The sequence below is a fragment of the Podarcis liolepis genome (assembly GCF_965112155.1).
Source record: "Podarcis liolepis genome assembly, chromosome: 14".
NCBI lineage: Eukaryota > Metazoa > Chordata > Lepidosauria > Squamata > Lacertidae > Podarcis > Podarcis liolepis.
In genome coordinates, this window is record NC_139569.1 from 7,895,931 (window position 1) to 7,958,641 (window position 62,711).

At 46.2% G+C, this 62,711-nt stretch overlaps 1 protein-coding gene across 3 annotated transcripts; it reads right to left on the reverse strand.

Annotated features, from left to right (window-relative positions):
- Positions 1–595: 595 nt before the first annotated feature.
- GRAP (GRB2 related adaptor protein) lies at positions 596–40,562 on the reverse strand. Of its 3 annotated transcripts, none has more exons than XM_083474566.1 (5): positions 40,277–40,562; positions 32,519–32,616; positions 22,898–23,020; positions 3,916–4,084; positions 596–3,189 (listed from the first exon to the last, which is right to left on the reverse strand). In XM_083474566.1, exons 1-5 carry the CDS (start codon positions 40,352–40,354, stop codon positions 3,004–3,006), a joined length of 654 nt encoding a protein of 217 aa, XP_083330692.1. In that variant the 5' UTR covers positions 40,355–40,562; the 3' UTR covers positions 596–3,003. The 3 variants fall into 3 exon arrangements, with proteins under 3 accessions (XP_083330692.1, XP_083330694.1, XP_083330693.1); XM_083474568.1 differs by lacking the exon at positions 40,277–40,562 and adding an exon at positions 38,921–39,045; XM_083474567.1 differs by lacking the exon at positions 40,277–40,562 and adding an exon at positions 36,918–36,973.
- Between the last annotated feature and the right edge of the window lie 22,149 nt (positions 40,563–62,711).

Here is a 62,711-nt window from a genome sequence, read left to right on the forward strand (position 1 = left end):
CCGTACGGGGCAGTCGTGTCTGACTCTGGGGTTGCGCGCCCATCTCACTTAAGAGGCCGGGGGCCAGCGCTGTCTGCAGACACTTCCGGGTCACGTGGCCAGCGTGACGAAGCTGCTCTGGCAAGCCAGCACCAGCGCAGCACACAGAAACGCCGTTTACCTTCCCGCTATAAAGCGGTACCTATTTATCTACTTGCACTTAAGGGTGCTTTCAAACTGCTAGGTGGGCAGGAGCTGGGACCGAAAGAGGGAGCTCACCCCGCCGCGGGGATTCGAACCGCCGACCATGCGATTGGCAAGCCCTAGGCACTGAGGTTTTACCCACAGCGCCACGCGCGTCCCTATCACCCGTTATTCTTGCAGAGATGCAATTGTCAGAGGACTCTGTTTTTGAGGAGTTCTGCTCCGGGGCCATGGCACCAATGGCGGCATTGCACCCCATGTATCATGTGATACAGGGCACCAACGAGGTCTAGCTCTGGCCCAGTGAAGCTGATGAGTCTCTGCCTTTTGCTCCTCAGTTGGGACAAGTCATTGCTCAGGCATGGAATGAGCATCCATCTTTTTGCCTCCAAATTTGTCTGAAGCACCTGCGTGACTGCCTGAATTACTTTATTAAACCACAAAAAGGAATACAAAATGATTAGCATAACCGTAGCTAACATGTGAAACCCAACTTGAGGTTGTACACTCACACACACAAAATCATTGCCTAGCGAAAACCAATTTGTATATTGAGGTTGTGGGTAGCTGTCAGTTCAATAAATCTCTCCACATCACACTCTTGAGTCGCTGGCGGTCCTCTCACCTAGTGTTCCCCTTCTGATGTATACAATGCGGGCACATGCCAATCACCACAAATGGAGCTGGTCTCAGCTTTTCCTCTAGCTGTCCTGATTTGACTAGGCAGTCTCTGCCAATGCAATTACCCAAACCTGAGCAGAACCTGGGTCCGAATATAGTACCCCAGGCCACTGTAGGTAATATTCCCTGCCTCAGCTACACCTCCTTCCAAGTGTCCTGGATAAAACAGGACATCCCATTTTTTTCTTGCAAGATCCCAGTGGCCATTTTGGATACCATGATCCCACTCGTGCACTGTGCTCTGCCCCCTCCCACCCAAAATTGCTGGTTTTTTTGGGGGGGGTGAGAGCAAGGCACAGGTCACATCACCTGAGAGTGCATCCTGGAAGACATCCTGGTTTTGCACTGGAAAAATTTGGAAGGTGTGCATGCCTTGCTCCACCCACTTTTGCCTCTGGCCCCATTCACATGTGGCCCCTGGAAGGTTGTCCAGAAGGGAATGTGGCCCTCAGGCTGAATTCCTTCCCTGCGAGGTTTCTGCCAGAGTGGACTATACCGAGAAAGCTGGACCTTTGCACTCTATCTCGTATGCTCCCTAGAAACGGAGGTAGTGCCTTGCAGAAAGCTCGGTAAGTTCTTTGCAAACACCCGGCTTTGTGAAGAGTCTATAAATAGAGGGAGGGTCAAGGAGGCAGGTGGGAGAATGTTTGCCTGGCTGCAAAGTGTATCAGATTCCTCCTTCCTGTTGCCCTTGGCTGTTGGTGACCCAAGAGAGCAGGGTGGGGGGAAACACCATTCTGAGATAAGGCATGCCTAGTCACAAGATGCTTATGAAACAAGCTGGGGGGGGAGGTGTTTTCAAACAAATGAAAGAGGGAACTGAGATTTGCTCAGGGGGATTCCCCACCCAGTCGTCTGTTCCCACATTGGAAACCGCCCATGTGTCATGAGTCAACTCTTTGACTGGCTAAGCCAGAGGTGAGGAAGCTCAGGCTTGGCGGTGGTAAATGTGACCCTCTGGCCCCTCTGCCTGCCTTTTGAGACCCTCACTAACCTGTGCCCCCTCCCAGGGCATGTCCTTGAGTGATTTTTGACTGGTTTGCATGTGTTCTTGAACTGTGATAATGCCTTTTGCTACCCAGGATGGAGAGGAGAGCGTGGAAAACCTCTGGGTTTTGCATGGCTGGAATGAACCCGACTGTACAAAGGTAAATTTTGCATCCATTGATTCCTCCATTTTTGCTTCTGAACCCCCCCAGGACTGAAGTGTGGACCCTAGAAGATCCCACACAAGGGAACCCCATCCTCTGATGGAAACAGTGTCCCCAAATTCTTGGTCAATCCATTGGATTAGATTCAGGGGTTCATTACTCCCAGCCTACCAATGTCCACTGGTGGTTTTGCTGACACAAACCCAACTTGTTTGAATCATCCAGCAACCTGGGACAGACGAAGAGGAAATATAATGCAAAAGAAATGAGAGGGAATTGCCATGGATGCGCCCATACAATAATGGAACTTTATATTGGTTTCACAGTCATTCGTTCATTCCCAGGGAATGCTGGGAACTCTAGTTCTGTTTAAGGGCGAGGCTACAGAGCAGATGTCAGTAAAACTACAATTCCCAGGATTCTTCAGGGGAAACTGTGATGATTCAACTGGCACCAAACCAATGGAGGAGTGCTTTCTCTGTCAGTGTTTAGTGTGGGATTGCCACCCTTCATTCACTCACTTGTTACGGGGCATCCACATGGCACTGTCATCCAGTCATTGTCATTCTGCATTTTCCCTGTGGTTCTTCTGTCTCTTTATCTTAGAAAAACCAATGAAGAGCACATTTCCCACTTTTATATATGCTGGTTGAACAACTGAGTCACAAAATGGGAAGAAACATGAATTTCCAAGGGTGGCTGTGTTTCGGTTTGCAGATTGGTTCAAGAAGCACAAATCAGGTGGTTTCTCATTCAAATGCAAACAAAATCAAGTTTCCCCAACTTCCCTGGTTGTGGGCGAGGAAATGTTGAAGGCCACTCCCTTACACCACCACTTGTCACATGAGAGGTCCACTTTTTGGTCCACTTCTGAAAAAGGTTCCAAGTGGGACGGTCATTCCATAGATGTTCCACAGGACTTCTGTTCAGGGAGATTTTGATTGGCTGCTTCAGAAGAAGCCTCCAATGAGAACGCAGGCGAAGTGGGTCACATGCGCAGTGGGAAGACATAGTTCCTGGGGAATAGGCCCGTCTTCACGCCAATCCTCCCTTTCCACCAGTTGGGATCAGAGCAGTCCAGGATCTCAAGGACGTCCCCTCGACAGAAGCTCAGCTGGGATGGGCTTTTGGCTGTGAAGTTGAACTGAGCCTGGACGAATTTTGGCTTTTTCGGCTGCATGAAAAAGAGAAGGAGAGGACAGCTAAGAAGAAATGCCTGGCTGACACAAATGAGCTAGTCTTGCCCACCTGTCAAGCCAGGTGTGTTGTTTACATGATGTGGTGAGATGGAGAAGATTTTCCTCCCTGCGTTTAAAACCAAAATCGCATTTGGATAAAAGCTGTTTCTCAGGCGGCTAGTCCTAGTCTTTATAACCCTGTACCTTCTTCCAGGAGGCAGAAGCTGAAAGAGATCATTTCCGGGGTGTGCACTATCCTGCACTATCTCTGCAGCTTTCTTACGGCACCTGGAAGCATAGATTTGATCCAAGGTGGGAAGAGTGCACCCAATTATTCTCTCCACAGTCTTTACAAAGATTCCTGCATGGATTAGATGACCCTTGGTTCCTTTCCAACTCTACGACTCAATGAACAGTACACCATATTCCAAGTGTGGTTATGCCATAAATTTGTACAACGGCATTACGATATTGGCAGTTTCATTATCAATCCCTTTTCTAATGACCCCTATTGTGTTACTTGCCTTTCCACGAGTTGACATGCTCACCAGGTCAATATCTCTTTCCTGGAGAGCCACCACCAGTTCAGACCCTGCTCATGCATATGTGAAGATAGGGAGGTTTTGCTCCAAAGTGCATTATTTTATGCTCGCTTCCATTGAAATGCCCTTGCCATTTTTATGCCCGCTCCCCCAATTTGGAGAGTTTCCGCTGCCCCATACCTCCTGCATTTCCGCGTGATCCCTGAGGAAGATCTGCGCTTTCCTGGCGATGGTGGTAGTTCTGTAGAAATCCACCAGTTCGTTGATGGAGTCGAACTTCTCGTCCCAGAGATGGTACTTCCCTTTCTTTTCTCTCAGTACCTTGAAGTGCAGCACGTGATCTCCATAGCTGTGCCCAGGATGCAGAAAACAAAGTTAGCAAAAGGTGAGCAGGCAATGGCAGTGGAGGACAGTTCATTCGTGCTAAGTTGTGGGTGAACATATCAGACGACACAGCGATTCTTCAACAGCTCTTGTTTATTCACAGGCCAGAACAGAACTGAACTGAAGGGTTCAGCTAGCCTGCTTATATAGAGCTCCACTACAACGCAACAGTAACAACTTTCTGTAACTATCCAATCACTGAACGTCACTTTCAATTCCTTCTTTGCATATGTGGACCTGAGTGAAAACTATCTACAGTATCCCCCTGCTGGCCCAGGGTGAGAACTTCAGTACATAACAATTCATACCTTGCATATGTGGCAGTTATATACCTTCCATTAATGATCCCACCCCCTACACACTTTTCAGTGCATTTCCTCATCATCCCCCCCCCCCAAAAAAAGTCTGGTTTTTTACAGTGGATTTATTGTGTCAGGGCAACAGAATGCTTTAATTCACTTTAATGGCGGTGTTATGTACTGAAGTTCTCACCCTGGGCCAGCAGGGGGATACTGTAGATAGTTCAGGTCCACCATATGCAAATAAGGGATTGAAAGTGACGTTCAGTGATTGGATAGTTACAGAAAATGGTTACTGTTGCGTTCTAGTGGAGCTCTATATAAGCTGGCTGGCTGAACCCTTCTGTTCTGGCCTGTGAATGAACAAGAGGTGTTTGAAGAATCGCTGTGTCGTCTGAGATGTTCACCCACAACTTAACAGGCACAAACCTAAACTTCCAGTATGCACTTGAATCCCTCCCGCAAAGCAGTGACGGTCTGGAAGCACCTCAGGTTTCTAACCCTCAAGAGAGACTTCAAAAACTGCTGGTGCCAGAGAGGGGAGTTGAATAAGATTCTTGCTTAAATATCGGGTGGTCCTTTAATGTTCTTCTTTGTCCCTCCTGGGAGTCACAAGTTCAACATCAACAATGAAAAGAAGGTCTATTTGTATAATATGCCCAGGAAGCTAAATGTTTGCTCTCCTTGGCAGGGAAAATGAAAAAAAACACTTGTCTAACTACACAGTGTGACAGAGGAACAGGAGACGTCAGCCAGTCCTACTTCCTGTTTACTCTACAGCATTTGAGTCCAGAACTACTTTCGGTCCACGGTGTAGATGATGAGCTTTGCTGTTGGTGGCACACATACAAACAAGCCTTACTGCAACCAAGCTCTGGACCCTCAAACTCAGGGGTCCCCAAACTAAGGTCCGTGGGCCAGATAAGGCCCGAGGGACTCATTTATCCAGCCAGTGGTGACCCCCGCCGCTCACTGCCACCGCCCGCTCTTACTGGCATTGCACTGCGCGGCTGCCCACTTCTGGGTCAGAGGAGCACCGGAAATAGCTTGTGCGCATGTGCAAGCGTTATTTCCGGTGCACATCTGGGTTGGAGGAGGCCCGTGCACATGTGCACAAGCTATTTCTGTTGCTCCGCCGACCCGGAAGTGCGCCAGAGATAGCATGTGCGCATGTGTATGGGCACACGCTCCCCCGCCCTCCGCCCCGCCATGTGATCGGCGCTGGAGACACTGGCCCAAGGTGCAGTAAGTTTGCTGACCCCTGCTCAAACTCCTTGCAATGCCAATGAAGACAAATATTTAAATAAAGCCATTTCCCGGTCCCGGGGAGATGATGTTGCGGCCTGGGAGCAAGGCCTCCCTACGCACGCAGGGCAGGATCGCCCTTGCTCCATTGGATGATCCTCAGCCATAATCAATATTTTGATTTATTGATATATTTATGGACATATTTTTTTTGCCGATTTTGCACACACACCCCGCACCCTGGCAAGGGGCACACCTTGTCACCCCCTAGCTATGGCCCTGCCCCTATTCCGTTAGCACAAACTGTGCCCCAGGAACCCAGAGCAGGAGAAATCAAAATGGCACCAGCGATGCTTGCAAAGGGTGTTAAATTAAAGTTACTAGACGCCCCCTTTTCTCAGGGAGAGTCCCCGGATTTGCAAATCAGTCCCCATACAAAATCCATTGAAGTTGAAAAGTGCCCCGGATTCATTCGAAAAAATCTGGTAACCTTATGCTAAATGGGGTTGCCAGACCAGGAGTGTTCTGTACTGAAGTTCTCACCCTGGGCCAGCAGGGGGATACTGTAGATAGTTTTCACTCAGGTCCACATATGCAAAGAAGGAATTGAAAGTGACGTTCAGTGATTGGATAGTTACAGAAAGTTGTCACTGTTGCGTTGTAGTGGAGCTCTATATAAGCAGGCTAGCTGAACCCTTCAGTTCAGTTCTGTTCTGGGCCTGTGAATAAACAAGAGCTGTTTGAAGAATCGCTGTGTCGTCTGATATGTTCACCCACAACTTAACAAGGAGCATCCCAGACCTTGAGATTTCAGGGTACAAATGTGAGACCTGGGGGCGGGTCCTGATGATGTCCTGGGGAACAGGCCCTGGTGATGACATAGGGTAGTCATTTGGATTCCTGCTCTGTGCTCCCTCACAGCACTGAGACCTGGAGATGGAGGTTAATGGGGGTGCAGATCCACCCAGAGTCTGGACAATAATTGGCAGCTAGTTTCTGGTAAGTTGAAGCTTGCAAGCTGCACACATAGTCTTCTTAATAAATATATATATTATTATATATATACGCTCACCCCCCTGGAAATTCAGGCCCTCCCAGACTACCTGGAGAGGAACAGACAAACATGGAGACACCAGGTCAGACCTGGAGGTTCTGACAGCCCCAGTGCTAAGAAGCACCGGCATTGCGATTGCTATCTCTGACAGCTAGCTGGTCGTCGTTGCTAAAGTTTTAATTCAGGCAGACTAATGGCCTGCCACATACAGGTTCTGGGAGTGACTGCTTCTTGACAGCAAAGGCTCACCTCCTGCGGCCCGATCCATCAAAGGGGATTAAAAATGTCCTGCCCATGGGCGTACCTCAGAGTGCCAACCATCATCTCATGTTGCCATGTGCAGGGACAAGAAACTCAAGCTGCCCATTCCGGAAATGGAAAAAAGCAGAAATAATTGTTGGGGCTTTGGGTGGCTGTTGTTTTTGCGAGGACTTTAGTTTCAGGGCACACGGGGAAAGAAACGGAAAGGAGAACACGCATAATTTAGCTATTTGAGCCTCTCTGTCGAATGCCAGTGCCATTTTGTAGGCCTTAATTTGGTGGCCTGTGGGGCCCGTGGAGTTATTATTTATTATTTGTTAGTAAATTTGTTGCTCGCTTTATCTTGCCAAAAACTAACAGCCAACCAAGAAACCGCCCCAAAGCAACCTTGCCACTCACATCCATTAAAAACATTCTCATCCACTTCTGAAAGAGCACAGATAATTAAAGGCTGGTTATGGAGGAGAGCTTTTGCCTGGCGCCTAAAGATATATAATGATGGTACCAGGTGGGCCTCCCTGGGGAGAGCATTCCACAAGCAGGGAGCCACCACCAAAAAGGCCCACACTTGTGCTGTTACCCTGCGGAAGTGCTCTTCCGGATCTCAAAAGAGCAGATATAGCGGTTTATGTTCTGAACTCAGTGCTCTCCACCTGCTCTTTTAAGAGTAAAAGGCAATGTCTGAGGCAACATCATTCAGCCCAGACGCTGAGGTCCAGTTCTGAGGGCCTTCTTGCGAGAAGTGAAATTACAGGGAACCAGGCAGAGGGCCTTCTTGGTAGTGGCACCCACTCTGTGGAACATCAGATATGACTTTCCACAGACATCTGAAGGCAGCTCTGTATCAGGAAGTTTTCAATGTCCAATATTTTGTTGTGTTCTGTTATATTTTGTTGGAAGCTGCCCAGAGTGGCTGGGGCAACAAAGTATGATGGGCAGGCCACAAGTAATAATTTTGTTGTTATTATTATTACCTCCCTGCAAACAAATCAGAAAGAATGCTCAATGAGTAGTGGACATTGTCTTTTTTAAAAAAATCATATTTATTAGTAGTTTCAGAATTATAAGAAGAGGGGAAAAAACATTAAAAAACAGCACTATAATACATAAAAAAAGAAAAAAGACAAAAACCAATACAACAATACAACAAAAAGATAAAAAGAAAAAAGAAACACAACACGAATCCCAAATTACATATCTAAAACTTCCATTTGCTTGTTTCATTGACTTCCTCACACCTCCCTTTTTGTATTCTAGTTTAATTAGTTATTTCAGCAAATTCTTTCCATCTTTCTCAATTTTTGTTAAAAAAATTATCCTAACCTAATTTAACCTAATAATGAGCTCAACAAATCCTTTCCATCTTTCCCCATAGTCTATTAATCACATTACCTTAATTTATTTAACCTTATCTTGCCCTAAAATACCTTAAAGTTTAAATCTTAGTTATCAAATATACATTACTCCTGATATCATTTCTGCTAAAGTCATATAGTTTCATTCCAACATTTTCCCTAATATTCATTAATTTTTAACCAATTCCCTAAAAAGAAAATTTTCTTTATAAGTTCTCTTCCAATCTTCATCCAGCGTCCCTTCATCCTGGTCTCGAGTCGTGTCAGTCCTTACTGTCCATTCCATCTAGTCCATCAACCTGGAAGCCTTATGTCCGAGGCCCTTAAGTCTCTTCCATGTCCCTTCTGCAATTCCTCTTCTTCTTGTTTATACTTGCCCTTTTCCTTGTCTTTTGTTGGTCTCTTTCTTAGTTTTTTCCTTTCTCATTGAGGGGTAGGCCTCTGGGGGATTCCAAGCCAAAATTGTCTCCATCTCCGTTCATCAAACCCGCCCACTCCCCACAGTCCAACCAATGAGTAGCGGACATTGTCTCACCTCCCCACAAGCTTTGTGCAAACAAAGGAGGATGAACATGCTATAAACAGCTCTGGCTGGAAATGACTTAAATACAAGGTGCCTCCATCTGCTCAAATACGATACTTGACTTGGCCCCGTACTAATGCTTCCAAAATGGACTCACAATTGGACACTGGGGAGACCTACAAGTTCTCCATACCTGATAGACAGCTTTTGGCTGAACCCAAGAGATTTCATGAAGAAGAAGCCCTTTCTTGGACGTAAACCCATTTAGAAATAGTGCCACACACACAGATTGCCATGGAAGAGGCCCCAGAATCAGGGGTGTGTGGTCTGCCCCAGGTGTCATCCTTGAGGGGGGTGACAAAATGGCGCACTGTGGGGGTTGGCACTTACCATAAGGCCTGGCCTGCAATGCATCCGAGCCAGACGTCTCTCCTGGGAGTGACACAGTGGCTCGGGGTCATAGCTGTCAACCTTCCCTTTTTTTTGCAGGAAATTCCCTTATTCCAGTGCCATTTCCTGCTGCTATCCTGGATTGTTAGATATCCCGTAGACTGTCCACAGGACAGGTGAGGCTGCTGGTCTCTTATTTTCGAGGCTGCTGATCCCTTATTTTCAAATCTGAAAGTTGACAGCTATGCTCAGGGCCCTGTGCTGCCCGAAATGGCAGAGTGGGGCTTGTGTCTGCCAGGCAGACTCCGCGGGCAGCTCGCTGCACCGCCCCCCTAGGCGTATCACTGCACCGCCCCAGTGTGGCACCCCTGTGAGCAGATCGCCACAGCACCCCCGGGTGGCAGCTCGCCCTGCCCCTGCTGGTCCGGGAGCCGAAGCAGCTAGCTATGCCCCTAGCCAGAATAATCAGTGTTTCATAGGTTTTTAGACATCACCCGGGCACTCAGAGAGAACAAAAGTGTGTGGGACTGCTGATCTACGCCAATAGCCCAAAGAGATGCCGCTCCACATTACCTTTGTGGCAGATACCCTGCGAACAAGAACTACACCCTATATAATGAAGCTTGTAAAACGAAGCAAAGCAGAAATGCACCTGGCTGCTGCTGCTGCAGATTTATGTTGTTGGCTACTCTTCCTTAGAATGACATCAAGCTTTTAATAGTCCCGTTTAAGTGGAGGCAGCTGGGTGGGGAGGTCGGCTGATGTCATGAGTGCGTTGTGTTGGGACAAGGGCTAACTTCACATCACCAGCTGGCTCCAAACAGGCCTGGGATGGTCCTCTCGGCTCAGGTTTGGGAAATGTTGCTCTTTTGGAAATGGGGACACAAAAAGGCCATGGGTTGCCATTGATGAATCTTTACTCTTGTGGCTTAGGGCCCTTGTATTTACGGAACTGCCTCTGCTGGTACGCCCTGCAGAGGACCTTAAGGTCCATGAAGAACCATAGTTTAGAGGTCCTGGGCCCTAAGGAAGTCAGACTATCCTCCACCAGGGCCAGGGCCTTCTCAGTGATGGCTCCAACCTGGTGGAACACTCTGTCCCATGAGACCAGGGCCCTGCAGGATTTAACTTCCTTCCGCAGGGCCTGTAAGACAGAGCTATTCCGCCTGGCTTTCAATTTGAGCTTAGCCTGATCTTTTATTCCCCTTCCTTCCCTCCCCCTCCCCTTTTTAAGAAGATTACCCACTCTGGGATCCCACAGCTATTGCTCCCCTGGTCTCCTCACTGGCCCAAAAAGGACTAACTTAGCCAGCTAGCCCTGGTGATCATGTAATGTTTATTGGATGGATTTCCCCCCTAAATTGATTTTTGAATTCTGAATTTATTGTTATCCACGTTTTATACAGTATTTTATGCTGTTTTTTGTTGCATCAATTAAGTGTTTTAAATTTGTTGTTAGCCACCGTGAGCCCGGTTTTCTGAACCGGGAAGGGCTGGGTATAAATAAAAAATTATTTATTATTATTATTATTATTACTCAGAGTAGACCAATTTAAATTAATGGGCCTAGGTTGGCCATGGATTACAAGAGGGCTATTGATGGCTAACAGCCATGATGGTCACGCTCTGCCTCCACAATTGGAGGCAGTGATGTAGGGGTGGACGTTGGTACCCTGAGCTAAGCCACAGTTTGGCTCCTGCGCCGTGCTAGGCTTTGGAAAGGGGGCAGGAGGGGTGCAGCAGGATCCTAGAGCCCTCCCACCTCCTTTCCAAAGTTGAGCAATCAATAACTGGGCTCTGGGGAAGAGGGAGGAGGGCTCTAGAGTGGAATCTACACGCATAGAAAAAATGCTGTGAAAATGCTTTTTTTAAAAAAAGTTTTGAAAAATACATTGAATTCGCCATAGCTCACTGTCGCCCTCTAGTGTCACATTTGTATAATGCACTTTGCAACACACTTAAAACGTTTTATTTGCAACTCTATAGCCAAGTCCTAGGATCCTGTCAGGGCCCTCACACGTCCATCCTGTAGCCAGGCCAGTGCTTAATGGGTGCCCTTTCCGCTTGGCAAGAAAGGGGGCGCCCTCAATATGTTGTTGGATTCCAGCTCCCAATAATCTCTGGCCTTGCTGGCTACACCTGACAGAAGTTGGAGTCTGACAACTTCTGGTTATCCCTGCAGCCAGCAGGATATGTAAGCTGAAGAAAGATTAAACTGGCGCTCACTAACCTGCCTGCATATTTTCGGCATCTTCTGTAATGATAACCATCTAAAAATAATCAGAGCTCACAGACATAGTGCAGGACATTTTGGTACCTGAAGCAGAAAATGAACGAGTTGATTTTCAGTGTGCCACCCTCGGATGATACGACCAAATATGCAACTTGCTATAATCCGCCTAATGGTAGGACCGGCCTTGGAACACCCAGCAGTTTTCAGGGCGAGGGAGAGATCATATTCAGTTTGCATTTGAAGGTGAACTGGATTATTTAGCTCTTTGCAAAACGACGTTTGGATGCAAGCACATCCACCCTACAAAATTTGTCCTTCTCTGATTCTGCAATGTAGCGCACAAAAATGCATGTACTCGAGTAAAGTGTGAGTGCAAAAGGCATGTTTTCATGAAATTAGCATACAAATATGTGTTAAATTAGAGGAAAATTGCTCTGCAAAAATGTTCATATTAAGCAAAACTCTAAATTCACACTAAACGCTGACCGAGTTCCACGAGCACTTTTTAAAAATAAATGGAAGAAAACCACAAACCATTGTGGAAATGTGGAGAAGAGAATTTACGATAGCAAGTATGAGAAACAGAGAAAAATGGAATTGGACAAATTTGCCCATCCCTAAGTTGTGTTGTGCCCCTTGAGTTATTTTCAAGACCCTAGTGAAACCCTAAACTCGTCTTCCCACCCGTTCAAGACCTCCTAAAACCTGAGGCCCATTTCTCCTGTTGCCTCACCAAACTAGACCTACCGTATTTTTCGCTCTATAACACGCACCCGACCATAACACGCACGTAGTTTTTAGAGAAGGAAAATCCGTAGGCATGCCACCCGTAGGCATTTCCTCCATAACACGCACAGACCCTTACTTTCTAGGAGGAAAAAAGTGAGTGTTATGGTGCAAAAAAATACGGTAATCTGAAACTGAAGCTGGAGATTGCTTCGTTTTTTTCTGCTGTGCGTTTTTGGGTCCCTTTGTCTTTAAGAAGCAGCTTTTACTTTCTGAACCGACTTGGGTTGCCCTGCGGCTTCTGCCAAGGTAAATACACGGGTGTCATCGGACAAACTGAATCTAGTGTGGGAACAGCTAGAGGGCAGGCAGAGGCCTCTCCCTCTGGAACGCCTCGACCAGCTAAATATTTTGCCGGTGAGGTGGATTCTGCACCCCCTCTCCTCTTGTTATCAGTGGGACGTATCGCTTAAAATGTGGCTGTTGCCTTTCCTTGTTCCGAGGTCACAGCATGAATGGCTATCCCTTCAGTCCACAGATGGGGGGTCAACCACAGCACCTCTCCCTTGCAAGCAAAAAGCTAGCACCGCAAGAAGAGGCGTGACTAGTTCCTCCATGATGTACTATCTTTCTTCTTCTTGCAGGGATTAGTACATGAAACCTAGCACCATAGGGAGAGGTGTGGATAGAACTTTCCTCCTTGAAGTACTAGCATTTTTCTTGTAGGAATTATTAGACATGATTCAGCAACTGTCTTGCCCATTCCATCTCTCTGCCTCATTCTGCTGCATCTGGTATGGTTACCAGATTTTTTTCAATGAATCCGGGGACACTTTTTTATTTATTTTTAAGCTGAGAAACAACAGGGAGTCAGTAGTGGGGATGGTGAGGCAAAAGACCCTGGCCCCCAGCACACATGCATATTGTATAAAGGTGCAAAGCCCTTTTTTGCACCCTGTGAAACATAAATGCGCAGTTTTTTAAAAACTGAGCAACAGCACACCACCGGCTTGTGACTAGGCACTCGGTTTCTCTGCCAGGCAAGGTGCAAAGCCCTTCTTTTGCACCCTGTGAAACATAAATGTACAGTTTTTAAAAAACTGGGCAATGGCTGGCCGGCCGCAACTCCCAAGCCTCCCCCGATCGGTCAAAACGAAGAGGGAACAAAGGGGGAAGGGGGCAGGAGATCTGTACCGCCGGACGTCCCCGGTTCCTCTTTGGCAGTGGTGGCGGCAGCGGCATTCAGCAGCCTGGAGCCAGCCTGGTAGTGCAGTTGGCTCTGGCTGGCTTCAAGAGCTGCTCGCTGCCATGGCGCCCGCCAGTTTTCCTTGCCGGAAGTCCCCATATGATGTGTTGCGCACAAGATACTTCATATGGGGACTTCCAGCGGGGGGAAATGGCGGGCGCCACGGCAGCGAGCAGCTCCTGAAGCCAGCCAGAGCCAACTACGCTACCAGGCTGCCTCTGGGCTGCTGAGGCTGCCGCTGCCACGTTTCCCGGGGACATATATGCAAATCCAGGGACTGTCCCTGGGAACCGGCGACCTCAGGCAACCCTGGTGTAGAGCAAGCCAAAGTCAGGATTGTCTTCTATTGGATTGCATTTGCTGTTTGCTGGAAATTTGATCCCTCTAGGAATTGAACTGTTGCAACCAAAGGCCAGAGGCTTTGCATACCCCGCTCTCCCAATATTTTGCAGATATTACAGCGGCTGTGGCAAAATATAGGGACGTAGGAAGCTGCCTGTGTCAGACTGGTCCATCTAGCTCAGTATTGTCTACGCTGACTGGCAGAGGATCAAATGTCCAATATCTCAACATCTCCATCAAGATGGACCAAGCTTGTTTTCTCCTGCTCCGAAGGGTAGGATTCGAACCAATAGCTTCAAGTTCCAAGAAAGGAGATTCTAACTCAACATCAGGAAGAACTTTCTGACAGGAGGAGCTGTTTGGCAGTGAACGGTCTCCTTCGGAGGTTTTTTTTGCAGAGGTTGGATGGCCATCTGCCATGGATGCTTTAGCTGAGATCCCTACATTGCAGTGGGGTTGGACTAGATGACCCCCAGGGACCCGTCCAACTCTACAATGCTATGATTCTATGAGGTGCTAGAGAATGCTCCTGGGCCCTTCTGCAGGCAAGGCAGACACTCTACCATGGTTCCTTAAGACACAGGAACACAGAAACCGGCCTTATCTCAAGCCAGACCATTGGTCTATCTCAGTATGGTCTACATGACTGGCAGTGGCTTTCCAGTCTCTCCCAGTCCTACTTGAAGAAACCACTGGAGATTGAATCTGAGAACTACGGCATGCCAAGCAGATGGTATGCCCTTGAGCTACAGCCCATCCTCAAAGCAGGAGGAGAGGAGAGGAGGAGGAGGAAGAGGAGATGGAGGAGGAGGGATTGGCAGAGAGAACGATGACTTCATTCCCTCCCCGCCTCCCTTGGCTGTTGACTCCTTCGGCCCGCTCTGCACTGTGCGTTGCCCTTGGCATGGAAAGCTGGCTGAGAGGTTGGCATGCCCAGGTTGTTGCCTCCCTCTTGCCCTCCATGCCTGCTGGAATATCAGTTTGAACTTGAACGCGGACTAGTCTTTGCCCAGCCATGCCCTCCCTCCCGGGCATGTTCTTCAGCAAAGGAACATCATTTTGGGAGTGCTGAACTGCTGTGTGTGGTGACGCCAAAGCTGTCCGGGCAGGATCGCTGAGCAGCCCCAGATTAGCCGGGCATGGGCTTGGGAAGTCAAGTAACAGGCCCTGCCCTCCAACTGACCTTTCACCAGAGGTGGAGCAGAGACAGCTAGGAATCGAGCACCCACCACAGATGGAATGATGAAGAGTTGGGGTCCCTTCCAACTCTAAGATTCTCAGCAAATTTTCAGACTGGGCTTTTCCCCCCTGCAAAGGGCCTTTTCAGTGGTGGCTCCTCACATGTGTAAATACAAGAGCCAAGCGCCACTATAATTTTGTGTCCAGAAGAGCTTTTGATTAGGCTGTGTGCTAAGCAAAGTGGAGAGGGGGAGCTGGCTTGGTATTGAAGCCATAATATTGTCAGTATTCTCAGCGTGCAGTCAGAGGTAACTGGCCTCACACTCCAGGCAATCGGCTGAGATACTTGTTGACCTTCCCGTCTGCGTCTCCCGGCAGGGCACAGGCAAGGCCATAAATCAGCGATCCTCCTCAAACGTGAGAAGAACACACCCTCCTCCTTCTCTCCCTCCCTGCATTCCCCAGGGAGGGGAAAAGAGACAGACAGGACTCCTATTTACATGTCTTTATTTCTGTCATTCAGCAGTACAGAGAATCGTGTCTGTACCCTCCAGACTCCAGCAGTAGAGTCACAACTCCACCCCTGTACTTCCAGTACAGGTCAGATGACACTCTGAGCTAACATCCGGTGCTCAGTACAGAGAATAGACTGCCCCTTTTTCCCAACAGTACAGTTCCAGACAACAACATCCTGTTTTGCATTCCAGCCACCTGGAGCTGGCTTTTGCATTGCTGCTTTTTCCTGACAAATATATGCTGTTATGTGCTGAGCTGAATCCTAGAACAATAGGATCCAGAATGCAGCAGTCTGATTGGTCCGCAGGAGCCACCCAATCCAGCTCCAGGTGGAAGTGAATCAGCGACCTGATTGGCCTGCAGGAGCAGCCAATCAGGCTCCTGGATGAAGTGAATCAGCAACCTGACTGGCCTGCAGGAGCAGCCAACCAGACTTCTGGAGGAAGTGAATCTGCAACCTGATTGGCCTACAGGAGCAGCCCGGAATTAGCCAATCATGCAGGGCCCACTGTGTAAAAAATGTATATATAGCTAGACGTTTTGGGGAAAGTTTCATTCATTGCTACTACGAGCTGAATAAAGAGCATAAAATTCAGCCTCGACTCTGAGTATATTTCATATGCATTGGGGGGAAATTGGTTTTGTTGGATGGTCTTAGAAAGGATGTGGCTATAGGGGCAAGGCTAAGGGTGTGTGGCTAAAGAAATTATCAATAAAGGTTATTTATGTATGTCACTACTGCGGCCCATGTTTTGTTAGCCCCAAAACGGAAAGCGAGCGAGGTCTCAACTAAAGAAGAATGACAACTTAAGCTGATGGAATATGCACAGCTTGCAGACTTAACATATAGAATAAGAGAATGGGAAGAACATACGTTTAGAGAAGCCTGGAAAATGTTTATTGAATATATGGGGGAAAATTGTGTACACTTGAAAACGTTGGCAGCATTAAGATAAATTCAACAGTGTAATTGTTTTGATGGATGCGATAATGGAATACTGAATGGTTTAGTTTATGTAAAATATGCAGGGATTTATGGTATGTAAAATGAACCATGGAAAGAGAAGAAGGGAAGTCATTGGTATTTTAAGGTTGTCTAAATTAATATTCTAAATTGTAAAACAGAAAGTATTTCCTAGGTCAAACAAGAAGCCATCAGACTCATAACAACAGTCCTTCCAAAATCTCTCCATTATGACTGTGCAAGGAATCCATTCAACGTGAATTCCACCTGCCCCCAAGGCTGAAAGCTAAATTCCATCAAACACGTTTGCAGGAATGCCAGAAGCACTATAACCTTTTGTGGGGGGTGGCAGCTGGTGTTGTTTCTGCGTCCTTTCGGAATGACTGGAGTGGTTTTACCGGACACGCTTCTTGGGCGTGTCAGTCACTTGCTTGGGATGTGCGAGGGAAAGTTGTGAAGTTGCTGGTAAGTCGGAGAAATGGGCAAAGGAGATGGAAAGCAGCAGAGAGCAGAGGGAGAGAGGTTTTCCTCTCAAATAGGTAAAGGTAAAGGGACCCCTGACCATTAGGTCCAATCGTGGCCGACTCTGGGGTTGTGGCACTCATCTCGCTTTATTGGCCGAGGGAGCCAATAAAGCATGACTAAGCCGCTTCTGGAGAACCAGAGCAGCACACGGAAACACCGTTTATCTTCCCGCTGGAGTGGTACCTATTTATCTACTTGCACTTTGACGTGCTTTCAAACTGCTAGGTTGGCAGGAGCAGGGACCGAGCAACGGGAGCTCACCCCGTCGTGGGGATTCAAACCGCCAACCTTCTGATTGGCAAGCCCTAGGCTCTGTGGTTTAACCCACAGCGCCCCCCCCGCGTCCTTTTCCTCTCAAATGCAGTTGGTTAAACCTCCCCCTATTATCTCTCAGCAGGGATGACGATATCATCACCCTGCGAAGGGCTGTGGCTCAGTGGTAGAACATCTGCCTTGCAAGCAGGTACCAAGTTCAAATCCCAGTGGCATTGCCAGGTAGGGATGGAGAAGATTCCCTGCCTGAAATTTTGGAGAGCCGCTGCCAGCTGATGTAGACAATACTATGTGTGTTGGGTTTTTGTTTTTTTAAGCACCCTATGCCATATTGTCACAAAAGCCTGGTGCCTGCCCCTCTCTCTACCAAGCGCTGGCAAGAGCCCACGGGGTCCCAGGCAAACACACAGGATCTGTGTCCCTTTGGAGGATGGAAGAAACAGCGGCTTTAAGAAATATGGTTTGTTCACCGATTGTATGGGAAACTCATCCGGAAGACAAATATGTATCGGAAAGTTAATGATCTGACATGGTTACCCTTCCTGCCTCTGTTCCTTCCCTCTCCCTGTCTATTGTTTAAGTTCTTTGATGGCATGAGAACAGCAGTCTCTAATGAACTAGTCCAGGCACCCCCAAACTCAGCCCTCCAGATGTTTTGGGACTACAGTTCCCATCATCCCTGACCACTGGTCCTGCCAGCTAGGGATGATGGGAGTTGTAGTCCCAATGGGGATGCCTGGACTAGTCATTTGGGAGGAAGTGATAGTAATGCGTACCTTCTCTGAATACCTTCTTTGATGTTCAAGAAAGTGAGGCATTGGGAGGGGGTGGCCAATGAATGATCTGCACGTAGCCAGTAATGAATGATCTGCACATAGCCACTTGGGCAAGCCACACAGGCTAGCTAACTATAAATCGGATGGTTGTGGGCAGAATTTCTGAGACGCTCTGACATGGACTGATCGGCCGCAGGGCCGTGCAAACTGAGGCGACCTGGGGCAATCACTTCTCCACTTCTTGAGGGCTTCCAAGTGGCAGATTGAAGTGCTTGCTTGGTATGAGGTCCAGCGCCGAGGGCCTTCTGGCAGTTCCCTCGCTGTGAGAAGCCAAGTTACAGGGAACCAGGCAGAGGGCCTTCTCGGTAGTGGCACCCACCCTGTGGAATGCCCTCCCATCAGATGTCAAGGAAATAAACAACTGCCAGACTTTTAGAAGACATCTGAAGGCAGCCCTGTTTAGGGAAGCTTTCAATGTTTAATAGGTTATTGTATTTTAATATTCTGTTGGAAGCCGCCCAGAGTGGCTGGGGAGACCCAGCCAGATGGGTGGGGTATAAATAATAAATTATTATTATTATTATTATTATTATTATTATTATTATTATTATTATTATTATTATTGCTGTTTAGAATAAAACCTTTAATCTTCTCGCTCACTTGTGTTTTGTATTACTTCCGAATCTCATTTTAAAAGAACCACCTTGCATTTGGCAGGACACCTATTTACACCTGCATGGAGGGAGCAGCCTGCAGCCAGCCTCCTCCAAAGATGGATCTCTGCCCCTTCTTCCTGCTTCTTCTTCCCAGAAACCCTTTCCCTCTCCCCTCAAACATACAGCGCATCACCCTGGGAACATCACACTCCCCAATGGCCCGTCAACACCTTTTGTCTTTCTAACAGCTTTGCTCCTCAGCCAGCCAGCCAGGCTGGTTTGCATAAGCCAGCCCAGGAATTCCCTGTTTGGCACAGTTCTGCTCTTTAATCCATATCCCAATTGATCAAAACCCTGCATTTGTTAATTTCTAGGGTTCAGGGAGATTCCCTCCCCCCTTTAAATCCATAACACCATACATATATCCAGTGCTTTTAAAAGGAAAAGGAAATGTTGCCGTTGCTCCCCCTGAAGTTGTTACAGAAAGGTGCCACACTTTTAACATTTGGAAAGAAAAGGCGCTGGTTCTGTGTATCCTTGAGTACACCCAGGAAAAAAAGCACTGCATACAGGATATCTAAAGTATTTTTCCTGTGTTCCTCGTTGCCAATGCCCTGCGTGCCAAACTACATAGCTTTACAGATGCCTGATTATCGTCTTCCAAAGCAACTGCTCTATTCCAAACTTAAAAATGGAAAGCGTAATGCTGGTGGTCAACAAAAGAGGTTTAAAGACTGTCTCAAGGCAAATCTTAAAAAATGTAGAATAAACACTGACAACTGGGAAACACTGGTCTGCGAGCGCTCCAATTGGAGAACAGCCTTGACCAAAGGTGTCATGGGCTTTGAAGACACTCGAATTCAGGACGCAAAGGAGAAACATGCTAAGAGGAAGGCACGCTTGGCAAACCCTCACCATGATCAACTCCTGCCTGGAAACCAATGTCCCCACTGTGGAAGGACGCGTGGGTCCAGAATTGGCCTCCACAGTCACCTACGGACTCATTGTTAAAACCGTGTTTATGGAAGACAATCTTACTCAGCTATGAGTGATCGCCAAAGGAGAAGAAGAAGAAGCCAGGAGAAAGCCACTGACTAAGGCTAAGAGAGGAAGAGACTTTGGGCTCCTCCACATGTTCCACCTATTGAGCATTTATCCTGAACCGGTTGCACAAAGCTTACGCAGAGGTTGCAATTAATTCTGTCCCTTATTTATTGAGCATTCGCCCCAATTTGTTTGTGAGATTAAACAATAACAACATCCATCCATTCAGAGACCTGGTCTGAATAGAAATATTGGATTCTTGTCTCATTACACATGCTAAAGCTGTTTTTGGTCATCTGCATACTATCCCTTGCTTTTTCCTGTAGGACTAATTGCAGTCATTAACAGTCGTCAGCAGGTTTACCATACCCAACTCCTACTACCCTCCTGAGAAACACCCCACCCACCCCACCCTCCCAATATAGATAAGGGTCTGGTGACTTCTGTTTCAGTGTATCTGAAGAAGTGCGCATGCACACGAAAGCTTATACCCAGAACAAACTTAGTTGGTCTCTAAGGTGCTACTGAACATTTTTTTTCCAATTTTTTTTAACATCCATCCAGATTTGCTTGCACAGAGGTTATATGTCTCCCCATTGCTTCATTGTTTATCCCACACTTTATAGTGCACCTCCATCTTAGGTAAAGAGATATAGAGACCCCTGACCATTAAGTCCAGTCGCGGATGACTCTGGGGTTGTGGCGCTCATCTCGTTTTACTGGCCAAGGGAGCCGGCGTTTGTCCGCAGACAGCTTTCCGGGTCATGTGGCCAGCATGACTAAACCGCTTCTGGCACAACGGAACACCGTGACCGAAACCAGAGCAGTGCATGGAAACACTGTTTACCTTCCCACCGGAGTGGTACCTATTTTTCTACTTGCACTTTGATGTGCTTTCAAACTGCTAGGTTGGCAGGAGCAGGGACTGAGCAACGGGAGCTCACCCCATCGTGGGGATTTGAACTGCCGACCTTCTGATCGGCAAGTCCTAGGCTCTGTGGTTTAACCCACAGCGCCACCCGTGTCCCTTACTGAACTTACTGAACTGCAAAAAGAGTCCACGCTTACCTTTGCTCTTGGTTTTCCAGGTCTGTGCCCAAGCGCCCCTCCCTCGCACTTTCCCCATGAAAACCCACCCTCTACTGCTGAAAACAATTCTGTAGAAAACCCAAACTGCCATTGAAGCCTGGATTTTCCTGGGGAAAGTAGCAGGGGAAAAATGACAGCGCTCAGACATGGACCAGGAAAGTGTGGATCTGTGCCTAGAATAATTAAGCGTGGTTGAGCCCTTGGTGTTCCAGTGCCTCCATCCCTGCAGGGGCATAGTCCATCATTATGAGAAATGCCCTCCACCTCCCAAAAAAGACCACCCAGTATGGCAGAAAGGAGGCAACTAAATTTAGCTCTAGAAAAGATCAGCAGGTGTTTGGGAACAGTTCGGCCGTCCAGATGATTTGCATGAACCTTAAGGCAGCCAAGAGATACAGCTTATCATTTGAAAAAGCCGCTTGGATTATTTGTGGTGCATTGAGAGCGCCCTCTGGTGCTCTCAGATAAGAACAACTCTCAGTCTACACAACAAGGGTCTAGAAGCCAAGCCTTAAGGCAGGCATAGGCAAACTCGGCCCTCCAGATGTTTTGGGACTACAAGTCCCATCATCCCTGACCACTGGTCCTGTTAGCTAGGGATCATGGGAGTTGTAGTCTCAAAACATCTGGAGGGCCGAGTTTGCCTATGCCTGCCTTAAGAGGAACAGTTAAGAGAGCTGGGTATGTTTAGCCTGGAAAAGGGGAGAGGAGAGAGCCTATATATTTATATAGGGCTGTCATACAGAGGATGGAGCAAGGTTGCTTTCTCCTGCTCTGGACTCAAACCCATGGCTTCAAGTTACAAGAAAGGGGGTTCTGAGTAAACTTTCTGACGGTAAGAGCTGTTTGACAATGGAATGGTCTCCCTTGGGAGTTTGTGGACTTCCCTTCCTTGGAGTTTTTTAAGCAGGGGTCGGAAAGCTGTCTGGCATGGATTGCACAGGGTTCGACTACATGGCCTTTGGGAACCCTTCCAATTCTACAATTCTAGGATTCTATGACAAGCTAAAAAAAGGCAAATGTAAAGGACCCTTGACAGTTAAATCCAGTCGCAGACGACTCTGGGGTTGTGGCGCTCATCTCGCTTTACAGGCCAAGGGAGCTGGCGTTTTCCGCAGACAGTTTTTCCAGGTCATGTGGCCAGCATGACTAAGCCGCTTCTGGCGAAAGCAGAGCAGCGCACGGAAACACCGTTTACCTTCCCACCGGAGTGGTACCTATTTATCTACTTGCACTTGACGTGCTTTCGAACTGCTAGGTTGGCAGGAGCAGGAACCGAGCAACGGGAGCTCACCCCATCGCGGGGATTCAAACCGCCAACCTTCTGATCGTCAAGCCCAAGAGGCTCAGTGCTTTAGACTACAACTGGAGAAAGAATATTAGGGGCACATGAAGTCCTCCCCTTTATTTCCACAGATGTTTCTGCCCTTCCTGGACTCTGGATGCTCAGCACCCTCATCTGCAACAGCCGGTGCACATTTTCTATATTGGTACCGTTTTTGCATATTTGCATTTATTTATTTGGATGTTTCATGAGTTCTCTTTCGGGGAAAGCTCTCCCAAGGCAGCATATGGTCAGCAAATCATCTGTTTGAGGGATCCAGTGTGTGGCAGGACTTCCCTTGCCCTCCTGGGGTGGATCATGTCCTGGATCTGATCTGGGGTGGTGGAAGGGAGGGATGAAATGCTATGGAGAAGAGATTGCTCTTTAAGACAACCAGAACCGCTCCTGACATCAGCTGTAACTTTTAAGAACCGTAGCCTGAGTTTGAGCTTGCTTTCCCCTCCTCCCACCCACACATTTTTCCTTGTGTGCCGTGTCTGTTTCAGATTGTGAGCCGTATTAGTACTGATTTTTGTAAGCTACCCTGGAAGCTTTTGGGGCTCAAGGCGGGTGGTGGTATAAATGCTGCAATAGAAAGAATTCAATGGGCTTTTAAATCAATGGGACACACACACACACACACACACACACACACACACACCATAACTACGGAGAACAAGATAAGACAAACAAAACAGGCAGCTTCCAAACCACACACAAAAAGCCTGTTATCTGCCGCACCTCGAGATTTGACTTACTTCACTGAGATGGAGAAATCCCCTGGGCTGCTCTCACTTTCCCGGATAAGGAAAGCTCCCTGGAAATTACGTTTCAAGAGAACGTCCTCAGCTGCTTGCCTGGACAACTTTCCGGAATACCACCTGGGTGAGAGAGCCAAGAAAAGAGGTGATCGGTGATAGGCAGGCAAGAGTAGTAGTAGTAGTAGTAATAATAATAATAATAATAATAATAATAATAATAATAATAATAATTTTTATTTATACCCGGCCAGAGCTGTGCTCAGGACAGCTAACACCAATAAAATCACAGTAAAAACATAATAGAGGGGAAAGATGTCAAGTCCGCAGGGCCCTGGTCTCTTGTGACAGAGCGTTCCACCAAGTCGGGGCCAGTACTGAAAAGGCCCTGGTCCTAGTTGAGACCAATCTAACCACCTTGTGACTTGGGACTTCCAAAGTGTTGTCATTTGTGGACCTTAAGGTCCTCCGCAGGGCATACCAGGAGAGGCGGTCCCGTAGGTATGTGGGTCCTAGGCCACATAGAGTAGAGGGCCAAAGAGCTGAGACCATTATTTTCTTCCTCTGAGATCACCTGTTGCAGTGTCAAGGCCATGAACAAGCTCTCCTATTTTGGGCAAGTGAATCCGTAATCACCAGGAACAGAAAGGGTTGGGGGACAAGAAGGAGACAGAGCGGAATATTGCAAGCCAAGCTTGCTTCAGGCACCGGGCCTGCTGGCAGACCGACTCTGCGTTACAAAGACGTCTGGAAATGTGACAGGTTGGCAACTAGGGCTGTCTTAAGCATATCCAGCGCCATGGTGCAAAGCTCCCTCCGGCACGCCCCCTCCTTTTCCTAGAGTTATTTTAGGGAGGACGGCGCTGCCGTCAGGGCTGGAGGAGGCGGGCAGCGGCTGGAGGGTGGCTCCTCCAGAGGGGAAGAGGGGGAGGCTGGACGCAGTGCCTTCCAGCTCAGCTGGCTGCTCTGTGCCATGGTGGCCATGGCAGATGGAGGCTCTGGGTGCGGCGCTGCTTCATGGCATGGCAGAGGCAGGTGAGGGCGGCGAGCTGATGCCATGAGGTGCCGCGTATAGCCTCCGTGTGATGGCCTGGGAATCTGATTCAGAGGCTGAACCTGAGGAATCCCAGCCTGCACAGGAGTCCCCACCTCCTTGAACCTGAAGGGCCATCACCTGTGCCAGATCCTCAGGAGCAGACACCAGCTGAATCCACTCTGGCTCCGGAGGTGATCAAGGACCCATTGCCTGCAGGTGCTCCTCTCCTAGCCCTGTCAGGGGAAGGTGAGGTTGCCTCTGGGTCCAGTAACCCTCCAGCCTCTCCTGAGCTGCAGAGGCTCAGGGCAGAGAGGCAGAGGGAACTAAGTTCTTGCAGGAGGAGTGCTCACCTCCAGGCCAGGAGAGGCGAGTCACCTGTGGCCCGGGGCCACCCTATGCCTCAGAGGAGATAAAGGCCAGCCCGCCCAGTCCCAGGTTGCAGGAGCAACATCGTTGGTAACCTGTTCCTGCCAGCACCCTGTCCTGCTCTTCCAGAGTTCCTGACCACGCCCGGCTCCTTCCCTTGGACCCTGTTTCGTCCTTGACAGACAACCTCCATACCCTCGACCTAGGACCGGACTCAGACCATGTCGCATGGTAACCCCCCCCCCGGGACCAGCACACTCCGCCTCTTCTCTGGAGCCCTCTAGAACTTGGCGCCCTGCGCCACTAGACTCTATGGGTAAGACGGCCCTGTTGGCAATATCAACCCGCCGTGTGGAAATCTCTAGCAGAGGACTGGAGACAGACAGGTCGTGCATCCACAGCAGTGATCAGAGGAGGAATGACCGCTGGGAGGACCGCAGGGAGAAGAAACGCCCCGGTGCATCTGCAGCAGCAAAACCGGACACCTTCACCTGCCCCAGATGCAACAAAACATGTCTCTCCTGTATTGGTCTCTACAGCCACAGCCGGTGCTGTGGGACTTGCTTCTGAGTAAAATGCTTAGGATTGCAGTAAGACTGCATAGTCTTTACCCAGTGACCTGGGAATCATAGGCTAGTTCACCTGGGAGTGAGACGCAAGGGTTTGGCCTTGGTGTTGGGGGGCAGAGACGGAACAGCGATCGCGTTGGTGTACCTCCAAACCTGCCCTCCAACCACCTCCCTGACTGAGCTGGTGGAAGCGGTCTCTGGTGTGGTGTCAGGGAATCCCAGGACACTTAGTTCTGGGGGACCTCAAAATCCATGTCGATGCTGCCTTGTCTGGCCCGGCTCAGGATCTCATGGCGTCATAGAAAAATCTGGCCAGCAGGACAACCATGGGGCTGTTGCAATACACTGAGGACCCAACACATACTGTGGGTTGCACCCTAGATCTGGTTTTCTTTACAGAGGAGATTGGGAAGAACCCTAGTCATCACCCTTTGAGAGGAAGGGTGGGATAGAAATGGGAGAAGATAAAATAAATAACAGACCCAAGCAATTACCTGTATTTTTGGACTCTCTTAAGGAGGGCATGGCTAGGGGTTGTCCTTCTTGTTGTGGCTGTAGGTGGTTGTCATTATTATGAGTCCCTGAACTGGCCGTTAGGATTGCCAACTGACTGGAAAACAACCACCACCACAATAATTGCAGCGAAGCAACATGCTCAGTTCTGGTATGCTCCTGGGCTTTTAACCAAGAGTCTGATCTTCTGAAATCCACAAGCTGTGGCACAGAAGTGAAATGTACCAACTTTTTGTTTGTTTCGAAATAAAATCAAGTACTGTGGTACCTCGGGTTAAGAACTTAATTCGTTCCGGAGGTCTGTTCTTAACCTGAAACTGTTCTTAACCTGAAGCACCACTTTAGCTAATGGGGACTCCTGCTGCCGCTACACTGCCGCTGCACGATTTCTGTTCTCATCCTGAAGCAAAGTTCTTTTTTTTTTTATAAGATTTTTATTGGTTTTACAGGATTTTTTAAAGAACAAAACAAACACAAAAAAAGACAAACATACACGTATAATTTCATAACATATTTCCATAAACCTCTTTTCTTGGACTTCCCCATACCCCCCCTTTTCTGCATCCCAATGTCCATAATTTCATAGCAACTCCCAATTGTTACTTTCCAACCTCTGTCATCTTAGTCCTCTTTGTATTCTGGCCTTATATCACTGTACCCCTTTGTTTCTGAAAACCGTAACATTTTAACATTCGTTAAGTTTATAGTAGTCCTTAAGGTAACTTTTAAATTTCCTCCATTCTTCTTCCACCGTCTCTTTTCGTTGGTCACGGATTCTGCCTGTCATCTCGGCCAATGTCATATAGTCCATCACTTTCATCTGCCATTCTTCCAGAGTGGGTAGATCTTGTGTCTTCCAATACTTTGCGATAAGTATTCTTGCTGCTGTTGTAGCGTACATAAAAAAGATTCTATCCTTCTTTGACACCAATTGGCCGACCATGCCCAAGAGGAAGGCCTCTGGTTTTTTAGGGAAAGTACATTTAAGTACCTTTTTCATTTCATTATAGATCGTTTCCCAGAAGGCCTTAATCTTCGGGCATGTCCACCAAAGGTGGTAGAAGGTACCTTCAGTCTCTTTACATTTCCAACATTTGTTATCGGGCAAATGATAGATTTTTGCCAGCTTGACTGGGGTCATGTACCACCTATAAACCATTTTCATAATGTTTTCCTTTAAGGCATTACATGCCGTAAATTTAATACCGGTGTTCCATAACCATTCCCAGTCAGCTGACATAATGTTATGTCCAACATCCTGTGCCCACTTAATCATAGCCGATTTAACTGTTTCGTCCTGTGTACTCCATTTCAGCAACAAGTTATACATTCTAGATAAATTCTTAGTATTGGGTTCTAACAATTCGGTTTCTAGTTTTGATTTTTCCACCTGGAAACCGATTTTCCTGTCCTGTTTGTAAAACTCCATTATTTGACGATATTGAAACCAATTTTGTACTTTATGTTTCAGTTTCTCGTGGCTTTGTAGTTTAAACTTATCTCCATCCTGTTCTAAAATTTCCCAATACTTCGGCCATCCGACCTCCATATTGAGTTTCTTCACTGCTTTAGCCTCCACTGGTGACACCCATCTAGGGGTTTTGTTTTCCAACAGATCTTTATATCTTATCCAAACATTGAATAATGCTTTTCTAACAATGTGATTTTTAAAGGCACTGTTAACTTTGTCATACCATAGGTATGCATGCCAACCAAAAGCATTGTTAAAACCTTCCAGATCCAAAATGTCCGTGTTCTCGAGGAGCATCCATTCTTTCAGCCAGCAAAAAGCTGCTGCCTCATAGTACAATTTTAAGTCCGGCAGGGCAAACCCCCCTCTTTCTTTAGCATCTGTCAATATTTTAAATTTAATTCTGGGCTTTTTGCCCTGCCAGACAAATTTCGAAATGTCTTTCTGCCACCTCTTGAAACCTTCCATCTTGTCAAGAATCTGCAAGGTCTGAAACAGAAATAGCATTCTAGGCAATACATTCATTTTAATCACTGCAATTCGGCCTAACATTGACAATTTCAAATTTGACCATATTTCTAGATCTTTTTTAATTTCTGACCAACATTTTTCATAATTGTCCTTATACAAATTCACATTTTTAGATGTCAAGTAAACCCCTAGGTATTTCACCTTCTTGACCACTGTCAACCCTGTCTCCTCTTGGAATTTCTCCTTTTCCATATCTGTTAAGTTTTTTCCTAAAACTTTGTTTTTTTGTTTATTCAACTTAAATCCAGCTACCTGGCCAAACTGTTGTATTATTTCTAAAACCTTTTTCGTACTAGTGTTTGGCTCTTGCAAAGTCAATACTAGGTCATCTGCAAATGCTCTTAACTTATAATGTTTAGCTCCGACCTGCACTCCTTTAACCTGCTGGTCATTCCTTATCATGTTCAGCAACACCTCCAGAACCGAAATAAAGAGTAATGGGGAAATTGGGCACCCCTGTCGTGTTCCTTTTTCTATCTTAAGTTCCTCAGTCACTACATTGTTTACAATCAATTTAGCTTTTTGTTCAAAATATATTGCAGCCATACCATTCTCAAAACCTTGACCTACCCCCATCCCATGAAGATTCTTTAACATAAAACTCCAGGAAATATTGTCGAAGGCTTTCTCCGCGTCCACAAAAATCAGTACTGCTTTAGTGTTTATATTCACCTCTAGCTTTTCCAAAATGTCTATTACATTCCTTACATTATCTGCTAGGTGTCTTTTAGGGAGAAAGCCTGCTTGGTCCTTATGAATCTTCTCCATCAACACTCTTTTAAATCTTTTTGCCAAAATGTCTGCAAAAATTTTGTAATCCACATTAAGTAATGATATTGGGCGGTAGTTCTTAAGTTGGGTCTTTTCAGTCTCTGACTTTGGTATGAGTGAAATATATGCTTCTTTCCACGATTCAGGTGCCTTTTTTCCCTCAAGAATCTCATTACAAAGTTCTTTTAGTGGTTGAATCAACCATTCCTTCAGCGATTTGTAGTATCTGGAAGTCAGTCCATCTGGTCCTGGAGATTTGCCCAGTTGCATATTCTGAATGGCAGCCTCTATCTCTTGTTCTGAAATTCTCTGGTTCAGATCCATCTTGCCTTGATGAGAGATTTTTTGTAGTCCATATTTATCAAGGAATTTGTCTATATCTTCTTCGTTTTGCGGGCCTTGAGTGTAAAGTTTTTTAAAATAACTCAGAAAGCAATTTCTAATTTCATTGGGTTTAGATATATTTTTTCCATCCACCTCTAGGCTTGTGACTGTATTTAATTTCTGCCTTTTCTTCAGTTGCCATGCCAAAAGTTTACCACATTTATTTGCTGATTCAAAGGTCTTTTGCTTCATTTGCTTTATCTTCCATTCAATCTCTTGGTTCATCAATTCCATATATTGTGTTTGATATAGCTTAATCTCTCTTAAAATCTCCTGGGACTTTGGTTTTGTTCTTAATTTTTTCTCTCCTTCCTTTATCTTTTCCAAAATCTTTTCTTTTTTCTCATTTTGTTTTTTCCTCTTTATTGAATTTTGTTGAATCAAAAAGCCTCTCATCACCGCTTTGCTTGCGTCCCAGATCACTCTTTTCTCCACGTCGTCCCTCAAATTTATTTCAAAATAGTCTTTTAAAGTTTTTTGGGCCTTCGTAAGGATCTCCTCATCTCGAAAGAGGGTGTCATTCATTCTCCATCTGAATTGACCAGTTGTTGTAAGTTTCATCTCCATCCTCACAGCATTATGGTCGGAGCAAGTTTTTGGGCAGATTTCCACTTTCTTAATCTTTGGAGCCATACCACTAGTAACCCAAATTTGGTCAATTCTGGTCCAGGTCATCATTGCTTGAGAGAAAAAGGTTCCCTCTCTCTCCAGAGGGTTCCTTGTTCTCCATATATCTATCAAGTCCATGTTTTCCGTCATTTCAAAAAAAGTCTTAGGAAGTCTCCCTTCCTTACTAACTGTTAATCTTTGTGCCTTATCCATGTTGGTGGAGACCACACCATTCATGTCTCCCATGATTATCATATTGTAATCCAAATAGTCCGTCAGGGTTTCATGGAGTCTCTTAAAGAAGTCAGATTTACCTTCATTTGGTGCGTAGATTCCAACAACTAAAAATTTTTCTCCTTGTACTTGTATCTCCACTGCCAGGTACCTCCCTTGTTCATCTTTAAATATCATTTTTGGGGCCCATTTCTCTTTCACATATATTACAACTCCTCTTTTCTTAACTTTATCTGATGAAATAAATTCTTGTCCTAGCCTTTTATTTGTGAGTAGTCTCCTGTGGGCTCTAGTTATATGAGTTTCTTGTAGACATATCAAGTCCAGTTGTTCTCTGTTCAATATATGAAATACTTGTCTTCTCTTCAAAGGCCCATTGAGCCCATTACAATTCCAGCTAAGGAATTGCAAAGCCATCTTATTATTTTTCTGACACTCCTCCAACAGCTCCAAGTTGTTGCTCTTCTTCTGATGGTGGTGGTTTTTGTCCAAACGAAAGATTCAGAATATCTAATGCTCTCCTCTGTTCTGCAAGTACGTCCACGGTCCCCTTCTGCAGGTCCTCCTGATTCCTTGCCAAAAATTTGTCTTTGTCTTGAATTGTCTTTATTTTCACCTTCTTTCCCTTGTAGTCAAATGACAGTCCTTGTGGAAATTCCCACCTGAAGTGGATGGAGTTTTTCTTTAACAGAAGAGCTAAATCCTTGTAGAAGTTTCTTAAATCCAAAATATATTTTGGAATGTCTTTGAAGATCTGTATAGCTGAGTTTCCAATTTGCAAGGCCTTTTCGAAGTGTAGTCCTAGTATTTTGTCTCTTTCGTCCTTGGATCTGAATGTAATCAGGCAATCTCTCGGGGTCTTTCTGTCCTGCTTTTTGCCCAGTCTAAAAGCTGTTGTAATTTTAAATTCGTCTTCCTCGAGATCCCAGCAGTCAACAAACTCCCGTGTCAGGTATTCCACCAGGTTGTCTCTTTCGTTCTCTGGAATCAATCTTAATTTCAAATTTCTCTCTTTTCTCTGTAACTCCCACAAGGCCAAAGTTGCGTCGTGCTCATAAACCTTCTTAGCAATCGGCTCTAATTTCTCTTGTGTCTCTCCAGCAGTAGCTTTGGCATCTTCGGCAATTTTACGCGTGGTAGCGTTTTCCTCCACCAATTTATTTATAGATTCTGTGTTCTGGTTTAGTCTTACTGATATTTCTGTTAATTTTTGTGTATTTTCTGACGTCTGTTTTGTCAGAGACTCCAAGGATTGATTTATTTTAAGCAATGCTTCTGTCACAGCTTCCATAGAGACAGCTGTCCCTTTTTCTTGTCCTGTTGTTCCTGCTGATCCAGCAGTTACGCCTGAGATTGAGCCTCTTTTCTTTGTCTGTTGTTGCTGCAGCTGTTGTTGTTGTTGCTTGGTCTTGGCTCTTGTGACTATCTCTTCTTGTGAGCCACTCATGTCAAGGTCGTTTCCCACGGGAACTATTCCCCGTTGGAAAGTTCCACTGTCCTAGGCCATGCCGAACTTTACTTTACCCTCTAGGGGGAGCAAGTCAAAATGGCCAAAAAATAAGATATCCAAGTACAAAGACAAAGGAGAGTATCCAAAGATGTAGAAAGGAAATTAACACAGTTAAAGTAGATATAGCTGGAGGCTTGTAGCTACAAATTGCCACAGTTTCCCAGTTTATACTGTTTCTTCTTATAATGTACTGTAGCCAGACACTGTATAAACTTTGTATCACAGTATCACTTTTGCAGGGAAAAGTCAGTTCAGTGACCTATTGTCCTAAAAGGCAGACCGTTTCATGCTTTTGATAGATGAGACAGCGGAGGATTTTTACTTCGGGTAGATCATGCAGTTATTAAAGTCTCTTTCACCTCCCCTCTGCCCTGCTAGCTAGAGGGGAGATCTAAGGTCTAAATGTCCGGTTTGATTAAATAAAGAGCAAGTTTCAACGGATGCAGGTTTAAAGTTCCGTTGCTTTCACTTTCATGCAGTCGGGGGGAGGCAGACTTCCTTGATTTTAACCTCCCCGCTTTTAGCCCAATTTTCACAATTTAAAGGGTCCCAATTGTTTTCCAGCTCCTACTCACGGGAATTCAGTCCAAATTTTCTTTTCAGGAAGGAATCGGCGCTCTCCGCTTATGGCGACGCGGCTTCACTCCGCAGGCTGGGTAGCGACTCTCAGCACCGCGCTCACTCCCGATGCCGCTCCGTAGCCTTTAAAAAGGCTCTTTCACAGTACCGGGGGGCGCAAAGGTGCCCACCGAATCTCCTTGTTCTCAGGCTTCAGCGCCTGAGATTTTAGGGGTCCCCCGCTCGCCGTAGCGGGTAAGACCCGAACTTGCGGAGCAGTCCTTCTCCGGAGCTCGGAGGTAGGACCGCCATTAAGCGCTGGCGCCGACCGGAAGACCCATCCTGAAGCAAAGTTCTTAACCCGAGGTACTATTTCTGGGTTAGTGGAGTCTGTAACCTGAAGCGTATGTAACCCGAGGTACCACTGAACCATAAAATAAACGCCAAGGCTGTATCTGCGCTAGGCAATCTTTAAGCAAGCTTTCCTTGGAAACTAGTGTAGGATGGGATGGGGTGTGTGTGAAAATTTATCCAGCGTTATTGCATTTGCTTACTTGTTTGTTCCAAAGAAATACAATGTCCACCCACAAGCTAATGTCTTTTGCATCTTGTTCATTCATTGCCCTGCCCTCTTTCCCCCTTCCAAGTGCTGATTTATTGTGAATTCGTGAAAGAAGAACACTTGCAGCAGGTGCAAAACCCTGTGGCCTGCCAGATTTTGTTGCTGGGCTACAACTCACATCATCCCTGAGTATCGGCCATGCAGGATGGGGCCGATAGGAACTGGGAGTCCAGCAATGTCTGGAGGGTCCATAACTTCCCCACCCCCACCTTAAATCTTCTCAATCTTCACCAGGATTCGTGTGTCTGGCTGCTGTTAAATGCGCAGCAGCCTCTGGCCCACTGGGACAGGGTTGGTCTCGGTTAAGCTGTGCTGAGTTCAGAGCTTCCCAGGAGGAAAGACACTTGGGTTTGTTTTCCTAGCAAGGTTACCGTACTTTTAAAAGACTACGCGATCCATAAATTCTTTGAAATAAATCAAGGAAAGGAACAAGCTGGTGCTGCTTACGGGTGAGGTTTCATTTTGATGTAGTTTTTGGGGATGAATCCTTCGGTGCCGAAGAGTTCGGCTTTGTACCAGTTCAGGTCATCTTCCATGTTCAGGATCTGCGGGATCCAAAAGAGGAAAAAAAGGAGCAGCTGTTAGCTTGAAAGCACTGCCGGATTTATGTATAAGCTAAACAAGCTATAGCTAAGGGTCCCACTCTCTTGGGGCCCCCAAAAAAATTATACCGAAAGAAAGAAATACCATCTTTTACACTCACTAGGTGTAACAGGGTACAAAGGTCTGCTGTCTCAATAAACAGTGTGCACTACTATGGCGATATTGATATTATATTTAAAAAATGCATTGTATTAACTACAATTGCATTGTACAGGTTATAACACTTAATTTCATATTAATCAAGCTATTTATAATTATTAGTAGCTTGCATCATATATACTGACTGAGCTATCCTTGATGACCTGCACAAAGTCTCTCTCCCCTCACGGTCTAAGTCACCCAGCATGCAACCTAGCCGAGTGGGGATTTCAACCCTATTCTACCACCCTAACCACTACACCACACTGCCCCTCTGTAGGACAGCATTTGGGCTCTTTCTTTAGAACTGGAGAACCTGAGTAGTTTATGTTTACATATATGACTAACCCGCACCCTTGAAACGTCAGGTGCCCCATTTGCTGTTCTGGCTGATTCCCCCCACTCACTCACCCCCCCCCACGTTCTTGTGAAAAGCGGCTCTCAGCTGCGAAAACAGGAACTGAGATTTCTCTGGGGGACTCTCTGGGCACCGAAAGAATTCCCCGGGTGACCAGCAGAGCAGAGCGGGCTGCAGGCAAGCTGATGCAAAGCAGGAAGGAGCCATCAGGGCCGTGAGAACATTTGGGCTGTAGAGATGGAAGGGACCCAAGGGTCATCTAGTCCAACCCAGGAATCTCAGCTAAAACATCCATGACAGATGGCCACCCAACCTCTGAGGAAAAACCTTCAAGGAAGGAGAGTCCACAACCTCCCGAGGGAGGTGGTTTCGCTACTCAAAAGCTCTAAGTTCTTCATGAAGTTTCATCAGAATCTTCTTTCTTGTAACTTGAAGCCATTGACTTGAGTCGTACTCTTCAGAGAGGGAGAAAATAAGCTTTCTCCATCATCCTTGAGATGTTTGAAGATGGCTCTCATATCTCCTCTCTGTCTCCTCTTTTCCAGGCTAAACATACCCAGCTCCTTCAACCGTTCCTCATCAGGCTTAGTTTCCAGACCCCTGATCATTCTGGTTGCCCTCCCCTGCACCCGTTCCAACTTGTCAACTTCCTTCTTAAACTGTGGCATCCGCTGGAGTTTCTGAGTCAGCTTCAAGGGCAGCCCGGCGTAGAGCGAGTTACAATAATCAAGCCTGGAGGTGACCGTCGCATGGATCACTGTGGCCAGATTAGGGCTAGAAAGGTAAGGGACCAACTGCTTAATACGGCGGAGATGGAAAAATGCCACCTTTGCTGTGGCTGCAACCTGCGCCTCCATGGAAAGGTTGAAGCTATTGGTTTGAGTCCTACCCTCTGGAGTAGGAGAAAACAAGCTTGTTCCATCCTTCATGTGACAGCCCTTCAGGTATTTGAAGATGGCCATCTCCTCTCAGTCTCCTCTTTTCCAGGCTAAACATACCCAGCTTCTTCAACCATTCATCATAAGGCTTAGTTTCTGGACCCTTGATCATCTTGGGTCGCCCTCCTCTGCACACATTCCAGCTTGTCAACTTCCTTCTTAAACTGTGGCATCCAGAATTGGACACAGTATTCCAAGTGTGGTCTGACCAAGGCACAATAGAGTGCTACTATGACGCTGGTGGCGCTGTGGGTTAAACCGCAGAGCCTAGGACTTGCTGATCAGAAGGTTGGTGGTTCAAATCCCCATGATGGGGTGAGCTCCCGTTGTTCGGTCCCTGCTCCTGCCAACCTAGCAGTTCGAAAGCACGTCAAAGTGCAAGTAGATAAATAGGTACCACTCCGGCGGGAAGGTAAACGGTGTTTCCGTGCGCTACTCTGGTTTGCCAGAAGCGGCTTAGTCATGCCGGCCACATGACCCGGAAGCTGTACGCCGGCTCCCTCGGCCAATAAAGTGAGATGAGCGCTGCAACCCCAGAGTCGTTCGCGACTGGACCTAATGGTTGGGGGTCCCTTTACCTATGACTTCCCTTGATCTGGACTTCTGTTGATGCAGCCTAGAATAGCATTAGCTCTTTTTGCTGCTGTATCTCACTGTGGACTCATGTTAAGCATTCAAATGCCACTGTTGGCTGATGCAGAATCTAGCCATCACAGCAAGCACAAATGCAAGCTTGGCCCCACAACCGTGGGTGCTCGGGGCCGTGGGTGCCATGCACCGAAATTTGTGGGTGCCCAGCCCCTTCATGGGGAATTTTGAGGGTGCTCGGGCATCCAGGGCCCCAGTTATTTGGCCCCTGTGTTGGCAAGCATGGATGAATCAATCCATCAATTTCAGTTCTCCACGGTTCTCAATTTTTCCGATTGCAAATTCATTTCTTTAAATTTCTGCAGTAATTTGTGGGTGTTCAATATCCTCATGAAAAATTACCGGCACATTTTTGCATGTGGGTTTGACAGACAGAGGAAGTGGCAATTTCTAAAAAAAAATGGCCATCTGTGTTAAACCGCTTATGAATTGCCTGCTATATAAATGTTTCTCAGTTGCGTTGATGTGAATTTCATGGTTGTCGTTTTAAAATTGTTATAAAACATTTAAAAGGTCTGTTGACTGCAAGCTGAGAAATGAAGATGATAGCTTATATGAATATTCCCCTCCCTAGGAACCTTCTATCATATGTGGTGGACCTGTCCCAAGGTGAAAGACTTCTGGGAAAAGATTTATAATGAATTGAAAAAAATGTTGAAATATACATTTATAAAGAAACCAGAGGCCTTTCTTCTTGGAATAACAGGTTTGGAATTGCCCAAGAAAGATGTTAAATTATTTTTGTATGACACAACTGCTGCTTGTATTTTGTTAGCTAAGAAGTGGAAAACCCAAGAATTACCAACAATAGAAGAATGGCAGATGAAGATGATGGATTTTTCGGAGCTAGCCGACCTAACCAGAAGAGTCCGCGACCAGAAGGAGGAGGAGTATCAGGAAGAATGGAGGAAAGTTAATGGTTATTTAGTTAAGTTTGTTAAGTTAAATTAACTGGAAATAGCTTGCAGATACTTAATGGGCTTAGGATTTTATTTATGTTAAGTGATGATGTAATATGTTTAATTCTATAAGGTGAAGATTTAAGGATGTTAATGTTTAAGTTAAATTTCATAAAAATTGGGTTTTGGAAAACCGTTAAAAGGACGTGCAATGAAATTCAACTAAGGGGAAGCAAGGAAGTCACTTAACAAAGTTAATAACTTTAATTTTCAATAAGGCTATGATCTATGTTTGGTTTGGTTTGTTTGTTTGTTTGTTTGTCTTGTCTTGTTTGTTTGTTTATAATATTGTGAAAACCAATAAATTTTTTTGGAAAAATATATATATATGAATATTCCCCTCCCCATCCATTTCCCCTAATATGATGCATTTCTGTATGTTACCATCACTAACGTACAGTGGTGCCCCGCAAGACGAAATTAATTCGTTCCGCAATTTTTGTCGTCTAGCGAATTTTTCGTCTTGCGAAGCACGAAATCCCATAGGAATGCATTGAAAATCAATTAATGCGTTCCTATGGTCAAAAAAAGTCCAAACAAAGCCAAATTTGGTACAACAACAGTTTATTAACTGCTCTTTAAAATCACACATACTGTAAAGAGCAGTTCAAAAATTTAACGGAAAATAAATTAACTTTATAAACAAAACATGTCTTTGTTTTTAGACAAAGAAAAAAAAGTCGCGAGACGTTTTCGTCTTGCGAAGCAAGCCCATAGGGAAATTCGTCTTGCGAGGCAAATCGAAAACGGAAAAACCTTTCATCTAGCGAGTTTTTTGTCTTGCGAGGCATTCGTCTTGCGAGGTACCACTGTATGTGCAGTTTTGCACGTGTGACTTGGTGGGAGAACTGCACTGCAAAATTCGGAGAAGCATGAATTTTGAAGGATGGCTGTGCTTCAATTTCTGCATTTTGCTCAGAAAGTACAAAACAAAGAAGTTCACTTTTAAAGGTGAATGGAATCAGATTTCTCCTCCATCTCTAGTAGCCTTGTTTGTCCATCTAGGGTTGTATTGTCAACTCTGACTGGCAGTAGCGATCCAGGGCCTCAGGCAGAGAAAACTGCTTCCCACAACCTTTTCTTACTTGATCCTGAAGACGCCACAAATTGAACCTGTGACTTTTTATACACAAAGTTCTGCCCCTGTGCTATTGTTGCTCCCTGACTCTTGTCAAAGTCTCTTTCAGTCTCTATTTACTTACATCCGTCTTGGTATCGATAGCCCAACTTTCCTTCAAGGTGGCCATTTCATCGTCACAACAACCCTGCGAGGCGGGATAGGGCTGAGAGAGAGAATGATTTGCCCCCAAATCATCCAGTGGTAGGGACGCGGGTGGTGCTGTGGGTTAAACCACAGAACCTAGGACTTGCCAATCAGAAGGTCGCTGGTTCGAATCCTAGCGATAGGGTGAGCTCCCGTTGCTCAGTCCCTGCTCCTGCCAACCTAGCAGTTCGAAAGCACGTCAAAGTGCAAGTAGATAAATAGGTACCACTCCGGAAGGAAGGTAAATGGCGTTTCCATGCGCTGCTCTGGTTCGCCAGAAGCGGCTTAGTCATGCTGGCCACATGACCCGGAAGCTGTACGCCGGCTCCCTCGGCCAATAAAGCGAGAAGAGCGCCGCAACCCCAGAGTCAGCCACGACTGGACCTAATGGTCAGGGGTCCCTTTACCTTTACATCCAGTGGTGCTTTGTTTCTGAGGATTTGAACCCTGCTCTCCCCGGTTGTAGTCTAACCGCTACATCAGTATGGAGCTGAATATGCAACATACATTTAAACTTTTGAGGCACATTTAAAGCACACCCCGCCGCAAAGAATCCTGGGAGCTGTAGTTTGCGAAGGGTGCTGGAAATTGTAGCAATGCATCGACTGGGCAAAGTTGGACGCGCAAATATATACGACAGGAAAAATGTGCGCCTGGTGTGGGGAAATGAAACTGACAGATTGGTAAGCCACTCTGAGTAACCTGTGACTGGAAGAATGTGGTATAAATATACTCTTTAAAAAGAAGAAGACGAGTAGGACTAGGGAGATCTGAGTTCAAATCCTCTCACTCAGCCATTATGTTCAGTGTGTGGCCTTGGGTCAGTCTCCCTCCCTCCCCCCCCTCTCATCTCAGCCTTTCCTGGGAACAATAGTTTGTTCAGGGTGCTGAGAGTTGTTAGAAGACCCCTGTTCCCTTCACAGAGCTACCATTCCCAGAGTTCCCTGGGAAAGAGGGACTGAGACTTGACCCAGCCTGGGAACTGTAGCACCGTGAAGTTGCACTGGTGTGTTCAAGCCTGTGAGTTGCGTCAAGGTAAGCTCTACTCCAAGAAGGCCCACTGAAATTAATGGGCCATGGCTCGTTTAAGCCTGTGAATTTCAGTGGTTCAATGGAGCCCCACTGCCCTCTCCTCGTTAGACTGCTAAAACGAAGAAACCTCTGGCTAGCCAGAAATAGATGTTGGTGTGAAAGGATGGTGAGTTCAGCGAAACCTCAGCTGAACACCGAAAGCAAACCCCAGGCTGTGCAGCTCAGCGGTTGCTCAGAGACACCAGGTCCTTTAGCTTTGCCAGTGCTGGATTTATGTATAAGCTAAACAAGCTATAGCTTAGGGCCCCACTCTCTTGGGGCCCCCCCCCAAAAAAAATTAAAGGGGGAAAAAAACCACCTGGATGTACATTTCCAAAATATAAGATTGAAAACAAATAAAATAAAACCTACATACAGCAACAGTGTTTTGTGTTGCATAGGCTCCTATGATGTAAGTAATGGCCCCTGCCAGCTAGCCTGCTCCCTAAAATATCACTGGTTTGCTCATTTCTATATATAGGGTGCCTACATTCTGCATGGACTGGTTACATGGCAACATGGGCAAATGGCTTTAGATACCTACAGTGGTACCTCGGGTTACATACGCTTCAGGTTACAGCCTCCGCTAACCCAGAAATAGTACCTCGGGTTAAGAACTTTGCTTCAGGATAAGAACAGAAATTGTGCTCCGATGGCGCAGCGGCAGCAGGAGGCCCCATTAGCTAAAGTGGTGCTTCAGGTTAAGAACAGTTTCAGGTTAAGAACGGACCTCCGGAACGAATTAAGTACTTAACCTGAGGTACCACTGTATTAGGTCCATAAATTACCATATAGCATATATTCAACACAAAAAACAGTGACAATTTGTTGTTGACAAAGGACAGCTGGACACATAAGGGGCCCCATGACCTTCAGTAGCTTAGGGCCTCATCAAACCTAAATGTGCCTGACTCCAAGTGGTGGATCTCAGGATTATGGTAAAACCCCAAGCAGACGCTGCAAGCCTGAAGTCTGCCTGTCCCTGGATGAACAAGTCGAACGGACTCCTGGAACAGATTATGTTCAAGAACAAAGGGACCACTGTATATACAACCTGAGCATAAGATGATCACAGTATTGACACAGCAGCTGATCTTATTGGCAGGGCACTGGCACTTAGATATAGCTCTTGCAACCCAACTCATTCTTTTGAGATGCTGATGAGGACCCTTGCGTGGCCAGCGGAAGTCATTGCCTTACAATGAAACTTGCCTGACCAGGATGGCAACCTCCTCTCTTAGACTGGGACGCAGGATCCCAACAATTGGAAGAGGCTCAGGGCATCATCCAGGCGGACCCCCCAATACCCCCCCACAACAATACTGTATGTAGATTTGGTCCAAGTGCATAATTCTCCCGGGTGGTAAACTTGTCTGTCCAAAGATTTTCATTAACGTTTTCACAATAGAATAAAATAGTATCTAAAACAAATAGAACCAAAAAGACAAGAGGGAGAGGAGAGGAAAACAAGAAAAGAAAGAGGGAAAGAGAAGAAAAATGAAGAAGAAGAAGAAGAAGAAGAAGAAGAAGAAGAAGAAGAAGAAGAAGAAGAAGAAGAAGAAGAAGAAAGGAATAGAGAGACAGGACTTATTAAAAAAAGCCCCACTAATAATAATAATAATAATAATAATAATAATAATAATAATAAACAAAACATAAAATTATATGAATGTAGCTATCATTAATTACCATATTTTCCCGTCTATAAGATGTCCCCATGTATAAGACGCCCCCTGTTTCTGGGGACTCAGATTTAAGAAAATGGGGGGGGGGGAGATGTATCTGTGTATAAGACGCCCCCTATTTTTTGACATTATTTTTTATGGGGGAAAACCTAGTCTTATACACGGAAAAATACGGCATATCTTAATTTTCAATACACATACAAAGAATCTAGATTCAGGTAGGTAGACGTGTTGGTCTGACGCAGTCAAAATAATTTTTTTAAAAATAGTCCAGTAGGACCTTAGAAACCAACTGAGTTTGTTCTAGGTATAAGCCTTCATATGCATGCACACCTAGAACACCTGTTCTAGGTATATACCTAGAACAAACTTAGTTGGTCTCTAAGGTGCTATTGGACTATTTTTTAATTTTGACATACAAAGAAGTGAGTCTTCCCAGCTCTCACAGATCCCTCTCCAGATGGCAAACTTGGTGATCATCATCATCATCATCATCATCATCATCACCACCACCACCACCACCACAGTACAGCAACAATACCTTCAGGGTGTCGCCCTTCTTAAATGGCAATTCGTCCTTCTCATCAGCCTGGAAGTTGTACAAGGCCACGGCCTCCATCCTCGCTCTGGGTCCTCCTCCGAGCCAGGAGGGGCCTCGAAAAATATACCTCCCCTGCTTGTTCAACCTTGTTGGCGTTCTGCAGCTGAAACCTCGAAGGCTATCTTGCTAATCCAGCGTCCGGTGGGAGGGGGCGGCAGATAGATGAATATATGTATTTTGAGAAGCTGCGGGTCCAGCTTTCTTCTGTCTCATCAGCTCACAAACACCCCAGAGTTTTGCTTTCTGTCTCTTAGGGCAGGCCCCGGAGTTGGTTAAGTGAAGTGAGAGAAGAAGATTAAAGGAAGCGGGGGGGGGGGGGGACCATGTGTGAAATGAGACAGGAAATGTATTTGAATAAGGTTGCCTTTGAGGGTGTAGTTGTGGGACGGAGAGATGGGACCAGGAAATGACAGCTGCAAAGAGTGACCCCTTGCTTTGTGTCCCAAGGGGGATTTCCTCCTCTTTACCCAGTGGGAGTAGGGCTGCCAACTTCTTTGTTGATCTCTGCTCTTGTGCTCTTAACAGTTGCTTGATCTCCAAGTATTTGATTAAGAAGATCTCTGCCCTCTCTCTCTCTCTCTCATTTAAGTCTGGACTGCTGGTTTCTGCTGTAAATTGTGCTGCTATTAAAGGCATAGGAACAGGCCAGGCTTTTTTTCCCTGGTCAGTTGGCAACCAGAGGTGCAATTTCCTGTTTTTAAAGGCAAGGGATCTCTCCTGCTCATTTGAATTAAATAAAAAATCTGCCTCCTAGTGGAAGACGCCCCCCCCCCCCAGTTCAAATCTCAACCCAGCAATGGACTCGCTGCCATATTGCAGCCTCGGTCTTTCCTCCCACATCTGTAGCATGGGGAGAATAACACCAGCCTGCCACCAGGGCTGGCGTCAAAAGTCTGACAAATTTTGAAAGGTGCCCGTGTGTCTAGTTTGCATATCTTTCAGAAAGTTTTTGTTGTTCTGCCTTTAAATGCAAACTGGATCAAATCCACACACCCTGCCCCACATCCTTACCACACCCGCTGCATTTTGCCACCCGAGGCAGCCGCCTCAATCTTTCTAAGGGCTGGCTATGAGCCTAACTGCTAAATGAATATACCGTACTGAAAAACCAGCATTATTTTGTACCTTTATAGCTGCAGGACTTAGCTTGGACACAAGGGGGCAGACGTCTCCCTGCGCTGCACACAGTGAAGTTTGAGGCACAATGAGAACACTCACATAGAATCATCGAATTGTAGTGGTGGAAGGGACCCAAGGGTCATCTAGTCCAACCCCCTGGAATGTAGGAAACTCAGCTAAAGCATCCATGGCAGATGGCCATCCAACCACTTCTTGAAAACCTCCAAGGAAGGGAGTCCACAACCTCCTGAGAGAGACCGTTCCACTGTCAAACAGCTCTTACTGTCAAAACGTTCTTCCTGGTGTTTCTTGTAATGTGACAGTCCTTGAGATGTTTGAAGATGGCTATCGTATCTCCTCTCTGTCTCCTCTTTTCCAGGCTAAACATACCCAGCTTCCTCCACCGTTCCTCCTAAGGCTTGGTTTCCAGACCTTTGGCCATCTTGGTCGCCCTCCTCTGCAAACGTTCCAGCTTGTCAACATCCTTCTAAAATTGTGGTGCCCAGAATTGGACACAGGATTCCAGGTGTGGTCTGACCAAGGCAGAATAGAGTGGTAATATTACTTCCCTTGACCTGGATACTAGACTTCTGTTGATGCAGCCTAGGAGAGCATTATCTCTTTTTGCTGCTGCATCACACTGTGGACTCGTGTTCAGCTTGTGGTCCACTAAGACCCCTAGATCCCTTTCACACGTGCTGCTAGTAAACCAGGGGTCCCCCATCTTATATTTGTGCACCTGGTTCTTCCTGCCTAAACACAGAACCTTCCATTTGGCCCTATTGAAATTCATTTTGGTATTTAAATATACCTTCCTGAAGAAACCAGAGGCTTTTCTCCTGGGCATAGTTGACCAATCGGTGTTAAAGAAGGATAGAACTTTCTTTATGTACGCCTCAGCAGCAGCAAGAATTCTTATAGCAAAACATTGGAAGACAGAAGATCTACCCACCGTGGAAGACTGGCAGATGCAACTAATTGACTACATGGAGATGGCGGAGATGACTGGCAGAATTCGAGACCAGGGAGAAGAGCAAGTGGAAGAAGATTGGGGGAAATTTAAAATTTATCTGCAGAAACACTGTAAAATTTCTGAATGTTGATGACATTGAAATGAACTGTGGGGGCTCTAGCAATAAGATAAAATTTAAGACTAAATTAATAAATAGACAAACCAAGGGCTATGAATTTGCTGAACCAACTTTTAAAAGGGATACAAGAACGGGGGATGTGAGGAAGTCAGGAAAATATGTGAATTTAAGATATAAAACCAAGAAAGAGGGAATTTTTGTGTTTTTCTTATATGTGCTTTTTCTTTTTTATTATTAGTTTTTTAAGGTATGTATTTTTGTGTTTAATGTTTGTAGTGTGGTATTTTGTAGTATGTATGTTGTGTTTTTATATTTTTCTTGTTTTTGTCTTTGTATTTTTCCTGTTATATTGTGTATTGTTAAAACTTAATAAAAATTTTATTTAAAAAAAATGAAATTCATTTTGTTAGCTTGGACCCAGTTCTCCAATCTGTTAAGGTCATGTTGAATTCTGATTCTGTCTTCTACGGCATTAGCTACCCCTCCCAGTTTGGTGTGATCTGCAAATTGGATGAGTATCTCCTCCATTCCTTCATCCAAGTGGTTCATAAAGACATTAGATCCTTTCCACAGGTAAGCCAGGGGTCCCCCATCCTATATTTGTGCAGCTAGGATGTTTGAGATAAGGCCTATCCTGCCTCTAAATTCCTGCATTAAAGGGGGTTGGGCTAGATGACCCTGGGGTCCCTTCCAACTCTACAATTCTATGATTGATTAGATTACCTAACCTGGAGAAAAAACAGTAAAGACCTGATGAAGAGAGCACAGCAGAGGTTATTTTTTTCTGAGAATCCTCCGGAAAAATAATCTCTCAAAGGACCTGTTGATGGCATTTTACCATTGTACTGTTGAGAGTGTATTAACTTATGTTCTGTGTGTGTGGTTTGGGAGCTGCACGGTCAGGGAAAAAACAATGATGTCCAGGGTTGTCAAGACTGCGGAGAGAATAACTGGGTGGACTCTTCCCACCTTGGATCAAGTCTATGCTTCCAGGTGTCATAAGAAAGCTGCAGAGATAGCGCAGGATAGTGCACACCCCGGAAATTATCTCTTTCAGCTTCTGCCTTCTGGAAGAAGGTACAGGGTTATAAAGACTAGGACTAGCTGCCTGAGAAACAGTTTTTGGTTTTAAACGCAGTGTAAGGTAGTCTCTGTGGGAGTATATTTTATTTAATTATGGGGTATCAGAGTTTTTAGGGACGCAGGTGGCACTGTGGGTTAAACCACAGAGCCTAGGACTTGCTGATCAGAAGATCGGCGGTTCGAATCCCCGTGACGGGGTGAGCTCCCATTGCCCGGTCCCTGCTCCTGCCAACCTAGCAGTTCGAAAGCACGTCAAAGTGCAAGTAGATCAATAGGTACCGCTCTGGCGGGAAGGTAAACGGTGTTTCCGTGCGCTGCTCTGGTTCGCCAGAAGTGGCTTAGTCATGCTGGCCACATGACCCGGAAGCTGTACACCAGCTCCCTCGGCCAATAAAGCGAGATGAGCGCCGCAACCCCAGAGTCAGCCACGACTGGACCTAATGGTCAGGGGTCCCTTTATCTTATCAGAGTTTTTAGGGGCTAACCAGGCTGGGATAGCAGGCTTGTTGGTTTTTGAATGTCTGATGTAGATTTTTTCAATTTCTTTCTTCTGTATGGGACAATGGCAATAAAGATTATCATATTGTATTGTATTGTATCGCATCGCATCGCATCGCATCGCATCGCATCGCATCGCATCGCATCGCATCGCATCGTATCGTATTCTATGATAAATGTACCCAGCCAGGCAGGTCTCTCTTCCTTGCAGTATCTTTTTTTTTTTTTTTGAAAACCAGATTGGACATATCTCCTCGCTGCCTGCCCCACCGGGCTGTGTGTGGAAGGAATTTTGCTTTCCTCACTCTCCAGTTTCCAGAACCATAGTAGAAACCCTGAAGAGGTGCTGCCAGTCAGTGCAGACAATACTGTGCTAGATGGTCCATAAGGCAACATCCTCCCTTCCTTCCTAAGGTTCAAAGCTCAGTGGCAGAACATCTGTCGTGCATGCAGACGGTCCCGGGGTCAATCCAGAATGCCCCCCACCCTGAAATCTTGGGGTGTTGCTGCCAAGCAGTGCAGGCAATATGGAGCTTTCTCACAAGCCATGCCATAGCCTTCTGATTGGTTGAATGCCAGCACCAACAACCCCTTGCGTGCCGTGTACAAGTGGGCTTCAGTTGGGCTGGCGTCTGTTTCTCGACAAGCTTGAACTGTGAAATCAAAGAGCTGAGCAGTCGAAAAACCTGGGCTGCTTAAGACTTTCTCAGAAGTCAATCGGTGCTCTTTATTGGCCTGGAGATAAACATTATCGCATCAAGCCCGGATTTTATTGTTTCAGCAAACAGCCCGCTGTGATAACCATAAAAGAGATATGCAGCAAGTTCAAACACATTTACACTAAGAGGCAAAGAGTCTTGTGGCACCTTAAAGGCTCCTCAGATTTATTCTGTGCCCTTTTCAGGCCAAGGTCTTGTGGGTCTTTCTAGGCCAACCCTCTGGGGCAGGGGTCAGCAAGCTTTATCTTGCCTTGGCCGGATCCGTCCCACAGAGATCCCTTCGTGGGCTGGATCATGCGCACACCTGCGATTTGTGGCATCTGCGTATGCGCAGGTGCAATTTTCGACATCTGTGTTTGCACAGACGCGATTTTCAGTGCTGTGGAAGCGAGTCCCTGCAACGTGCCATGCTGCTTTAGTGCAATCACGCCAGTGGGCAGCTTGGTTTGGGGGCGGCTCGTGGGCCGGTCAAACGACCTCTGTGGGCCGCTTCAGGCCCATAGGCCTTAGGTTGGTGACCCCTGCTCTGGGGTCCACATGCTGCCAGCGGCAAAGGCCCACAGCAGAGTGGGTAGGTGCATCCCACATCTTTCCCTGCACATCCATGCATTGCACATCCGTTCCTACGCTGCAAATCGACCTGCCGAAACAAAACGCAAAACAATTTCTCTTGAAATTTGCACTTTTCCAAATTTTGTGATGCACGTCTCCAATCAAATAGTCATACCTTGGGTTACAGACGCTTCAGGTTGTGTGTTTTTGGGTTGCACACCGCACCAAACCTGGAAATACTGGAATGGGTTACGTCTGGGTTTTGGTGCTCACACATGCACAGAAGCACTAAATTGCGCTTTGCGCATGCGCAGAAGCGCAAAATCGCGATCTGCGTGTGCACAGACACGGTGCTGCAGGTTGCGAATGTCCCTCCCACACGGATCACATTCACAACCTGAGCGTCCACTGTAATGTGTATATTAGGGAAGGTGTACATAAAAATATTAGTTAACTAGGGGCTGCCCCCTATTTCCCTATCTTAGGGTCTCCCCCCTCGCCCCTCATTTACCTCTTCAGGACGTCTCCTCTCTCCCTGCCTCGGTTTCCCTCCCCCTAGTGTCTGCATCTCCACAACCACAATATTTCCCCCAGTCTGCCTCAGTTTCCCTCCTCAAGATCACAATGTGTTGTTTCTTCTGCAACTTCTAAATCTACAAGAGAGTTGCAGTGCATTCCCAAGACCACCCTCTCACCAGGCTCTCACCAAAAGGCAATAATATCTTTTCCTCTCCCTCCCTCCCTCCTTCCTAGTTCTCCTTTCGTTTTCCTCCCTCTCTTACTCCTACCAGAAAAAGCTTCCCTCATTGCTAGGGAGAAAGAGACAGAAGGAGGAGAGTCTTGCCATCCTCCTCTTGAGGACACCTATTTAGACTCTGAAGTGGATTCCTGTCTTAGCTCAATCCATGCGCCTCTTGTGCCCCCTAGTGGCTGAGATTGTCATCGTGCATCACAGCATGATGACAGATCGGTACAATTTTATACAGGGAGAAATAACATGCACATATGCATTATATTGGGGGAAATTGCTGCTGGTATTGTAGATAAAATTGGAAAAGGTGTACATTAGGATAAAGGCACACAGAAATGCTAATGGAATTCTTGTGGGGACTTTAAAGAAAATGCAAACAGATGATGAAATAATAGTATGTTATCTTCACTAACATATAAATTTTGTTGAAGATTTTCAATATTTTACCCTTGAATATGCATTTTTCTGCACAGTACTTGGCTGGAAAACCGCACTGCAAAATTTGAAGGGCGAATTTTGAAAGATGGCTGTGTTTTGGTTCCAGTGTTGTTTCAGGAAATGTGAATTAGGTAGTTTTGCTTTTAGAGGTGAAATGAATTGAATCCTCCCTATTCTTGCAACCAACAGGTCCTTTTGCATGCAAAAATCCACATCTGGTCCACCCCAGCCCTGAGCTTTTCCCCAACAAACTAATTTTAGTCATTGCTACTGTAAGACAACTGAGAGCCGGAAAGCCTCACTGATCTACAGTCGTAACTCTTGTTACTTCAGTCTCCAGTTGTGTTTTTTCAGGATACGAACGCAGGGGTTTCGCCACTCGCACATGCGCAGAAGCGCTCTATCACGCTTCACACGTGTGCAGAAGCAGTGCTCTAGTTGTGTACTTTTCGGGGTGCAAATGGCACCCCAGAACAGATCGAGTCCTGAGCTACTTTCTGCCCAACCTTGAGAAAGAGTTAATAGCTCCAAGTGGGCAAGAGTGCCTTTAATTTAGTTTTAATTCAGAAGAAGACTGTGCAGGTACCAGCTGCAAATGATTGCATCAAGTCTCCTCCCCTCTCCCAATTAACCTCCGTCTCCAGGGCTCAGTCGTGCTTAATGACATCGCCAGGGCCCTCCCCTTGTGACACCACCAGGGGGCCTCCCTAGGTCTCAGGTTTGGAATGATCATGACCTGCCAACCTTAAGTTGCAGAGTGCTCTGTGTGTGTGCAGCATAGCTTCCCTTGAAATTAATTAATTAATTAATTATCATATTGGTGTCCCAACTTTCCTTCAAGAAGCTGACAGTGGTGGGCATGGTTCCCCTCCCCCACCCATATTGTCCTCACAATGATCCTGCAAATAAGGTTCAACTAAGAGTTGGCAAGGGGATGTGGGTGGCGCTGTGGGTTAAACCACAGAGCCTAGGACTTGCCGATCAGAAGGTCGGTGGTTCAAATCCCCACGACGGGGTGAGCTCCTGTTGCTCGGTCCCTGCTCCTGCCAACCTAGCAGTTCGAAAGCATGTCAAAGTGCAAGTAGATAAATAGGTACCGCTCCGGCGGGAAGGTAAACAGCGTTTACGTGCGCTGCTCTGGTTCGCCCGTAGTGGCTTAGTCATGCTAGCCACATGACCTGGGAAAACTGTCTGCGGACAAACGTCGGCTCCCTCAGCCAGTAAAGCGAGATGAGCGCCGCAACCCCAGAGTCGGCCACGACTGGACTGGACCCTTCACTTTTAAGAGTTGGCAAAATGGCTCAAGGTCACCCAGTGAGGTTCATGGCTGAGGTGGGGGAGGGATTTGAACCCTGGCCTTCCAGGTCCTAGTACTCTAAGGTACTAGTACTCTAAGTTACTAGGCCCAGATTCTAGGAGGTTTAATGCCAAGTGGGTGGAACGTGAACAAAAGTGGCATAAATACCAAGGGATAAGTTGGCAGAAGTTTCGTCAACATCCTGGTTAGGCTTGAAATGAAAGTCGCGGCAGTCAGGCTGAAAATATGTTACTTATTATCATGCATTGCATTCACATTCCACCCTCTCTCAATGACAGACGTGGCTTGCAAGCCTGTCCCGTTTTAATCCTTCCAACAACCTTACGAGGCAGGTTAGGCTGAGAAAATCTGACTGAGCTCAGTCTCACCTAGAAATCCTGTAGGAAAGGTGGATATCAGCAGCACAGGTGCAAAACCTGTCCATTTGTTTCCTGTAAGTCTATTACTAGGGTTGCCAACTTTCCCAACCAGCCCTGCTCCTGTGCCTTTAATATCAGTCAAGCATTTTTATCTTTAAAAGGTCAGGCAATGATGATCCCATTACCATGATCTCCATGGTGGAAAAAGCTTCACCTGCTGAATTCCTGGGTACCAGGCTGCCATTAAAAGGCGCAGGAGCCGGATCGCTCATAGAAAGTTGGCGGCCGTTTGCTTGGGGAAGCTCCTCAACTTTATTGCTCACAGCTTCTTCCATGGAGGGCCTTCGCTGAGATCTGGGGAGAGATATTCAGTGCTTGCCCGTTCCCATCTGTGTTCAACAGAGCTAAGCTAATGACTAGAATTAAGAGGGTAGCCTGTTCACTGTGACCTTGGAAGAATCTTCCTTTAAGCTGATGGACAAGACTAAAAAGGAAAGAGAGAGGGGGAGAGAGAAAGGCTTTGCACTCCCAACAGAAGGCGCCACTAGCACCATCGCAGGGAACAAAATGCCACTGTTCATTTAATGTGAGAAGCAGGCAAAAGAGAGAAAACCCATTTGCAAAACTCAAAAGAGTCAACCTGTCCTTGTTTTCGTTCATTTCCTGTGCGTGCAATATGTTAAAATTCAACAAAGGATGTCACCTATCAGAGGTTAAAGGTAAAGGGACCCCTGACCATTAGGTCCAGCCGTGGCCGACTCTGGGGTTGCGGCGCTCTTTTCGCTTTATTGGCCGAGGGAGCCGGCGTACAGCTTTCGGGTCACGTGGTCAGCATGACTAAGCCGCTTCTGGCGAACCAGAGCAGTTCACGGAAACACCGTTTACCTTCCCGCCGGAGTGGTACCTATTTATCTACTTGCACTTTGACGTGCTTTCGAACTGCTAGGTTGGCAGGAGCAAGGATCGAGCAACGGGAGCTCACCTTATTGCGGGGATTCGAACGTCGACCTTCTGATCGGCAAGTCCTAGGCTCTATGGTTTAACCCACAGCGCCACCCGCGCCCCTCCAAAAGCACACATTCTACTCATGTAGAAACACCAGGCAGGCCCCACAAATAACCCAGAGATGCATTTTAAATAAAAACACACATTCTACTCATGTAAAAACATGCTGATTCCTGGACCGTCCGCGGGCCAGATTTAGAAGGTGATTGGGCCGGATCTGGCCCCCGGGCCTTAGTTTGCCTACACATGATGTAGTCTAACCCCTTGCACAGTGCAAGAATCTTTTGCCGAATGTGGGGCTCGAGGAGAGGGATGGGGAAGCTGCTGCCCGCTCTCCTCCTATGGGGTCAGGCCTGACCTGGTGGCAGAGCTGCTGCAGCCGGGCGCAAGGCATGCTACCACCAAGGAAGGTCTTCTGCTCTCCTGTCCTGGGGGCAGAGCTGTGTCTCCTTCTCACGCTGAGCCAGGTTCCAATGAAGGAGCCTGCTGTGGAGGATATTACCATATTTTTCGCTGTAGAAGGCGCACCAGACCACAAGACACACCTAGATAGTACAAGAATATTTGGCTAGATTAGATGTATTCAAGTCTCCAGGGTGGCTATCTAAAGAACTTTTAACTGAATTAAGATTAAAAAAGGATGTGTACAAAAAATGGAAAAGGGGGGAAACCACCAAAGAGGAATTCAAACAAATAGCCAGCACGTGTAGACACAAAGTCAGAAAAGCTAAAGCACAGAATGAACTCAGGCTTGCTAGAGAGGTTAAAAGCAACAAAAAAGGCTTTTATGGGTATGTTCGTAGCAAAAGGAAGAACAAAGAAACAGTGGGGTCACTCAGAGGAGAAGATGGTGAAATGCAAACAGGGGACACAGAAAGGGCTGAACTCCTCAATGCCTTCTTTGCCTCAGTCTTCTCCGATAAAGAAAACAATGCCCGACCTGAAGAATTTGGAGCAAATGATTCAGCAAAGGAAACACAGCCCAGAATAACTAAGGAGATAGTACAAGAATATTTGGCTAGATTAGATGTATTCAAGTCTCCAGGGCCAGATGAACTGCATCCAAGAGTATTAAAAGAACTGGCAGATGTGATCTCAGAACCACTGGCAGTCATCTTTGAGAATTCCTGGAGAACAGGCGAAGTCCCGGCAGACTGGAGGAGGGCAAATGTTGTCCCTATTTTCAAAAAGGGGAAAAGAGAGGACCCAAACAATTACCGCCCAGTCAGTCTGACATCAATAGCAGGGAAGATTCTGGAACAGATCATTAAGCAAACAGTCTGTGAGCACCTAGAAAGGAATGCTGTGATCACCAATAGTCAGCATGGATTTCTGAAAAATAAGTCATGTCAGACTAACCTGATCTCGTTTTTTGACAGAATTACAAGCCTGGTAGATGAAGGGAACGCAGTGGATGTAGCCTACCTTGATTTCAGCAAGGCATTTGACAAGGTGCCCCATGATATTCTTGTAAAGAAGCTGGTAAAATGCGGTCTTGACTATGCTACCACTCAGTGGATTTGTAACTGGCTGACTGACCGAACCCAAAGGGTGCTCATCAATGGTTCCTCTTCATCCTGGAGAAGAGTGACTAGTGGGGTGCCACAGGGTTCTGTCTTGGGCCCGGTCTTATTCAACATCTTTATCAACGACTTGGATGATGGACTCAAGGGCATCCTGATCAAATTTGCAGATGACACCAAACTGGGAGGGGTGGCTAACACCCCAGAGGACAGGATCACACTTCAAAACGACCTTGACAGATTAGAGAACTGGGCAAAAGCAAACAAGATGAATTTTAACAGGGAGAAATGTAAAGTATTGCACTTGGGCAAAAAAAATGAGAGGCACAAATACAAGATGGGTGACACCTGGCTTGAGAGCAGTACATGTGAAAAGGATCTAGGAGTCTTGGTTGACCACAAACTTGACATGAGCCAACAGTGTGACGCGGCAGCTAAAAAAGCCAATGCAATTCTGGGCTGCATCAATAGGAGTATAGCATCTAGATCAAGGGAAGTAATAGTGCCACTGTATTCTGCTCTGGTCAGACCACACCTGGAGTACTGTGTCCAGTTCTGGGCACCACAATTCAAGAAGGACACTGACAAACTGGAACGTGTCCAGAGGAGGGCAACCAAAATGGTCAAAGGCCTGGAAACGATGCCTTATGAGGAACGGCTAAGGGAGCTGGGCATGTTTAGCCTGGAGAAGAGGAGGTTAAGGGGTGATATGATAGCCATGTTCAAATATATAAAAGGATGTCACATAGAGGAGGGAGAAAGGTTGTTTTCTGCTGCTCCAGAGAAGCGGACACGGAGCAATGGATCCAAACTACAAGAAAGAAGTTTCCACCTAAACATTAGGAAGAACTTCCTGACAGTAAGAGCTGTTCGACAGTGGAATTTGCTGCCAAGGAGTGTGGTGGAGTCTCCTACTTTGGAGGTCTTTAAGCAGAGGCTTGACAACCATATGTCAGGAGTGCTCTGATGGTGTTTCCTGCTTGGCAGGGGGTTGGACTCGATGGCCCTTGTGGTCTCTTCCAACTCTATGATTCTATGATTCTATGATTCTATGATTCTATGATTCTAGTTTTTGGAGGAGGAAAACAAGGAAAAAAATATTCTGAATATAGGAAGCCAGAACAGCAAGAGGGATCTCTGCGCAGTGAAAGCAGCAGTCCCTCTTGCTGTTCTGGCTTCTGGGATAGCTGCGCAGCCTGCATTCGCTCCATAAGACGCACACACATTTCCCCTTACTTTTTAGGAGGGAAAAAATTAGTCTTATGGAGCAAAAAATACGCTAAATTGTTTTATACGCAATAACAGCGGCAAGAGTATTGTTGGCTCGGAAATGGAAGCCAGAAGAAATACCAGCGAAAGAAGAATGGCAGACGAAACTAATGGACTACGCAGAATTGGACAACATGACAGGAATGATTTGAAACCTGCGGGACTAGAGATTCACAGAAGACTGGAAGAAATATATGAACTTTTGAAGAGCAACTGTAATCAACAAATTATGCTAGTAGGACTACAAGAGGTTTTGTAAGGAGGAATATATGAAATATTAGAAAGAAGAGAGATATTAGTTATGATATAGTGGATGTAAGAAATGTAAATTAAGTGAAAAAGATTGGAAAATTTTCAGATGTGATTGATGGAAGTCAAAAAAATGGTATAAGATATAAAAGTATGTTTATAAGATATGAAAAAAAAGGTTTACAAATGGGTAAAAGCTTGATGGTAAGGATTTGCTGAACTAACAAATTGAACTGGAATACAAAAAAGGGAGGTACGAGGAGGTCTGAGGAAATAAGCGTAAGGAAGGTATGTTATGAAAATTAATGTGTTTTTAACTGTTTTTACTTTGTATGTTTTTTTCCCTTTTTTCTATTTTTCACTTTTCCTCTTATATTTTAAAAACTTTAATAAAATACCTTATTTAAAAAAAAAGTATGTTTAGTAATTGTTGAAAATGATATGTTAAAAAAAACCTAATATATATATACGAGCCTGCTGTGAGGGCGCCTGTTTGCACCCCTTCACAAAATTGCACCCGGGGCCATGGGCCCCCCTGCTCCCCTCCAAGCTATGCCTCTCCAGGTTGGAGGAGCTCGGGATTGCAAATGCGATCTTGAACGTTTCCGTCCCTGATATGGGCATAGATTGTTGACAGATTGCTTCTTCCCCAGCTGCGATAGGAGGGAGGCCCTTGCCAGGAAAAAGCTGGCAACCTTGAATTATCTCACACGTGCCCTGGCCTCTCAGCCAGGCCAATGCCAGCATGAGCACCAGAGGGGAAAACAACCCCGTGTTTCCCTTCTTAGTCATCCTTTATGAGGTCGGGGTGGTTTTGTTTGGTTTCTCCAGGGTTTGACAGCCATGCCTTCTTCCTGGAGAAACCCAGTGTGATACGCGCTCCAGCCAATCCCCAAGTAGTTAGAGGTTTCAGGAGTTTACAGATACTTTGCAGACCTGGCTAGGAGATTTGTCTAACAAAGAAACCGGTTTGTCCATTTCTAGCTGCTGCAACCCATCTTACAGCTACAAAACCACAGGTCCAACCCCCCCAACTTGCTGCAATGATTTTGGGTGTTGGATCAGCCTCGAACCCACAGTCCCCAGGGTTCTTTGGAACCACAATGGCTGAAAGTGGTGTAAAAGCAAGTTAAGTTCATTTATTTGTGAGTATTTCCCGCCCCCCCAATTTATTTATTTGATTTTACATATTAAAATTTACGCTCATACCATAACACCTTCCATAAAAACAAGATTCCCACAGACTTCTGAACTTCCATCCTCCCCTCTGTGGGTCCCCTTGTTAAACCTTTTCTACTGCATCTTTTATAGCGATCCCAATTTTTATGTCTCCATTGTATCCATAGTTCTCGTTACATTATAAGTGTTATTACAATCCAGCTAACGATTTTAACTGTATACAGTGGTCTCCAAGGTAAGTTATAAATTCCCCCCATTCCTTATTAAAGTTTTGGGCTTCCTGGTTTCTGATTTTTCCAGTCATTTTTGCCATCTCAGCATAGTCCATCAACTTGATCTGCCATTCTTCTCTGGCAGGGACTTTGTCTTGTTTCCATCTCTGGGCTACTAATACCCACGCAGCTGTCGCTGCATACATAAACCATCTTTTCTGTTCCCTTGGAATTTCAGCACCTAAGATTCCTAATAGGGAAGCTTCTGGGTTTGTTTGTTTTGGTAAAAGTTATTTTAAACATTTTTTCCAGCTCATTATATATCATTTCCCAGAATGCTTTTGTTACCTTGCACTTCCACCACATGTGTTAGAAGGTGCCTTCTTTTTCTTTACATTTCCAACAACTACTACAACAACAACAACTTATTATTTATACCCTGCCCATCTGGCTGGGTTTCCAACAGATATGTGTACCTATCTTAAACATTTTTGCTATATTTGAGAGTATTTTAAACCTGCCCTTCCTCAACAAGCGATCCCAGGGTGGGGTACATTAAGATGTAGTAACAATTCCACGAATATCAGATTTGTTGTTGACGTCCATCTCTCTAGAGAGACAATGGAGTGCGCCTCCAAGGGTGAAGTCAAACCATTGTGTTAGCAGCACCGAAGTGATCTCCCTGGGGCATGTGTGCAGATAACCTGGGCTGCCTAGACAACAAGATCCCTCTCTTGGCCTCACTGATGTGGTCCAAAGGAAAGCAGAGCAATGCCGCTATCGCTTTCATGACGTTACATTTGTCATCTTATCTTCTGGAAATGCCTTTTCAACAGCTCTGCTCTTCGTTGCTTTGCCCTAGTTCTTGTAAAACTGCTAATTTAGCTGAAACACACCTGTGATAGTGCTCGTTGGGACTGGTAGGGCATTTGGCAGGGAGGCCAACAGTAGGTGGCGCCATAACCAACGCTGAGTGGGCCAGAGCCAATCATAGACAGGGCCAACGAATTCTGCTTTTCTCCCTCTGCTCTTTCTTACTGAGTTCTGCAAGAGGAAAGGCTGAGGCTAAGGAGGAGGAAGAATATTACAGCTGGGACCGCTCCTGGTATGCATGTAGGATAAGAGACAAGGAGGTAGGGGCTGTCCGGGGACCAGAATGAGGTTGGCAGGGCAGTGCCCCATTTGCCCTGATGGACCTGCCTCCACTGCGCAGCTGATGGTTTGCAATTTGGGGCTGTTCTTTGGGGCTAAGGAAGGAAAGGAGCATTACGGATTCCAGGACAATTGTCCTGGGGCATCAGAAAGTCCTTCTGCAGTCTCTCTCCATCTGGAAGTGCAATCATAGGGAATTATCCTGCCAAATTCAACTAGGAATGGTTGAAGCTGTCAGTTCTGATACCTCTCAGTTTATTGTTTTCCAATATCACTTCTCTGCATCAGCGTTTATAGAAAGACCTACATTGGCTCCCAGTACGTTTCCGAGCACAATTCAAAGTGTTGGCACTGACCTTTAAAGCCCTAAACGGCCTCGGTTCAGTATACCTGAAGGAGCGTCTCCACCCCCATCGTTCTGCCCGGACGCTGAGGTCTAGCGCCGAGGGCCTTCTGGCGGTTCCCTCCCTGTGAGAAGTGAGGTTACAGGGAACCAGACAGAGGGCCTTCTTGGTGGTGGCACCCGCCCTGTGGAAGCCCTCCCACTTGATGTCAAAGAGAACAACAACTACCAGACTTTTAGAAGACATCTGAAGGCAGCACTGTTTAGGGAAGCTTTTAATGTTGAACAGACTACTGTATTTTAATACTTTGTTGGAAGCCGCCCAGAGTGGCTGGGGAAACCCAGCCAGATGGTCAGGGTATAAATAATAAATTATTATTATTATTATTATTATTATTATTATTATTATTATTTAAGCGTGAAATTTCTCATTTTTGCAAAGCAATTTTCACTAGCATAGCCAGGGTTTGAGTGCTGGGCTATGAGCTTGGAGACCAGGGTTCGAATCCCCACTCAGCCATGAAGTTCATTGGGTGACATTGGGCCAGTTGCTGTCTCTCAGCCTAACCTACCTCACAGGGTTGTGGTGAGGATAAAATGGGGAGCAGTGCGGGAACCACGTATACCACCTTGATCTCCTTGGAGGAAAAGGTGGTATAGAAATAAATAATATAATATAAATAAATTTGTGTTATTCTTATCACATTTGTATGCATGGTCACAGCCAATATTTATGTTGGGGGCGGGCAGGACACCCACCTGAAATCATCCTCTGGCTAGCAGATTTGATATGAAATGTCTCAACAACTGTTGTTTTAGAATCATAGAATCATAGAATCATAGAGTTGGAAGAGACCACAAGGGCCATCGAGTCCAACCCCCTGCCAAGCAGGAAACACCATCAGAGCACTACTGACATATGGTTGTCAAGCCTCTGCTTAAAGACCTCTAAAGCAGGAGACTCCACCACACTCTTGGCAGCAAATTCCACTGTCGAACAGCTCTTACTGTCAGGAAGTTCTTCCTAATGTTTAGGTGGAATCTAAATTACTTTCTTTTGACCCCCAAGTGCTCAGAAAAATATGTCAAAATCTGCAGTCATTTGATAACTAAGAAGTTAAGAAAAAAAATCGACATCATGAGGTTGACAAGTATATTTTGCAAAATTACAAAAAGCATGCCTTCTTTCGCCATGTGTGTTTTAAAAAACTAAACTAAAACTAGTAAAAAAAAACCTTTTCAGGATTTCCTTCTCCAATTCTTCCTTTTCTTCCAATGCAGTTTTATTGTGACATTGTCAACCTTACTCTCTGCAAGGTACTGAATGACTGCACTACGGTACAAGCGACCTCAGTGACCATTTCCATTTCAAATATTCTGATTATTTCTACTTTTTGTTAAGTGTTTTTTTTTATTTGCTTGATTTGGAGGAGGCAGATGCCTTCGCTGCCTATGTCCATGTTTGCAAGCATTCTTCCTCCTAGCAGATGCATTTTTGCACCGCTCACTCGGCAAGAGAACCGCAGTGAAGAATTCGGACAGGCGCAAATTTTGTGGCTGCACCGCATTCTGTTTTTGCACCTTGTTTCGGAATTAGGTAGGGTGGCTTGCCTCGATTCAACGCAGCAAATGGATGGCTCAGGCCGGTTCTGCGGAAGTAGCCAATCGGTACATGTTAGCAACAAGTATCACCAGACAAGAGAGCGAATCCTGGCACAGGGCTGCCCTCAAAACCAGCTCTCCCGAGCCTGCGTGCGTAAACACAAGCCCCAGCCCCGCAGGTCCACGTGTGTCCCGACACCCCCGCACGGAAATATGCACGTCCCAGGAAGCAGAGGCAGCTCGCATCGTAATGAGATGCCAAACCCCAGCTCCGGCAGTTCATTAAACGCCCCGGGGTTCGTGCTGTTGTTAGGCAAAAAGGCGGACAGGGATGCGGGGGGGGGGGGCAGGAAAGGCCGGTGGGGAGATTTAGGGAGGGGTCTAATGAATTTTGCTCCAACCATTCCTGCCTTGTTGGCAGCTTTCCCTAGTAAATAACCGTCCTGGGGTTTTGCATTTTGTTTTCTGCCTTTCAGAGTGAATTTGGAGATGCCTTAAAAATAAAGTTCTTAGCGTTTTGCAGCACGATAATTTCCTTTTAACGCTTAAGGGAACGGACACAGGAACACAGGTCTTGCACCATATCTGACTACTGGTTCATCTAATTTGGGAATTTGGTATTTGGTATTGTCTACACTGACTGGCAAGGGAGGCGGGTGGTGCTGTGGGTTAAACCACAGAGACTAGGACTTGCTGATCAGAAGGTCGGCGGTTCAAATCCCCATGATGGGGTGAGCTTCCGTTGCTCGGTCCCTGCTCCTGCCAACCTAGCAGTTCGAAAGCACGTCAAAGTGCAAGTAGATAAATGGGTACCACTCCGGTGGGAAGGTAAACGGCGTTTCCGTGCGCTGCTCTGGTTGGCCAGAAGCGGCTTAGTCATGCTGGCCACATGACCCGGAAGCTGTCTAGCGCAAGTGATGTGGTGAGAATTTACTTCTACACCACCTTGTTCTTACCCAGGTGAAAGAACACGTTTAAATAAAACACGGAACCATGGAACAGCATGTTATTCCTTGAAGGAGAACTACAGTGGTACGTCGGGTAACGAACTTAATTTGCTCCAGAGGTCCGTTCTTAACTTGAAACTGTTCCTAACCTGAGGTACCACGTTAGCTAATGGGGCTTGCTTCTGCAGCTGCGCCCCCAGCGAGCGATTTCTGTTCTCATCATGAGGTAAAGTTCTTAACCCGAGGTACTACTTCCGGGTTAGCGGAGTCTGTAACCCAAAGTGTTTGTAACCCAGGGTGTTTGTAACCAGAGGTACTACTGTACTTGGAAATGATTTATAGATGGTATGCCACTACCTTGGCCCGTGTTTTGTTAGCCCCCAAATGGAAAACGAGCGAGGTCCCAACCAAAGAAGAGTGGCAACTTAAGTTGACCGAATACATTATGCGCAGCTTGCAGACTTAACATATAGAATGAGAGACCAAGAAGAACATATGTTTAGAGAAGACTGGAAAACGTTTATTGAATATATGGGAAATAACTGTGTACAGCTGAAAACGCTGGCAGCATTAAGATAAATTCAACAGTATAAATAAGTTATGATGGATGTAATAAAGGGATACTGAATGGTACTGTTTCTGTAAAAGATGCAGGGACTTATGATATGCAAAATGAACCATGGAAAGAGAAGAACGGAAGTCATTGATATCTTAAGGATGTAAAAATGAGTACTTTAAATTGTACAACAGAAAATTTAATAAATATTATAAAACAGAAAATTTAATAAATATTATAAAACAGAAAATTTAATAAATATTATAAAACAGAAAATTTAATAAATATTATATATACATAAAAAGAAAAAGAAAACATGGAACCAAGAGAACCTGGTTTATTAGAAATGGCGTTTGCATGTGCTCTGGTTTCCGTCATGGTGTCCCGTTGCACCAGAAGTGGTTTAGTCCTGCTGGCCACATGACCTGGAAAGCTGTCTGTGGACAAACACCGGCTCCCTCGGCCTGAAAGCAAGATGAGCGCCGCAACTCCATAGTCGAATTCAACTGGACTTAACCATCCAGGGGTCCTTTTCCTTTGAAGCTATTACAATAGGACAGCCTTGCCAGTCAGCTGCTAAGCAGCTAGTTAGATGGACTACCCTGAGATACACCAGGACAAAGTTTATGTAGGCTCCTAGCACACAGCACACAAAGTGTCATCAGACCATCTTTAAGCATCTTTCTACATATACAGTCATACCTCAGGTTGAATGTGCTTTGGGATGAGCATGTTCGAGTTGCGCTCCATGGCAACCTGGAAGTAAAGGAGCACGTTACTTCCGGGTTTCGCTGCTTGTGCATGTGCAGACTCTCAAAATAACGTCATGTGCATGCGCAGAAGCGGCAAAAAGCAACGTGTGTGTGCACAGACGTGCCGTCGCTGGTTATGTTTGCTTCTAGATACGAATGGGGCTCCGGAACGGATCCCGTTCGCATCTAGAGGTACCACTGTACTTCAAGAATGGTCACAGGCAGTGGCGTAGCGTGGGGGGTGCAGGGGGGGGGCCGGCCGCACCGGGCGCAACACCTGGGGGTTAGGGTTAGGGGGCGCAAATCCATGGATTAGGGGGCGCAAATTACTTGCCTTGCCCCGGGTGCTGACAACCCACGCTACGCCACTGGTCACAGGTTGCAAAGTACGCATGATATCAGCTTCCTTGGCGTGTTCCAAAACATGTGGTCTCAGCTTACGACTTATCGGACAGTTGTCTAGGCAACCAGACCTTCAGTGGGGGCTGTTGACATTCCCTTCCCGTATCTGTCCCTGGAACCTCTCAAGGAGATGTCAGTGCTAACTCACAACAGACATAGGAAAACATCCTGCCATTTGCACCACTTTCAGGGCCGGATAGGAAAGATGAATGCTGAATAGGATGGAGGCATGAAAGTCACAAGACGCAGGCATGCAGGGATCATTTGTGGGGGCATTCTAGCGCCAAAGGTTAAATGCAATTAATATTGAAACACTGTTCAAGCAAATACCAACAGTAGAAGAATGGCGACAGAAGGTAATGGAATATGCAGAAATAGCCAAATTAACAGGGAAAATTAGACAACAGGGCGAGGAAACATTTCAAAAAGAATGGGGAAAATTTATGTCGTATGTAGGAAGGATAAGATGAACTAGTGAAACCAGTAGAATTGGAAATAAACCTCATAACGGGAAAGATTAAGAAAAGTGATGGATAATGAAAATAGTAAGAAGCAAAATGTATAAGGAGATTAAGATAACTAAAAGTACAGTGGTACCTCGGGTTAAGTACTTAATTCGTTCCGGAGGTCCGTTCTTAACCTGAAACTGTTCTTAACCTGAAGCACCACTTTAACTAATGGGGCCTCCTGCTGCTGCCGCGCTGCTAGAACACAATTTCTGTTCTTAACCTGAAGCACTATTTCTTGGTTAGCGGAGTCTGTATCCTGAAGTGTATGTAACCTGAAGCGTATGTAACCCGAGGTACCACTGTAGTTCTAAATGGATACAGACAGACAACAAGAATTGTATAAACAGGAAGATTTATTTGTTTATGGATATACTATGGAGAAATATGGAAAACGAATAACAATATACAAAATGGATGAAAATAATGCAATAAAGTTATATGTGATATAAAAAACCAGAAGAAGGAAGAAGGGAAGTCAGCGCTTAGGAGCAAGTATAAATGTAAAATGCAACACATTATGTGTATGTAGAGTATGCAATCGGAAAGCATCAATTCTTCTGTAATCAGCCTTCTTTATGGTCCAGCTCTCACTTCCATACAGTGGCGTAGCGTGGGGGGTGCAAGGGGTGCAAGCCGCACCGGGCGCAACATCTGGGGGGGCGCGCTCGCTGCCTCCGGAGTCGCCGAAGAGCCTCGGGCGCAGGCTGTAGCAGAGCCGCATGTCTCGCGGCGCCCGGCTGAAGGCGCCCGGCAGGCAGCGGCTCTCAGCGCTCGCCGCGGAGGACGCACCAGGCAGCCCCTCCTCACAGCCCCGCCTCCGCCGCTGCTGCTGCAGCTGCTGGGCCGTTGCATTTTCCTCGCCTCTCTGCCCCCCTCCTCCTCCGTGCAAGCGGCGTCGTTTGGGCAGCAGCGCCAGCGGCAACTCGCAGGTTAGGGGTTAGGGGGGGCGCAAATTACGTGCCTTGCCCCGGGTTAGGGGGCGCAAATTACTTGCGTTGCCCCGGGTGCTGACAACTCACGCTACGCCGCTGCTTCCATACATCACAACCTGCAAAAAAATCCAGACTGAGGAGGTCGTATAAGGAGCGGATGCCCTGCTCAATGGATCTACATTTTGCTAAGTTGCTGCAGCATAGCAGAAAATGGGAGCTGCAAATAAGTGGGTGCTGCAAAGAATTCTTTCGCTTTGGAGTGTGCCTGTTCCAGCCGGTCCTTGCCAGCCTGCTCTGTTTCCAGGATACTCCATTCCATTTACCCTCTTTGTTTTTCTGCCCCTCTCCTACTTGAACGGCAGCCGCCATTTTGTGCTGACAGAGCATGCCCAGTCCTCACTGGGAATCTTCTGGCCCCCTCCTTTAGGTATATCCCCCTGTACACCAATTGTGGTGGGGTTTTTTGTATTTCCTCCCCGGCTAGTTTGCTGGTGCCGCTTACTTGTCTGTGGATGCTGCCATTCTTGCCGTGTCCACAATCTGAGTCTGTTATTAGTCTATACAGGATGTTGAAGCATTTTAAAGCACTTTTAATCTTAGCAGTTGGATGCTGGCAGATGTTTCAGCAAGGGATAATCTTTAATGCTTGCTGTGAGATAAGCAGTCGTGGAAGGAATTACTATCTCTCTCTCTCTCTGTGCAGTTAGTGTTGTGTTTAAATAATAATAATAATAATAATAATAATAATAATAATAATTTCAATTTATATACCACCCTTCATCAAAAGATCCCAGGGCAGTGTACAACATTAAGAACACATTTTACGGAGCATCAGTAATAGAAGCATAATCATAGACAGTCTAATAATAAAATAGTCATCATAATAACAGTCTTCTCCCCCACACTTTTGCAGGCCATAGATTATTTAATAGCCATAGGTCTAGGTAAAGAGGAATGTTTTTGCCTGGCGCCAAAAGATATGTAATGATGGTGCCAGGCGAGTCTCTCTGGGGAGAGCATTCCACAGTCAGGGAGCCACCACAGAAAAGGCCCTTCTTGTGCTGTCACCCTCTGAACCACCTTTGCAAAACATCCTGGGCTGCTCTTGGCTCCCTGCTCATCAAATGCTCAGCTTGGGGGAGGGTCATTGCCCCTCCCTGCTCATCAAATGACCAATCTGTTGATGACGTGCGCGCTACAATGTGCATCTTCGTCAGGGTGCTGGGCTGAATAGTCCCCCAAGCAGTTCTAATCTATTATTGCTGCTGCTGCTGCTGCTGTTATTAGTATTTCCATTTATCTACCATCTTTTATTAAAAGCTCTCAGGGTGTACAACATTAGAAACTGGCAGCAGAGGCTGGTCTATTAGGGTAATTGGAAGTGACCCTGAGGGTCATCTAGTCCAACCCCCTGCAATGCAGGAATCTCAACACGCGGTCCCCCATCCAGTTTGAAACCATCCCAGAACCTGCTTAGCTTTGCAAAGGTGCTAGCGGTTTTATTGCTGCCAATCTAGGTGGTGGTCTTGGCTGTTAGCTTCCTCTTCCTTAGTCTCGGAATTGCCATTATAGAATTCAACAACAGAGGAGGATCAGAGCCAAAAATCAGAACATGTTGGCTCTGGATCCTGGGGCAATGAATCCCACAAGTTCCTCCTACTCCTTTTGCCTGTCCTAAGCCTTACTAGTGTCCTCATATAGGTCCCGCATTCTGGTATTGTTTGTGAGGAAGGAGGGGGGAAAACACCCCTCGGTATTTTCATCAGGAAGCTTTTAATGTAGCAGAAGAACATAGCCACTTGTGAAGGTGCCAAT

Excerpts from the sequence above, each read along its gene's own strand:
- GRAP (XM_083474566.1), bottom strand. The coding sequence starts at position 40,354 with ATGGAGGCCGTGGCCTTGTACAACTTCCAGGCTGATGAGAAGGACGAA. Across the intron at positions 23,021-32,518 it reads ATCAAAATGAAACCTCACCC|GTGGTATTCCGGAAAGTTGT; the intron begins GTAAGCAGCACC and ends TCTCTCACCCAG. Across the intron at positions 3,190-3,915 it reads ATCACGCGGAAATGCAGGAG|CCGAAAAAGCCAAAATTCGT; the intron begins GTATGGGGCAGC and ends TTTTTCATGCAG.